A 72,089-nucleotide genomic window follows, 5' to 3' on the forward strand; every position below is an offset into this window, starting at 1 on the left:
TATCGGGAGGCTGGAATTCTTACGCGCAATTTTTCTGATTTTCGATATCACGTCGATAGGACCCAGAGAGAAGATAAACAACTTTCACGAATAAATACAACAAAGCGAGGCGGGATAAAAATGCCGAAACCCAAAATTATTCTTAGGCGAAGCAATTATATCGGACATGATCCACGATTGATAAATGTTTCCAGAGTGACTTAATACATTCCTTCCATCAAACTAGCTTTCATCCATTTGGTATTGCTGAATAACAACCGAAATTGAAAAATGGAGCCAGAATGTGTGCAGGTCTAAACAAGCCCTTTCCCATCGTTTCAGGCCAGGGAACTAAATACTCATGTTGGGGAACTTTTGCTTACGTTACAAAAACTGTTTTGCAATAAACTATAGCATCATGAATATCCTTTTCTACCCCAGGCCACTTTTTTCCTTCCGGCTGCGTGGGGCTCTTATCAGCTCACGATTCCAAGCACCAGTGGCGCAGCGAGGGGGGGGGGGGGGGGTTTGGGGGATAAAACCCCCTACCCAGAGCTCAGAGAAATTTTTAAGTTTAATCCAATTTACTTAATGAATTAGTATTACTTATAGAATAGCGTTAGGATTAATCAAATATCCCTAAGAGGTCCATAAAACTGGCCATTTTGAACCATTAATCTTAAAAATTTTCTTGAGGAGGGCCCCCCGGAACTCTCACTTACCCTTGCGGGTATGCAATACCTCAACACCCAAAGTATTAGTTGCTCCTAACCCCCCCCCTCCTAACCTTAATTCTTAGTTGCGCCCCTGCCAAGCACCACGAGTTAGGGATAGAGTGAAAGTAATGACATTCAGTGTCACCTAGAACCACTACAGCTTGCAGCACTGTCTTGGGTATGCATCTGCGAAGGATACTATTTATTTGCAGAGTTGTGCTTTTGTCAGAAAGAAGTTGGGTTCGCCTCACAATAATAATTCTTCCTTGAGTGATTAGGAATTGAACATTTGCTGAGCGTTAAAAAAAACAACAACCAAAAAGCACATATAACTTCGAATTATGTTGTTATTGTCGTTTTTAGGGCTTGTTTAGACCTGCTCACACTCTGGCACTATATTTAATTTTTCGTTGTTACCCAGCAATACCAAATGGATTAAAGCAAGTTTGATGAAAGGAATTTTTTTTAATTAATGGGTCAATTGAAAATTGAGCTTGAAAACTGAGCTTGAAATAATTTACATGCACGAGGACTTCCGAAAAGTCTCCAGTGTCGCTGCCCTATTAGTATTCATAGTTGAGAATAACATTCAAAGCACATTGATTGAAACAAAGTATCTACAGAAAATTCTTGCGACAATTACGATGACAACTAGTGAAGGATTTGTTAAAACATTCTTACGTAGCCAGATGGATGAGGACAGGCTCACTGCTTTGGCAATGTTGTCAATTGAAAAAAATTTCCAGGATGGTATCGAAGGTTTCAATGACATGGTGATAAACAAGTTCACTCGGAAGAAGGAATGGAGAATGAATTTCACCTACCGTCACTTGTAAAGGTGTGGTTAGAATAATTGTTTCCATTAGCATGCTTATATTATTTGTGTTCATGCAGTTTTAAGGGAAGATTGTACCAGTAATGGTATGTCTTGCATGCTATGCATTCTATTACGACGAAATATTATGCTCATGGATTATAGTTAACATAATATAAATTAATCGTCCTGTGTCTGCTCTAATGCACACCCTGGATAAATTACCACTAGCCGCGACTGTCAGCACCGCAGAATTTTCTTGTGCAGAGTACATAGGATTCAAGAAGGATTTTACCCAGGGCTAGAGGTGGACCAAACAGTACCATCCGAATAAGCAGCTGCAATGTGACGCATGGGCACAGCTAGGAATTAAGGCTGGTAGAGTTTAGGTGAAACTAATACCGGTGTGTGTGGGGGAATGGAATACCCACCAGGATAAGCGGTAGGTGTGAGATTAATAAATTGCGGAATTTTAAGATAAATTATTCAAAATGGTGAGTTTTACGGCTTTCTGAGGGATATTTTATCAATCCTTACACTATTCTATTAGTAATATCACTCCAAAAGTAAACTGGCTTAAACTTAAAATTTCCCTGAGCTCTGTGGGGGTTTTACCCCTCGCTGCGCCACTGATGTGACGGTACTACTGACTGTGAGATATAGTTCTGTGAGACGGTCAAACAGTTCCACAGTTCTCTTGGTGCTCTGATCAGGCTGGTTGCTGCACCATGTGACACTACCACTACAAGCTGCAATGTATCTCCAATGTAGCTCATACTGTATTTAAGCTGTGATTCTGATGAAGGTATTAATTACAATAGTGTGCGTTCCTTTGTAATTGTTATCTAATTAAGGGCTACCATTTGTCTTATTTTTAGGAAAAAGTCAAAATATTAATGCTTGTAACTTCAGAATAATATTAAATGAAGAAATTAAAAGCATCCTTTACTCCCTTTTGAGCCACTCCTGCGTATTTGCATACATATGCCCCAAAGCTTCCCATAATACCAATTGGAAATCCCTGGTGTAACACGATTGACGATGACTGATTATTATGAAATTGTGTATTTGGTTATATTGAAACATATTCTTTGTTAAATCCAATGATGGACTTTGTTATAATGAAATGCTAACTTCGTATTCTGAGTGCGCATCTGATTAATTATTTCCTTACTTCTATGCTGGTATGCAAAGCTGAAAGCATATTCTTCTGCTTTGATTGGAATACCCTCTCTACCTCTCTTTAGCCATTCATAAACCTTAGCTCTACCTAGAATAAAATAAAATTACTTTATTCTATGATGAAGCAGTTCCACAAAGTAACGCATGAGACCGTGTCTTATTATCTTAGCTCTACCATAACTTGTCAATTCTTCCTAATGTATTCTAACTCTCCCATCCTCATCATTGTTGCTTTATTCCTCTTTTCTTTGATCTTCTTTTGATACCTTTGCATCCGTTTAACACACTCAGTCCTCCTCAATCAATCTTTATTAAAGAACTGTAATTCCAAATGAAATAGGAGAGTTAGGTAGCCTAGTAGGTGGAACATTAGGCTTCTGAGTGAAGGGTTAGGGCTTCGTATCTTGGGCAAAGCCTTTGGCTTATCTCAAATTAACATCTGTGTAATGTGAAGTGGCCCAAGGAAAGAGACTCTGCCCCTTACCCTCATGCATGCCATTCATATGCCTGTGGCTTAGTCTGGTGTAACCTCCACCCTTCACTTATCTAAACCAACCTTACATCCATGATGTATGTATCCAGGGTGTTGTATCTAGGGTGGTAGCCCTGTCCCGAGAATATGAGATGTGAGGACAGGGCACATCTGGCAGTTGTTGGTGGGACTACGCCTTGCCTTGTATCATAGCATAGCCAAGAATTAAAGTTTTATGTTGTAATGGACTCCCGTGTTTTCCTGCAACAGAACAATTTGGCGACGAGAATGGGATTGATGGAGTCCGATACTGTTGTGGGTTATGTGTCGTATGGTTGAGGCTGTTACGTGAGTTTCGAAAAAAACTGATCGGTCGACCGTACCTGTGGTACATGCCATTCTGTATCTTCACGGAACTATTGCCTAAATTTGTGTATAGGAACTTTTGATCAACGTGTCAAGAGCATTTCTCGACACTTTGATCAAAAGTTTCATCAGCTTCTGCGCGTAAACAGCTATATGAGGACATTACATCCTCCTGTTGAGGATCTCGGCAGGAAGGATTTCCTAATTGGTCACATAGGAGGGGCAGCATTGGAGAAGCTAACTGTAAATCTCCACCCTCTCTCACCGGACCGGCTGACTTACGAGCAATTAGAGGAGGAGCTTAAGACCATATTTACGCCAATGCGATTCTTTCGTGCCAAGAGGCTGATCTTTCAACGTCGTGTACATGAACCCAATGAAAGTTTTTCCCAGTGTGCTCTAGCGTTAAAGAAGATGGCTGCCACCTGTGATTTTGGAAACAGTATGGAAGATAAATAAATTGATCAATTTTTGTATGGTATCAATAGTGAAGAAATAACCACTAAACTGGCTGGCGAAAATGTTCCTTTTAAGGGATTCGTGGCCAAAGCGTGCTATGTGGAAGGATCTGCGGAATACTCCAAAAGCACTGGGGATAGTCCTGCCTCATTTTCGGTGAATACTACCCTGCAAGCTGTGATGAATCAGCAGCTTGGGTAAATACCTATTTCAGAGTGTAGTACGAGAGCCCTCTTTTTCTGGTGAATATGAAGCTCGGTTGCTATGTTAGGATTGGGAAGTTTTTTTATGGTAACCCACGTTATCGCTCTGAGACCACTGAGTGGTATTGTGGGCAGTGGCGCAGCGAGGGGGGGGGGGGTTGTGGTATATAACCACCCCCAGAGCTCAGAGAAATTTTTAAGTTAAATCCATTTTACTTATTTGGATCAGTTTTACTTATAGAATAGTGTTAGGATTAATCAAATATCCAACTCCCGCTTACCCTGGCATGTATGCAATACCACCACACCCATAAGTAATAGTTGCGCCTAAAACCCCCCCCCCCCCCCCTGGCCTTAATTCCTGGCTGCGCCCCTGACTGTGGGGGCTTTCTTCTTCTGAGAGAAATGGCTGACTGCTCTCGTTGAAAATCAATTGAGTGCATGTATTCAGCCGGAATACTCCTATAAACTGTTCTGTAAGCTAAGTGCACTCATTGGCCTCACATTGCATTTTGTATTCCTTTCTAGACTACCCAAGTGCAAAAAAACTTAGAGATACATCTAAGCCACATGATTCAATGAAATAAATGTATGTATTGTGGAGGGCTTCTTCTTACTAGTTTTAGGATTGCTGACCAATTATGAAAGATACTGATTACTCTGAGCCCATCTAGGGGTTAGTTCTGCTCCTTAAATCAGATAAGGAAAATGGCTAAACTAATATTTAGAAACTACGTATGATAGTAATAAAATAAGAAATTTTTGCTGAAGAAATTTTGCTGATTACATTTCTTGGTTACTACTCCCAGTGGAAGATTATCCCGTTGCAAGCAAAGTATTGAGAAAATATTGATGGAGGGGTTATAAGGATTAAGTCATATGGTTTACATGGTAGGAATGCATAATTTATCAGGCTGTGGGGTAGCCTCCAATCAACAGTGGTTTGGCATCTCTATTTGCTAATGTTTCATGATGGCCACTGAAGCTTCTGTGGTACAACGTAGGAATAATTATTTTCAATAGGGTGGTTTCCTATAATTTTTTTTATTGCCTAAATCGAAAGATTATTACTCCTGGGGTACGTATTTCACGCTTTTAGATTTTTATATGAGGATATCTATTTTTCGCGATTAAATGAAAAGTGAAAATTTTCAAGTGCACAAAAACACGATGGCTAAGTATGAATGCCAGGAAATCTCCGAGTGACGTCGTTCCGGTTCCCGCTGCGGCAAGTGAGGTGACCTTGGGGCGAGGCTTTGAGCGCTGATACGACGCAGGATGCTAGCAGGTAGCCAAGTACCCTGCTAGCTGGTAGCGCTTGGCTTAAATAAGGATTATTAATACCTTATCAAACGAAGAAAACTTTCCGACCTTAGCCAGTTTTAATAGGTGATTATTAAGACTGAGCTTTCTAAAAGAAGCGTTTCCCTGAGCTCTGTGCCTCATGCATGCATTGGTAATCTCAGACGATGTTAAACCCCTTTCTACTCGTATAGAAACTAGGTCCCTGTGGCGTCACGTGGAGTGGCATGGGTGCCAATCTGGCCTTTCTCAAATGAGAATAAAATTGACCATTGCCATTAGTCTAAACCGGTATTTCTAAAACCAAATAATTTGAAAATTATGAATACACTACTGGTGGGTAAAGAATCGCAATCAATACCTTTCGTTTTCTTTGATGAAGGAAACTACCCTATTGCAAAGCAATGTTCCAGTTTAGGATATTGGGTGCTGAGAAAGTGGAGGAAGTATCTCTTCAATTCAATCTCATCATTGGTTAACAATCCAAAGATTGGTTTGACGCAGCTCTTCACTCAATTCTCCTTTCAGCTAATCTTTTCACACCTACGTATTTCCTCTCTTTCACATCCTTCTTTACTTGTTCCATATATTTTGTTCGAGGTCTTCCTTTTCCGTTCATTTCAATATTCTATCACCTACGATCGATGAACCCTCTCGAGTAGTTCCCGCCCAGAGGTCTGATTAGGGGACTGGTTCACCTCCGAAATATTTTACTCAAGAGAATTCTATCATGTCATGATTAGAGATCCATGAAAATCACACTTTCATTTTTATTTTATCGCACTTTCAATAACAGCTTATCGCATTTTGTAGTGTCTATTTTTTATTTTCATAATGAGGTAGATGACGATCAAATGTAGTGAAACAGTTATATGACAAAACACAGAATATTTTTAATAATGATGTTGTAGAACAATAATAAATTAAGAAATAAGGCATATAGTGGCGGAGGTGTAGCTTGCCCACGCCCACTTGTAGTTCGCGGCCATATAGAGTCCCAACCAATTTGTAGCTGGCCATTGCTATATGCTATCATGTGCTTTAAGCGGTGAGTGTCGGCGGAGCATTTAAACTGCGCTAGGCACAATATGTATGAATTTTGCCGTCGAAAAGGCGAATTTGCGTAAAAATATCATAAAAGTCCATTCATCGCATCTATGTCACATTTATTTGCGCACATCGCATCTATATTGCATTTATCGCATTTGCGATTAGCACACATCTCTAGTCATGATATAAAGTGATTGGAGTAACTTTGACTCCTCGGGATGAAAATGTGGTGGTTTCTCCTTGCCTTTCACGTCACAATACTACAGCTGTTAAAGTAAATGTTACCATGCCCGTAGTGAAATGTGTGTAGCTGTACCGACCAATGGGGTCTCCACCTTCGCACATATTAAGAAGAGCTGCTGCCCTCCCCCCCAGGTGATGAGAAGCATAATTATTGGAGGCCCCCAGTCTCCAAGTCATGACATCTTCACAGGTTTTGGTATCATTTAAATGGTCCACCTTTCCCAAGGATAGGCCAATACCCCCTCAGAACACAGTTTTTGTCCACGACTGCTTATTCGACGAGAGAACCCACTTATCTCGCAGCTAAACTCTAAATCTAGAGGTTGACCCACCATCTGCAACCTGGTGGACACACTCAATGGGTTTAAGCTCAGCCACGAGCAGTTCAATCTAACATTCAATACTTCTCCTTCATGGAGACTGAGAGCCTCCAGCTCTTGGGGATAAAGGTACACATACGCATGCTGTATCAGAGCATATTTTAACCCTTTAGCTGCAGGAATACACAATGCTGTAGTTGGGAAAAATTTAGGCGGTAGTCACCAAAAATTGCAAACAGCTGAACATGTATTATAATTCTGGCCGCAATTGAAATTTCAAACTCCAACTCTTATATTAGTTCCAAGTTGTGCCACGAGATAACTCTGAACAAGTTAATAATCATTTCCAATATTTCTTTCTGGCTTTTAAGTTCCAGAATAGTCTCAAAATCCATTTTCAGGCATGCAATTTCGTAAAAATGTTTGGCGGAGGGAGGGGAGGGGTTGAGGGGAAGTCTCTAGTAAGTGGTGCGGGACGTACCTCAGCGGTGCCGCGGTGCGTGGTGGCGCCCTGGGGGGGGATTGCATAACGACGGACGATATCTCCTAATAGGTACGAAAATTTAATTTGTTACATACCGGAAAACAAAATCTTACATTTTTAATCTTCCCTAGTGGACGAGCGTGTTCACAACTCGGAAATTTGTATCTCTCCTTCTATCTTCTATGGTATTCCGTCGGTTTCTATCATTACCTAGAGGATATGAATCATATCTCCGTGATCAGGGAAACGTGAAGCGATGGAAGTTAGCTACCTCTCACTTACACGTATAGCGTTCACCTTATCGCTGGTTTTCCACATGACAAATACATAACTATATAATGTATAGTACATTGTTGTGCCTGCACCGTACACTCATCCATCAGCCACCCTTACTAATGAACCATCACCTACTTATTCGAGCAGGCGAACAAATGGTGAACGGTTATCGATATCACTGGCGACAATGGAAGTTTCCGAGAATTTTCGAACGTTATCTGCGAGAGTTGTCTCATTCCCATGTCCACTCAAAGACTCGATTCACGAGACTCAAACTGGAGACTTTCAGTCTCCATTGTACACGAAGCTTTAGATTGATCACTGTCGTTGTCAGTCAGTCCTTTATCAATCACTATATTGACCCGCGATCGACCATTAACGATTGGATCATTTGGGTGAATGGTGAACGGTTATCGACATCACCGACTTTGCTCATCAATGCCAGTGAGCAAAAAAAGCGATCGGAATGCAGCTCAGCGGAATGGAGAGGAACCACTAGGAAAACATCGCTGCAAATTGTACAATTGTGATCACATCAGGCGGAAGTAATTCAAAGATTTGCACATCCATGTTTCCTTCTCCTTGTGCACAGTAGTGCTCGGCCGTCATGGTACGATTGATCATTTCATTTAAATGATAACCATGAAGTACAATACCAGAATCATCAGTAACACATTTTTGATTTCAAAACAGCCTGTGAAGTATGACAATAGACTGGATTGGCTACAGTAATTATCAATAGAAAGAAAAGTGTTTCACTTAGGAACAACGACACAGTCCTTACAAAATCTCTTAAATACATAAAATTCTTGTGCCACGGTTTTTTGTTTCCAAACTCCTCCGAAACGGCTGGAGCGATTCCTATGAAATTTTGTGTGCATGTTCAATATAACTGAGAATATGTTGTAAACTATTTTTCATTCCTCTCCAGGGCCTATGAGGCCCTGGAGAGGAATGAAAGTAATTTGCGGTGATTAAAGAAAACATCAAAAAAAGCTGAATTTTTATCGTTTTTGGTTTATTTCCCCTTGGACCGTCGGTATTGTTTATGTGTTTGATATCTCTTCTATCGATACAGTTTGCGATACCAGCGAAGCTTTAAATTATCCACCTGGGTTTTTGAATTAATTGGATTTTCCAGGCAGGCCATCGCACCGTTTACAACAAAGTTGGATCTCCAGTTAAATATGCTTCGTAATTTGAACCCACTACGGCTCTGCCATGGCACGCGTTAAGCCACTAAAATTTTTGAAAAACGTTGTCGATCATTTTGAATGATAAGTGCTAAGGAAAACATGCTTTACCACCACGAATTCCTAATATAATTTCGACAGATGTACCAATGGAATTCAAAAGGCTTCATTTTCCCAATAGATTGGCATACGCAATGACAGTCAAAAAAGTCTCAAGGCCAAACGATATATGTTTGCGGCTTTGATTTGGGTACACCGTGTTTTTCACATGGACAGTTATACGTGGCATACTCTCGCGTTGGCAAACCATCCAGTTTGTTTGTTTTGGCTTAAGATGAACTCACTGAAAATATTGTGCGCTCCATTGCACTAATAGTCTGAAAATGTATATTTTTTAACTGTTACAATGAAAGAAAAAATTGGTTGCGGTATCCAAGAGTTGGATCCCACATCCAATTTTAATGGTTGCTATGGCCTCATCTATTTAGTTGGATGAGGAAGCCATTTTAAATGGCTGTATAAGAGATGGTTGTGACAACCAACTCTTTGGATACCGCAGCCAGCGTCGTTGGGTCTTCTGTAAATCTATATTGGATGCCACAACCTTGCAAAATTGTTGCCGTAGCGTTTAATGAATGGGTAATATTTCAATGGATATTAATATTAATAGTGTCACCATTTGAAAGTAACATTATAATATCCTTTCGTGGTATATTTCCGCCACTTCCGACGAACATTAGAGTTAGAAAATGCATTTTTTAAATAAAATATTTATTTCCAGTAAATTTTGGGGTTCATAATTTTCACTGCGACTTGTTACCTTGAAAACTTCCTCACCTCGGATCACTATCATGTGGAATTGAATGCCATAGATAATGCAAATAGGTTAAATGATATAAGAAAGCAGTGGTCTTTTATAAAACGTATTTATTAAAAAATGAAGCAACATTTTAAGAAGAAACAAACTTTCAGTTGAAAAATTTTTTTTACACAATATCTGAAGGCTGCATACAATTCTGCTGCTATAGTCCGGCATTCTCACATAAATTACTGGCTGAAAAGATTTTAAGTTTTCGACATTGATGGAGTTTACTATAATGGTTTCAAGAACTTCATTAACATAAAAAATTTGTCGAAATCCAAGGTGTACAAAGCTTCGTAGACGAAACACTCAATCATTTTCGTTGGAAATTATTCTGTCCACTTTTCCAAATTCAGGAAGGCTGAAACCGTCGAAACCAACTGCAACACATTTTCCACTTCGGTAACGAGTGAACTTCCTCTTCACCCAAGGCACCTCAAGGCAAGCTGACACAAACTCACGGGGAATTTTCCTATAAGTTCACAGTGTCCATCAACACCTCACAATCTTCCACTAAGGAACTGGAATAAGTATATAAAAAATTTACATAATTAAACTTGCCTTTATGATTATTCGTTATACTCTTTTGCAATTAGTTACCAACGTTTTACATGAAAAGGAAGCTACTTCCTAATCATAACTTAAGCTATTTATACAGTACATAAATCAGCCGTAACTTCTTGACATGTAAACATCAAGAATAGCTAGATCAGGAGAAAAATTATTTTAAAAATTCTGTGGTATGTTACACCTTGCAATATGGATACTATTGATATAGGTCTATATGTCATCGATTTGAGTTCTAAATTTCGTGATACACAGCTCTACATTGCAGTTCATACGCATTGTAACGTTTGATATTATGTTTATGTTTTGATTTCTATTATTTATTTGATGTTTATGTTTGGATTGTTGCCAATGAGTCGTTGAAAAGAGAGAGGGAATTGTTGAGAGGGAAGCCATTTAAATATGACCTGGAAGGAAGGAGAGGAGAAAAAGAAATTGTGATATGAAATGAATAAAGAGGTCTCTGGAAAAAGCTAGTGTCTGCTTTTACACTTTGATATTATATGCATTTAGGTTAGTGTCCTTCGCATAATTAGTGCATAAGTATCTGCATTTATACTTGTACAGTGGAACTCAGGTTATCCGGTGTGCATGAAATTGCAATCCAATCCAATTGAAATTGAAATCTAATGGAAAACTACTTGAAACTTTTCATCAATGGATTAAATGAGAATACAAACATTTCATTCAGTAAAAGTGATGTTGTAATACACATGTATTAAGTTAAAATGCATTCATCTATTTAGTAACGAAATGTATAATTCATATGTAGTCATCAAAATTGACCGGAAGTATTTTCGAAAAAAACGTATGGGCTGAAAAATACAATATCCAACCTAAGGATAATATCAACCCCCAAGATAAAATCTTGAATGGTGAAATAAAATAAGAGTTACGCATAATAACGAAACACAATAGGCAAGCTTACCGGTAAATTTTTCCTGGAGAAGGTCCAGGCCCAAAGCATCAAGAAAATCCTTAGCTTGGTCATCTTCTCGTATTAAAGTGCTCTAAGATATAAAAAAAGTATTAAAATTGGCATTGAATGGCAATATTTTCTCACTTGCAAGAGCAAACTTAAAAGCTATTTACTTACCACAAAGCACGCCAAACATGTTCACTTACGAGTTGTTTCTTATAAGAACTGTTTGGGAGACCGTCGCTATAGTGATGACTGACGCACAAGCGATAATAGTCGCCTTATCCATCGAGTTGGCTGTGGGATCCAACTATTGGATGAGGGATATGTTCGAGATTGGTGTGGGGACCAACACTTGGACACTACAACCAAATTATGATTGTCCAATTTAATTAGATATACCACCTAATCGCTTTGGCTGCCGTGTCTGTTGCAGTGGATACTGCATCCAACTTTCACTTATCCAATTAAAACTGGATGTCTCATCCAATCCTTTTTTTGAGTGCACATTTGACGTCTAGATATGAATAATTTTTATTTTCTTGAACTCATAAATAAAGCCATGCTAAGCTTAGCCGAACTATGAAAGTCGGTCTTTGGATCGATTCTCGGTCAAGGGAAATTTTCTCTAGAGGTATTACATATGGAATCAAATGGTAGGTTTGAAAAATACCAATTGCGAAAAGTCTGTGGAATATACAAAGCTTGTTTATTTCACTGAATCATACAGTTTCAACGTGTATAGCCTCAAACTTCATGTTATTCAGTTCACATGGCTTAGAATCCATTCTCTGTGGTAACTTACTCTCGTGTAACCATCTGGTCCAACGTCACATCCCTTCGCGTTCCCAAATGATAATAATCCAATCAAAAGATTGGGACCTTCTCTGTTGAAATCCTTATAAAGTGGTCCACCACCATCACCCTAAAGTAGAAAGGAAAAAAAATTCTATCTGAGAAGGAAAAATATTTCAAATGTACACAAAAAATAAAACAGATCCTTTTATTGTTTCATTACATGCCCTTAAAACGTAAATATTTAAAAATAATTGTCTCCTATATATCTGTGTAAATAAAAAAGCGAAGTAATGTTCTGGTTTGACAATTTTAAAATATCATCATCAATTGCCCTTCGCTGGCAGGTCCCAAACACCAAAGTGGTGTCCACCTCATTCTGTCTGAGACCTCCATTGTGGTTTCCCTATAGCTTCTTCATTACCTTAATGCGACTGCTATCTTCAGCATTCTTCCTCCTCTTTTCTTTTCTCTTTCCACTTTTCCCTCGATTGCTGTATTTAAAATCCCCTTCCCTCTTAAAATATGCCAGATCCAATTGCTCTTTCTCTTCATTACAGTTTTTAATAATGTCCTTTCCTCTCCAACTCTCCCCAGCACCTTCTTATTCCTCACTTCAGGGACCCACTTCACTCTCTCTCATATTTTCCACACCAACATTTCAAAAGCGTTGTTCCTTTTCCTATCTCTTCTTCCCAAGGTCCGCGTTTAACATCCATATAACGCAACACTCAACTCGTAGCATTTCACTATTATCTTCCTCGTCCCTAAATTCATACTGCTACATAGTACCTTCTTCTCTTCTTATTAAATGCTATCTTTACCATAGCTATTCTCGTCTTTATCTCTCTCACTCCTCCAGTCTTCAGTCGGCACGCTTCCTAAATATCTATCTTCCTTCTGACTTACTGTATCTTTTCCTCATTGATCACAGCATTCACGTTTCCGCCATCATTTACTCTCATAACTTTCGTGTCCACATCATTTTATTTCATTCCTTCCTCTGAATCGTATTATTCTTTGAAGTGCCCGTTTGTAGTCGGCAAGAATCCCCATGTCCTCGGACAACCTGATGAATTTTATCTCATGTCCTCCTATCACTATCCCTTTTTAACTTTTCATGGTTTTGATGACCATCTCCTCTATATATTAAATAGGGTGGGTGAAAGGCAGCAGCCCTGCATTACCCCCCTGCCCAGAAATATATTAAAATATATAAAAACAAAAAAATGGAAGGATCTCTCTAAGACTTTCCTACCTTGTAAGGTAGGCTTTACTGCAATTACATTTTTATTCCATTGCAAAATTTTGAAGGTAAAATTGATGTTCTTACATCGCATCCTCCTTGACCCGAATCACCGCGTGTGCAAATAATGCCGTCTGTAATACTGCTTCCGTAGACACTTCTGCAATCATCATTGGATATTACAGTCACAGGAGCATACTGCAGTACCTCAGATTCTGATCCACCTAAAAAATATAATTTAATCACTTTACATTCAAACTGAATATCTTAATTCTATTTATTATCATTCGTTACCGATGCAGGAAATCAGGGTGCATTTAATATGAATTCGCTAAGCTTAAAGGTGGAGGACTACTTGGATGGTTGTAATGTCGCATTCTTTAGTATCTACTGATTAGCGTGGCTAACTGGCGGTAATGAACTGCTGCCGAAACTATTGTCGCTCAATATGTCCGTTACTCCGCTATGATATACATGTTCCCCTGAAAAATATATTTACTCCATTGTTGTAGATTTTTCCATGACAATTGAGCTTTAGAAACAATTTTTATGTTCGAAATTTAATGTATTCTTATTGCTGATAGCTCGCTCTAGTTCCTGAATAATTTACTCATCTAACGAAATTAACCTTACATTCGAAAAAGGTATAAAAAAATTATATTGTGTATTTTTTAATTAGTATTTCCAATTTACTCTCCTTCTAGCTCTATAAATTTTTTCACGCGTTTTTACAACAATTTTAAGCCGTCAAAAAGTAGAGCTTTTAGATAGCCTCAAAATAGGCAATAATTTGGGTAATGACCTCTTCTTTAGACATAAAACTTTGCCTGTAAGCTATTTATTCAAATTTTGAAATAGTAAAAAGTTATTGGAGATAAAATCTAGTAAATGCGCTGAATTTTTTTAATGATTGAAACTTTAATTCCGTAATTTTGGCTATTGTAACTAAACAGATGAACAACCGTACATTGTCTTGCTGAAGAAAGAACGTTTTCTGCTCCAAATAAGGACGCTTTTCTTGATTTCTGTCATTAACCGGTCCAATAGCAATTTATAATACTCTTTTGTTATCGTTTTTTCCTTTACCCCGTAATCGATGTGGATTATTCTGCATGCATCACAAAATATCGTTACCATGACCCTAATGGCCCATTTCACCATTTTCGCCTGTTTTGGAGCACTTTCATCTTAAAAATTACATTTTTCACCGGTTATTTTGTCTTTGAAGTGTAGGGATGAGCCCATACTTCATCAAAAGTTGTGTATCGACGCGGAAAATCCTGAGGATACGGCTGAAAGGCGCCAAAACAGCCTCAGCGTTGACGACACGATTTCATTTATTCTTTGGGGGAGATAAGAGGGCTTTATGGGGGATGAGAGGGCTTTAGGGGGGTGAGTGGGGTTAGTGGGGGTTACTACCCCCAGGAAATGGGGAGTTCGAGAAAATATTTGAAAAAAAATGCCTGAAAGTGCATTTTACATTATTTTGGCACTTAAATTTTAACTTTAAGCAGGTGCAGATTTTATAAATCAAATTTTAGACAAGATTTTGGAATATTTTTTTGATTTCTCTAAGGCTTTGGGGTGGGGGGAAATATCCCCTCTTTCCCACCCCCTCCCACCCCATAGTTACGCCACTGACTGTGGCCAAATGTGGCAGCGATCTTGACGAGGTTTTTTTCACACCAAAATTATCGTGCAAAATTAAAGAAATTGCGCACTGCGATAAGCCTGTGGTCTTACATATTAACGCACTTCGTTTCGTCTATCACTGCCTTCGATTCGTTTTTCAGCCGCAAGACCTTATTTTAAAGGGCACAGCCGGATAAAGAGGGTGAAAAGTCCCCCCTCCGGGATTTTTCCCGTACTTGGGGTATGCAATTTAGGATCAAATTGGACAAACCTCCCCACATTTCCAACCTGCTAGAGGCCCACCAGGGCCGGCTAGATCGAAAATACGATTTTCACTCTTTTTTTAATATCTCGGTCAAAAAGGCATATTTTTTGATGTTGTTTGCGGCATTTGAAACCTTATTTAATGGAGCAGATTTCCAATTGTTTTCAAGAACTTTGAGCGGGACAAGATGATATTGCGTTGATTTGAAAATTTCTAACGCATGTTTTTATAAAATATGTTTGCGAGGGCCAAAAAGAAAAAACGTTTTATGGAGGTGTTTTTTAAAACCTTTCGGCTGACGTATTGAAAAAATAATTTTTAGGTGGTGGAACATCGCGAAAAAATGCGATTGAAAATATGCGATTTTGGCCATTTGCCTCTATGCTCTGGCCCTCCATAACACCCCTTTTGATATATTATAGTATTATACCGATTAAGGCGCCCTCCACAGGATCAGAATTGTATGTATACTGGTGCCGAAAATGGCTTCTCTGCCCTTGAAAACACCCGAGTATGCTAAAAAGAATTTCCCGGCCTACAACCCCCTCCGTCACTCCTTTCAAACGTTAGAATTGGTTTGATTTTACCGTAATAAACGCACCATGATAATTTATTGAACTTCCTCAATATCCTCCTTATCAGATATAAATTTATTGAAATTACTTCATCTATGCTAAACCATTGGGATTTAATCATAAGTTAATTATAGCTGTTTGCTGAAATAAAAAAAAATAATGGGTTTCAACTTTTTTCCAGTTGGCATACAAATAAAAAAAATCTGGTGAACAGTATCTAGCCAAACAGATGAATTTTCGGTGAATTTTCACTATATAATTTTATATTGACTCCAGGATGTCAATGAAAATTGGTCTAGAAAGGTTATTCGTCGCCCCCATCATCAAAGGTTATTTGTCATTGATGCTTGTTATTATAATGGCCGTCAAAACAATTCTAGTTAAAATTACGGCCGGTCTTTCGATTTTATCTTGGTACTGCCCCTTGGATAAATAATAAATTGCTGCTGCTATATGAGCGCAACACCGTATTCTTCTATTTCCATTACCACAATCACAGCAATATGTCAATATGCTGCCTCATACGATGCCATTTGCTGTAAGTATATTCTAAATAAAAATTACCTACCCGTCTTAATTTAGCCACGAAGCCTCTATCCAGAATCCAAAATGTCACACTTTTTCATGAAACTTTTCATTGGATATGCCGATTGCAAGATTGATTTTAGAGAATCGGCATCATTTTTGATTGGCCAAAAAAGGTCCGGGCATATGAACCATAATCCATCAAGGGTAAAAATAGGGAATGGTTACAAATGGGAACTAGTACTGTTCATGTGTCCGGTTTGAAGCTTGAGCAGAAAAACTATCAGCCCTTGACTAACTGACCTAACATCCGAATTTCTCGTCGACGTTACTCAATTACTTGGTCCCAAGGCAAACCAGTAAAAGTTCGCGGACAATCAGTTGTCTGGAAAATTCAAGTCACAATGTTTCACCGTCAAACTGCGGTTAGATAAATATGCCACTTTGTCCACAAATAGACTAATTTTAGATACATGCAAGGAAATAATTATGCAATAGATACGGAAAGTGGTAATTTCATAGGTAAAAACCGCTTATCATGTAGATAATCCTTACACACCACATTTTTGAAAGGAATGATCAACCTTCTTTCACCTGCAATCTAGCTTCTACGGTAACAGGATGGAGGTAATTTGTAGCGGTATATCCACAAATGAGACAGCATTTGTGCGTAGATACAACGCGGGGAAAACTCAAATCGAGCTCATTTTCTTAATCTATATTCTGAAATTCCGGCGGTTTTTGGAGGCCCTGAAACCATTTTCGGCACCAGTACACATACAATTCTGTTCCTGTGGTGTGCGCCTTAATCGGTAGAATACTATAATATATAAAAAGGGGTGTTATGGAGGGCAAGAGCATAGAGCCAAATGGCCAAAAGTGCATATTTTTAATCGCATTTTTTCGCGATGTTCCACCCCAACCAAAATTAACCCAAAGAGTTGCAACACAAACATAGATGTGCGATAAACTTAATGCCGGCTGCAGGGCTATTCAGTAACTCTTTACGCGGTCGCGAAGACGAAAGATTCCGTTTACGTGGTTACGCCGCGTAAACATTCGAAGACGCGTAATTTGCTATTCAGTAGGCTTCACGAAAACATTTTCGTGCCTTCCCCTCCGCGGTAGTGGGGAAGTCGAAGATACCCGAAGTTTTCCTGCAATACGTCACTGCGAGCCAATCAGAGAAAATCGGCATGCAATTGTCCTCGACAAACAAAAATAGAGCGAGATTCAGCTGGTAAATGCAATGCTATTATGAATTATAACGTTGATTAATGAAAAGTATGTTGTACACTTTTAAATATAAGTGAGAGCTCAACGTGTATATTAATGTTGAAGGTGAGTGCGTTGGAAATATGTATGCGATTAACCACCTAAGATTACAGTGAGTAATTGGGATAAAAACTTGTAAATGAGAGGAATTTGGCGTTATTATGCATTTGCTTATGCCAGATTTTAGGTATGCCTTTGCTTTGATGGACCCATTTTAATGATAATACAAGTATTTGAATTGAAGTAGTCAGTTTCGTCATATCGTTTATCGCAGAATTGGCCGGATAATTAGTTATAGGCAATGAAAATAGTAATGTAAACAGTCCTCATGAGTGTGGTAAAATGTTTTGAAAATTATTATCAACCGCAAGCAGGGGCGGATCCAGGATTTTTTTCTGGGAGGGGCACAAGCAAGGCTTTATCCTGGATTTTGTTCTGGGAGGGGCACAAGGATACCTCGTAATACAAAACGAACGCAATGATAATGGGACCGTATTAAAAATCTTGCATATTTTCGAGGGTCTGGGGGGGGGGCACGTGCCCCCGTGCCCCCCCCCCCTGGATCCGCCTATGACCGCAAGCGATGTCCTAAAAATAGTTTGCTTAATTATTGGAAGACTGTAGATAAGAAAGGATAACTTTACGGGATAAGAGCTGGTAACAGGGTGCTAAGAAGACGGAAAATAAGGTGAAGAACTAAACCCCTCAAAATAGATAAAAATAAGAATCTATTTACAACGGACTGCCTATCGTTACGTTGCAACCCTGACTTCAATGTTCACAATTTGTATCCTGGTATTAACATTTAAGAGTTATGGTACTGACGAAATGCGTCTCAACATTTGTCGCTAACGTATATAAGTACGCTTAACTTTTTAGAATAGAAGTGACATTAAGTTCATATTTTTATTGAATAAATTCAAATTCTTCATTTTGTAGTGGTTTCAATTTAAGAGATACCTTGGGAATTTTTAAATTATGTACAAAGTCAAGTGAAGGAGTTTATACCTCATAATTTTGGATTCTTAAAAACCAATCACGCTATAATATTATATAGGTAGCAAATTTGCAGCAACTAAAGTCATCAGCACACCTAAAAATATCACTTTCTTACTACCGTTCCCAAGAAAAAGGAAGCACAGCCTGAATGGGTTGACTGAGCCTAACTTAGTTTTCGTTGACAACTCTCGTCGCGTAAACTGAAGCACGAAACTTACGTGGCGAAATGTTCGAAATGGCTTACAGAATAGCAACAATGTGATTTTCGCGATCCCGTCACGAAATCTTTCGTCTTCGCGACCGCGTAAACAGTTACTGAATAGCCCTGCTGGTTTTGATTTCCTTTTCAGAGTTAACTCTTTCACGAACGAGTGTTTGATCATCGCACGAAATCCTCTTTTATCTATTTTTAAAAACAAATTAAAGTTGTTCACTGCAATCGGGAAGAGCAATGAAAGTATGGATACGGTTGACACTTTAACAATTGACTTGTCACGTATGCTGCTTTCTGGTTGACAATATTTTTTTACACTAAGAGAGCAATTTCTCTGAGATTCTAAGGACTATTGAACGACCCTCGTAGAACGAGGAATAGACTTACCCGCATAAGAAGAACCCCATCCACTAAGCCACGCTGGTTCGTTGACGTATGTATCGTCATTTGTTGGAAGCAGAGCCGGAGAAATGTAGTCTGGAAAGAGATGAAAATTTTTTGAATGGTAAAGTTCCTTTCATCAACTAACGGTTGAAAACTATCTTGCGACAACGTTCCATACCACGGGATTTAGCATATGACGAATGATACGACGAATAATAATCGTGAACTAGTTTCGATGCATTCATACATATAACAGTAAAGTTTGAGTCAATATTAAAGTGGACATATACTACATCCTTTGCATATTTCGTATTACGTCGTTGTTTTCCTTAAAATCTCGCCTCAAATTGTTGATTTCATATGTAATTATTATTTAAATGGCTCACAATTACACAATTGTTGTCTTTAAACTTAAGATACCTTTATAGTAGATAATTGCATAGAGTAGGTGTTAATTTGTATAGTTAAGAAAAAGCGCGTATTTTGGAAATCACACATATATAAGAATTACTCAGTTTTCGGAGTTATCTACTTCTTATACATACCATTAAAGCGGAGTTTCTCTGACAGCTTCAGAAAGGCAATATCATTGGATAGTTCTCTGAATCATATCCTCCGTGGATAATGAGATAATATACTCAAATAAATTGCTGTGAGGAAAAATTCCCCTGGATCGGGAATCGAACCACTGACCTTTGTCTTTCCGGGCTACGCTGTCCAGGTTCCTGAACTAGTTAGTCCGATGACCCTCGGTACAATTGCAATGGGATCTCAGGAACCTGGTTTGCGTAAATAAATCTCTCAGCTTTCGTAGTTATTAACTTTATAAAGTTACTACTTATACATACCATTAAAATGGAGTTGCTGTGACAGCTTCAGCAAGGCAATATCATTGGCTACTGCGTTTGGATCGAATCCATCGTGAATAATGGCCTCTACAGATTGTACAACAACTCGCGAGCTCTCATCCCCGCGAAGCTTTACAACGCCCGCGTAGATGGTGAACAGCTTCCCCCTGAAAAATTCACAAGTGAAATAAAATTTTCAAATGAAATCGCTGCCATGAATTCCAAATTTATAGAAAGCAATATCCTCATTGAATGCAGTAAAAAAATCGAATTTACACGATAATTTTGTGCTACTCTGAAACTCGTATTTGGTTTGATACAATCTGTTTATAAGTTTTTTCTTATCTCGTATATACCCTGCCTTGGAATTGTTATCTGTGAGCGTACACGTCAAATAAGTAAAAAATACCATTTAAGTGGAACTCCTCTGACAGCTTCAGTAAGGCAATGTGATTGGTTAAATGGTCAGGATTGTTTTTTATATGGCCTAGTGGTCTTTCTTCATTTTTTGAGTGCCACAGTTTCATCTAAATTTGCGATTATCTCACTTACCTACGAAAACTGGGGCTATCGTCAAACTTTAAGTCATTCGTATGTATTCCATATAATACTGTAAGATATATGAGGAGTTATAGCAACGCTGCCTGGTAAATTATCTCCAAGGTTAGAATTGCCTCTACGGCAAAATCGATGCTACTACGGGAATCAACCCTTTTCAAGTAATTTCTTCTTGACATTTTCACAAAATTCGACTCACCCTACTGCACATTGAGCCGCTGTTACCACATATGAAGGATGAATGATTACGCCTCCACAGAATACTGACGTATCAGAGTCCACAGAAACCTGGAATGGAATTTGCCCCAATGTAGCTGTAAAACCACCAGCAATCTTTGGCTGGGCTTTTTCGTGCCCTGAAATATGATAATACACATATTAGAATGCTGATAGCAAAGGCACAATTTTTAATCAGTGTGTATGAATATATACTCATAGTTATACTATTGGTTAGTAAACCACGTTGATTTTGGACATTTGGATTTTTTTGATTTTGTAAGTGCTAAAATGTTCTACCGTGTAAATTAACTGGATAAATAAGTTTCAGGCAGGGTAAAAAGTAAACAATAATGGAAAATGAATTGCGTACCCTGTTTTTTCATTTTTATTCTAAGAGCTAATTATGATACCCGGCTAAAAGTAGCCAATCCGTATCAATATTACACGCGTGTTTTCCTTCCCAAAACTATAAATAGCATCTTTCCTGGATATTTTCAAAAAAAAAAAACAAATTAAAATACAACGATTTTCCCCAAAATGCCGTTATTACAATAACAACAGCAGTCTCGCGTTGAGCGATACTTGGGGGCCAATGCTGAAAACTATGAAGTCATCGGAGGCCGAAAATCGGCGCCATCCAATAGGAAGACCCTTACACAAGGATAAAATAATAAATAAAATGGACACTCTCAACCGGCAGGAAACCCGAAAAATGTCGAGAGAAATCCCGAGAAATCTATTTCACCTAAATTATTTATCTAAATTGATGGCCTTCTGAATGAACTCTCTCCTTAGACGAAACCAGCCCCAAACTTCCTAGCTGTTGTCTTGCCTATCACTTGCACTTATCAAAATATGTAGGAAGCGATGAGTGACATTTCAAGAACAAGGCTGTCAGGAAACAATAAAACTCTACTAGTTCCATTATAATTTATTCACAATCGACGGGTTTCACCTTCTGGCCAGAAGTTGATACGCTGTATAGAAACCGGTCATTAAGGAGTTCCATCAAGTAACGCCTCAAAACATTGCATTTATTAGATCAAGGAATCAAGATGAATGGAGAATAAATAGCCATGCTATGATTCGCAGACATTGGACTATGTACAGTACTCCATGAATAAAACTGAATAAGTGTTTCAGGAATACAATGCGAAAAAGAACAAAGCACTGAGAGAACAGGTTTGGATGTTACACGCTAAACCCTTTTTGGCGGGGAGGTTTGTATGCGCCATCAAGAATGATACGATGTGAGAACTAAAATATTGGATGTGAGAACCAAAGGCAAAGATTGTCCAACCGAACACGTCTTGCCAATGTACTTTGGATGGGAGACGCAAAGTTATAGTTGGTGCAATTTGCCAGTTTTGGTATGAAATCTTAATCTTCCCAAGTAGCCTTCCGCGGAGATTATGATGATATTTAGTGATTTTTCCGGGTATTATTCCGCGTTTATCCATTTTGCAAGACAATATTTCGCCAACGTTCCAGTTTGGCTTCCTCAGGTCCACTGAAGTGTCGACGCTCACGCATTAAGTGATGCGCCGCAGGCGCGTTCCCGCTGTCCCGGCGAAACCAGTTCACCCTAACCAGCCAGATAATATTTGTACGATTTTTTTGCGCATTTGTTTATTTTGTGGGTGTATTGTTTTGTTTCAAATATTCATATTAATTTTAGGATAATATATATATTTTTTTAAATTCGTTAAATTGACAATATGTTTGATTACGTTTGGAATAAAGTTTACATTGGAGTATTAATATATTTACAATTTGGCAATAGTATTAATGATACATTATATTTATTATTTTAATATTTATTTTCCATTATTCGTTTCTTTGAATAATATGTATTTTTTGATTGATTACATGTTTTTTTTATTCTTTTGATGTACATATTTCTTTTTTTGTTGATATAATTTTTTTGTTATTGTTATTATTTTTTTCCATTCTTTTTAAGTATTTTATTAATTTTTTAAATCATTTTTGTATGCTTTATTTTCATTTTTTATCATTTCTTTTTTGATCGTTTTTTCATTTGTTTTTTTAAACATTTTTTTACGTTAATTTTTATTTGAACACTTTGTACTAGGAAATAGACAATTGTAATACCTTCTTACATTGAGACATTTATAATACCTTTTAACGATAGTGACTATATCTACAAGAAAGGAAGACATAGGATATACTCATAGCCGAGTTATTTGTTGAGGCAGTTTGTATGTGGTGGGGATTGCTGGATCATAATCCCATATGTCTGTGAGTGATGTGTTTTGGGTTGCCCCGAGCCTGGACTTGAAATTGTTTGCTAGTTTAGAAATAAACTGATTTACGTTGGGAAGCTTGCGTGTTGTCAGCACGTCTGCTATTTGGACAAATCTGGTTAGGTTAAGGAGTAGGCGTAGGGATTTGCTTTTGGAATATTTCCAATTTACGTCTTATAGTTTGCGATAGTGCAAATATCTCGCAGCCGTATAGAAGGGTGGGTCTAATGGTGGATGTGTACAGTTTGACTCTGCTGTTGTGGGAGAAAGGTGAGGTTTTGGAGCATAGTGCGGCAATTGCCTGTCTAACTCCTACAGCCTTGCCGGTACAGTAGCGTAAGTGAGGTTTGTAGGACAGCTTTTCGTCTAGCAGAGCTCCTAGGAATTTGTGGGTGGGCGCTCTTGGTATTCGAGTTTTGTTTATGAAGGGTGATGTCTGTGGTGTAAATTTGCGTCTTTGTGAAAAGTTTATATGTGTACTTTTGGTGGCGTTGATTTTTATTTTCCATGTATTTGTCCATTTGTTGATGAGTCTTTAAGTGAGTGTTGAGTTTGTTTATGTTGGTGTCTCCCCGCCGTGACGTCGCTGCTATAGCGGTGTCATCAGCGTACATGTGTAGTGAAGTGTTTGATGTGTGTGGCATGTCGTTTACGTATAGTGTGTATAGCAGCGGACTAAGTATCGATCCTTGCGGAACACCTGCCTCCATTGGCCTTAGGGATGAATGAGGTTTGGCTTCGGCGACTAAGAATTGCCTTTTGAGAAGGTATTAATGAATATAATGTCAGGAAGGGGGAATTTTAGTTGATTGAGTTTGAATAGAAGGCCTTTATGTAGAAAGTTATTCATTATATACACCCCGTTTGCCGCCTTTTTTGTGGAGGTATGCCCTGATTGGTCAGGATCTTTGAAGACCCTTTTCCACGTGCTGGCGAGATTGTAGCCACCTTCACGGTTTAAGTTCTTTGTTGTTTTGGCTATTTCAACTGCCTCCCTGATTATTCTCGGGTAGTAGCGGCCTTCTTTGTTCAATAGAGTCGCGTTGTCAAAGTCAATATTGTGTGTCGGTCCACTCCATTGGTGTTCCGCCACCGCTGACTGGGTGAAATTTCTATTTTTTACGGCCCTTCTGTGCTCTTGGACTCGGCATTTCAGTGCTCGTGATGTTTGGCCGATGTAGGAATCACCGCAGCTGCATTTAATCTGGTATACTCCTCCACAATGTCTTTAGGGTGGTGTTCTTTCGTGTTGACGAGGATATTCGACATCTTGGTGACGCATTTGAATCTGGTCATGATGTTGTGTTACTGGAGGGCTCTCGCGATCTTTTCCGTGGTACCGGCGACGTAAGGTAGGATAGCGTGAGCTCTCGACTTTTCTGTAGTAGGGCTCTCTTCATTAATCCTTTTCGGGGGCCATCAGCGACTGCTTACGTTCCATTTCGTGGAAAATCTTCAAGATATTTTCTCATCGGAAGCTGTTCATCTGGAAAGTTTCCATTAAATGTCGCATTTCTTTTTCGATGGAGGCAGCGTCTAAGAGGGAGCATGCTCGGTGGAACAATGTTTTAATTACTCCGAATTTCTGTTGTGGGTGGTGATGGGAGTCTGCATGGAGATATCGGTCCGTGCGGGTCTTTTTACGAAAAACGGAGTGCCCCCAAGTCCCATCTCCTTTCTTCTCGACCAGTACGTCTAGAAAAGGTAGGCGGTTGTCCGTTTCCGTCTCCATGGTAAATGTTATGGCAGCATTTTGTGCTTTCAGGTGGTGCAAGAACTTCTGAAGTTCATCTTTTCCGTGGGGCCATATCACAAATGTGTCATCTACGTACCTCACACAGAGTTTTAGCTTTTTGTTGAAGGACTGCAAGGCTTTCCGTTCAAAATCTTCCATGAAAAGATTGGCGATTACCGGGGAGAGTGGGGACCCTATTGCAGCACCATTTATTTGCCTGTAAAATCTTCCGTTCCACGTGAAGTAGGAGTTTCTCAGGAAAAATTCCACCATCTTTGGGATGTCTTCTGGCAGGCCGTCACTTGTGAATGTCTTGATTATCTCCACGGCTTCACCAATTGGGATGTTTGTGAAGAGAGATACTACATCGAAACTTACTAAAATATCATCCTTGCTTATTTTGGCCTTTTTTATAATCTCAATGAAGTGAGCGGATTTCTTCACATGCGTAGACGTCTGACCGGAGAACGGTAAGAGTTGATGGGCCAAATATTAGGCGAGTTTATGAGATGGAGTGTCTATTGCACTCACTATGGGTCGTAGAGGGACACCTTGTAACATTTGAAGTTTTTATCGTGGATATCACGAGAGCACGTGCCGCATCACGCTTAAAGGTTTGAAATTTTGGTATTTTTGGGTGTTTTCCGGACATAAATGAAGATGATGTCATTCTCGGATTATTATATCCCTTTTTTGTCTTCTACAACGACTTGTTAGACCACTCCAGAGTATCACCTCAAATTTCTTTCATTTCGGTCCTTTGGTTCCCGAGATATCGCACCGAGAGTGAACGCGCGCCACCCCAGTCAGACAATTTGGGTGGCTTGCGGGTTGCATATCTCGATATTTGTTGATTATTCTCACCCGTCGTTAAAGCATAAAATTCTCTAGATAAACGTTAGACTTCGGCAATATAGCCTTGAATGCTATATTTATCTCTATTTATAGCCAAAATGGAATTAATAGCAGTGATTTGTTCTTCAAATCTAAATTTTGATTATTGAAAATGATACTGCTGAAAGAGGAGTTAAATTGATAGAGGAGTTTTATAAAATTCTTACGGTGGGCAGCAGTTACGTGGGAAACGGAAAGGAAGTAAAAGTTCATGGAAAAGTCCTCAGAGGAATACCTAGGGACAAGTATCTATAGGACCAGTGGCGCAGCGAGGGGGGATTTTGGGGGATAACCCCCTCCCCCACCCCAGAGCTAAGAAAATTTTTAAGTTTAATACATTTCACTTAATTGGATTAATATTACTTATTGAAAAGTGTAAATATCAATAAAAAATATCCCTCAGAAGGCCGTAAAACTTACCATTTTTAACCATTTATCTGAAAAATTTTCTAGAGGAGGGCCTCAGCACCACTCGCTTACCCTGGCGAGTATTCCACACCCTCAGACACCCCAGTGTTTTGCGCCTGAAATCCCCCTAGCCTTAATTCCTAGCTGCGCCCCTGTATAGGACAGATATCTACCGATTCGATCGATAGATTTTTCTTCCTTATAGGAAAATCTACTAGAATTGGTAGAATATTAATAGCGTATTGCTTGGTTTCGCTAATAGTAGGGCCCGCCCGCCTTTGTGACGGTGCGGGACTCCTCGTCCCCGCCCTTCCTCCCCAGTCCTTTCCCTGGAGGTATCGTCGGGCTCTCATCGCGGCATTGCCTCCAATCCTTTTTTCCTTTCTGTCCTCCCCCCTTCTGGGCGCAGAGGTGAAAAGCTCGCGCTTATAGACCCTGCCCTAGGAGTGTAACCCGCGAGCCCGCCCCAAGGGTTTCGTTCCACTTGTATAGGACAGATCAAGAAGGATACGATTACCTTAGGGAGGTAAGATAACTAACTTGATATAGTAAGGAATGGAGGTTTGCTCTTAACCAATGTTTGGTTTGCAATACCATTTATGAATACAGCCTTGCTTCCTGAAAATTCGTGCTGCATGTCACCTAATAAATAAATAAATATCTTTTAAAGCTATTTTCCTCTAAGTTCAATACTGAAGGTTTTACGATTATTAGAATTCAAACGCACATTTCACCACGATTGGTGCAAGGTTTGAGGTATTATGGGGGATGAAATATAAAATTATAAAGTAGGCTTTACCATGCTCCAGTCCCCTCAACCGGATGTTTTTCTTTGCGTAAACCACTTGCGATTGTCTGTCGATAGAACGAAGTCGTTGAACGTCAAATGCCTGTGAAGAGAATATCAAATCCCTTTTTAGACGCTTATAAATGTGGCATCGAAGTCTTTGGAGTTGAATATAATGTATGCATCGAGGCAGGATTTGGTGAAAATTCTTATAATTGTTATTACACGACATAGACAAAATTATCCTTTGCATTTATTTAACGATTTACAAATTTAGTTGCATTATTCAAGTATTGACTATGCTATGTTAGAAAACAAAAAGCGTCGTTAGTAAAATAAATTGATTGGAAAAGAATGTTAGTGTTTCATATAAAAAACGTTTATGATAGATTTTTCTATTATTTATTCAAGTCTTCTGCTCTGTGCATATTTGTATCCATTTGTTGGTCCAACAAGGACAAAGGAAAACTTGTGTCCATTTGTAGATGATTTACATTGACTATTTGCTGGCCTAGATGGAAAGTTAACTCGATCAACCAGTAATTGGCGAAAATAGATGGAAGAATTATCGTTGCTAGCAAATTCTAGGCAGCAAATCTATTTTCCTTTGCAGTATCAGGTAAGGGTTTAGCTGGGATTCAAAAACATAATAAAGATCGTCTGGTTCTGCAAATAATATTTTGACATAAAATTCAATGAACACTATTATAAGAAGAAGGAAAATGTGGTAAATACCTGTACATGGGCACAGATGATCAAGACAACAGCTACTAACAAGGTTTTCATGTCTGAAGTAGAACTATCACTGTGAGTTCACCAAATACGAATAAGGAATGAGGAGTAAGACAAATTATTTACATATATATATATATACGAAAATTTACCCAGATAATTATCCGCGGAAATTGCAAAACTTCGAACGGTATCTTAAAACTCAGTAATCACGCGATCGAAGATTACATTTTGGTGGAGGTATTTCACGAATTAATTCTCATTAAGTACTCTGTTTATCTGCTTTTCATGGGTCCCATTGTAATTGAGATATAAATAATTAATCAAATCGATCTTAATCATGATAATAATATTAATCCAGTGTCACATTTGGTAAAAAATATGGTCGTACCCGCAAAGACTATAGATAGCCGCGTGAATTTGTTTTTTTTTTTTTAGCATTGATAAATTCAGTTTTTCTTGAGTGCTTCATATAAGCAAATTTTAAGTATAAAAATTGCGAAACGCCGAATTGTATCTTGAAACTCTGTTATCAGGAGTTCGAAGACTATATTTTGCTAATTATATATTTCGGGGATTACTTCCCTGGAATTAATATGTCTATCTGATGTCAGCGGTTGCCATGTCATTGTATTTGAGATTATAGCTGATCAATCGGTTTCCTTTGAGATAGCGATATTAATCCAATACATCATTTGGTAAAAGTATGAATGCACTCGAAATTATTTAAGAGATTTTACTTGTTATGAATTATAAATGAAAGAATTGCAAAACACCGGATGGTACTTTGAAACTCAGTTATCTAGCATTCGAAGATTATATTTTGGTGAAAAGTTTTCACGGATTAATTATCTTCAAGTAAACTGTTAATCAACTTTTCATGGTTCCCATGGTAATTGAGATTATATATCATTAACCAAATCCCTCGTCAAGATAATAATATCAATCCCATATCACATTTGGTGAAAAATACAGTTGTACTCACAGTGACCTTTGGTAGCCCTACCAGTAACCCTTTATTATTATTTTGTTTATATATATTAATTAATTCATTTTTTCTCGAGGGTTTCCTATTTTTAAATTGTTAGTATAAAAATTGAAAACCTCCCTACGATAACTTGAACCTCTGTTACATGGAGTTCGAAGGCTGTATTTTTATAGAAAAATTTTGGGTATGAATTCTCTGTAATTAAATTACCTATTTGATTTCAGTGGCTGACAATGTATTTGAGATTGTAACTCTTCAATCAGTTTTCTTTAAGATGTAAATATTAATCCTTATATTATTTGGTTAAAAAATGAACGTGCTCGCAAAGAATAAAGACAGACTCATGACAGCAGTGCCCCTCATCAGGGTAGAGCCAATTTCGTTTGTCTATTATTGATTTATTCGGTTTATTTTGAGAGTTTTCTCGCTGCAACTTATAATGTATGAATCGGAAAACGCCGGACGGTTCCTTGAAACTCATTTATCAAGTTTTCGAGGATTACATTTTGGAAAATGATTTCGGAAATTGGATCATTTTAATTAAAAAATATGGGAGCTTATCAACACTGTGGGTAGATCGCTTGGTTTCGTATCGAGGAGTCCCGGGTTCAAATCCAAGTTGAAGCCTGCGGATACCCCCAAACAAAATCCTCGAAGTGCGAGTTGGCCGGTGTGATCGCGGTGAATTCTACCCTCACTTTTCCTGAACAACCTTAAGGTTGAATCACCGAGTAAATGTATTAAAATATTTACCCGATTTTCGCGGTTGCCATTGTATTTGAGACCATAACTCATCAACCAAAGCCTTCTTCAAGATATTAATATAAATCCAATGTCAGCTTTGGTACATTACTCGCCAATAATTATGACAGCCTCAGCTGTACCCCTTATTAGAATAGTGCTGATTTTGCTTGTTTGAAATTAAGTAAATCAGTTTTTATCGATAGCTCCCTTGCGGTAAGTACTTTAACCAATGCTTGTAGTTTTGAAATGCAGGCGGCGGTATTTCTTGCATATAAGAATCTATATGAGAGTCTGTATTTGAAAATTTATTGGCAAAAGTGAAATATTACAAACGGTCGAAAACAAACTGTTCTGCAAAAAAAAAAAATAGTTCAAAAAATGCCTGGCTACAATTTAGGGTGTTTCTGGCTAATTTTGGGTCGCTAAATCCGAAAATGACCTCCGTTTTTTTCTATCACCCTCCATTTTTACGCAACCCCTAAATTGGAGAAAACAGCCCCTTATCTAAACTTATCGCTTTTCAAGGGACTTTTAATAATGTTATCTGCTTCTGATTGGTAAAAACTGACGTTTAAAGGCTATCTGGGTTAAAGAGAGACAAACTTCACTGGGGTTGAAAAGATTTAGGGGGTGGAAATTGAAAAAAAAAATCAATTAAATTAATTGAAATAACAATTTTTCTTCGTTTTTTATGACATATGATGTGGTAGCTAGTGGAAAAGGTTTTAAGGTATGAATACAGAGTTCACCCCCCTATTTTGTAAAGGAGTAATATAACATAAAATGTAAGAGGGAAGTGGTATAAATTTCTTCCAAAAATATCTTAACACAAATCAGATTTGTCAAAATATAATTGTAACAGCATTTGGGGGCTCCTGAATTGACTTCGTTGTCCTCCTTACTTTTAGAGTAAGAGCTGAGAACTTTCCATGATATACATTGGATAACGTTGGGAAGTACATTTTAAATACATAGGGAAAAATCAGGAAATACACTGTAAAAGTTATTCACCACATGTTTTGACACGCTTGGACACGTTTTGACGTGTCTTCATGTGCCTTGGCAGTCGCACTTGATGATGTTCATCAATTAAATAAACCTGTGGTCTATTCAGTACGTCACACTCTTTCCTGCGTAGACTAAAGGAAAGTGATGACTGCAATTGTGCGAAAATCTTATGAACTTTATTTCGGGTGTAAAATTGGTGACCAAGACAAATCGTAGGCCCCCTAAATTCTGTTGCAGTTGTTGTCATAGAAGTCTTTGTGAATGGCTAATCTGGGGAAATCGTTCCCTAAATTTCGGAGTGCCAATGGTTTGAGTTGAACCCACTTGCCATTAAACGAATTGCTATTTTTGCGAAACCGACACTATGGGTTAAAAAAAACAATCCTGAAATCATTTATCTGAATTTACCGTCAGCAATTCGCCTAGTCATCGAGATGAATATTACAGCCCAATGTAGACATGATGTAGAAGATTCTTGATGAAGAACTTGATATAGAAGAACCCCAGACTAGTCAAAAAGGGCACCTCATACCATAACACGAGGACCTAAGTGATCTAATACAAGATTTAGACTTACCATAGGGTAAAGCACAACTTCTAGGCTCGCATTTGCAGCAATGGAATCTTTTGGCCGATAGTGTGAATGTTTCTTACTACAGAGGCAGACAGTCAACCCTCACTCAATTTTTTTCAACGGATGATGAAAATGATGATCTGATTTTCTGCACTGATATTGAAGGATTGGTGAGGGAGTTAGCGATCCAGAGCAATGAAGGCTATTTATCGACTCGTCGAAGACAAGTTTAATAATTGTTTTACTGAACAACGGCCACGATTTACCTTCGCTTCCTGTTGGATATGCCACTGTTTTAAAGGAAACCCATATTTACAGATTTTTGTGGCAGCTCTTTATACCACCTCCTAAACCCCCTCTTATACCCCCCTAAACGGAGGTCATTTTTGGATCCAGCGACCCAAAATTAGCCAGAAACACCCTAAATCGTAGCCAGGCATTTTTTGAACTATTTTTTTTGTAGAACAGTGTAATGAAGGTGCGCACAATCCTCTTTGATGAACACTCCTCATTTAAACTCAAATTATATTTCCACTTTAAGCTATCTCACTTGATTGCTGTTTGGTAATAATCGAGAGAGAGGCCGCTAGGTGTCGGCCTATGACACAACAGCGCCCAGGGTATAGAGGAGGAACTGATTGTTGAGTTGTATTGTCGTGTGGGCAACGGAGTACGTGACAGTACGGTGTTGTGCGTGGTGTGACGTACTCCGTTGCCTACACGAAAATACAACTCAACAATCAGTTCCTCCTCTATACCCTGGGCACTCTTGTGTCATAGGGCGACACCTAGCAGCCTCACTCTCGATTACTACCAAACATATTGGTTGCTAGAAGTCCCTTGTCTCCATTGGCTCCCTCTGTAGCTTCACCGGTGCCTAAAACCACAGGGGCTGTCAGCAGAGCTGTCACATTTGCATGTGGATTGTAAGGGCACTTGGCTGTCCCATCCACCCACTCCAGTACATGGCCCACGCGATCCATCTCTCGCCACGAGCATCGTGGTGAGTAAGCATTGGTTCCGCATGCAAAGAGCAGTTGTCGTCCTGTACCACCCGCCACCAGGATGCGCACGAAGTTGTGTCAGTCTGCTTCGGACTGTCCCTTGGTCATGCACAGCGAAACCTTCTGATCTGGTGCCTTCCACGATGCCACCTCTAAAGGCCTCAGTCCATCCAGGCTCAGACGAACTAAAGTGTCCCTGAGAAACAAAGGTGTTACAGATGTACATAATAAGGTTGTACATTTGGCTAAAGCGTGCCCGAGTAAATTATAAGTGTGTTGTTGCAATTGTAATGGCAAGGGACACATGACTCGCGAATGAAGTAGCCCTGTAGTAAAAGGTGTCAATGACGATAATATTACAGAAATAAGCCAGCAAGGAAGGGATGGGGAAAGTAAGTCCAGGGTGATTTCGTTAATTGGTGCGGTGAACCTCTCTGCGTTGCGAATAAACGATAATCAGTGGTTATTGGGCAGTGCCTCCAATGATTACATCTGTAAAAGTCAGGCTATGTTTTCATCTATTAGCCCTGCGAGTGGATTCATAAACATGTGAAAGGGCAAAGTTCCAGCGAAAGGCGTGGGCGTGGTCTCTGTTGAACTGACAAATGAATGAGGCGGATGTACTTTAGAACTCAGGGGTGCGTTATTCCTGCCTGAATTTTGTTACAACTTTATCTCTCGTGCTAAGCCAGCAAAGAAAGCGATTTCTTGCAAGGTTACGGAGAATTTCTGCGTTGGACAACTTAACGGTAACGAGATCTTCAAGGGGAATCAAAGAGATGGGCTGTACATCTTGGAAACAGTGACCAGCGCAGTGATGTCTAGCGTGACAACACAGCTAGAAAGTAAAGACGTACCGGAGCAGAACGCTTTTGCCCTGCTGAACGCGGTAAACTGGCATGAGGAAGGAATCAGAAAAATTCCTGTGATAGATATAAAGGTGAAAAATCAGGTAAGAAGTGCAAGATGTGCACCAAAGGTAAAGCTGTCAGGAAAGAATTCCCAGAAAGCAGCTCTAAAAAGTCAGCACAACCATTGGAGCTGATACGTGGCTATGTTATGGGGGAATGGGTAAAATCTCTAAGTGGGTCACAATACATTGCAACTTTTGTTGATGGTTTTTTAAGGAATTTAACTGCATTTTTTCTGACACAAAAGTCTGAAGTGTTTGATCGTTTTTAAAGAATACAAGTCAGAAGTGGATAATAATAAGAGAAACTGGAAAATTATGGCTTTAAAAACTGATGGGAGTGGTGAGTACATTAATAAAGAATTCAGTCCTTCTCTTAATGCAAATGGGATACTGCATAGAAGAACAGTTAGGGATTCATCAGAACAAAACGGCATTGCCGAGAGGGTTTATAAAACTCTAGCTAATGGTGTGAGATGTACGTTGTGGCAATCTGGAGTTAACTTTAAGTAGTGAGTAAGTAACTTTAAGTGAGTAATATTGTCACTATGCAACGTAACTCTAGGAGGTAACGTAAACAAACAAAGGTGCTCAACCGGTGTGAAACTACGATATGTTGGCAGCGTTGTCGAGTTGGTGGTCAGCATTTAAATAAACCATTTTTCCAAATTAGGTTGAAATTGACAGAGCAAAAGGTCTCATTAGTTAAGTTCATTTTATTCATCACAAATGATGTAGTTATAAAGCTTAACTGTATTTTCAGAGAAAGTACTTAAATTCTTCCGATACCAAAGAGTCAATATAACAGCCATGATACTAATATATATTAGTACCATGTATAACAGCCATTCTTCATATCACTAGATTATTCCATTTTAAGTAAAATTCATGCATTGTATAGCTATTTTAATTGATTTAGCATTACTTTTAAATTTTATAAATGACTAATTTAGCGATTATAACTCGTTGTTATCGAGTTTTTCTAACTAATGAAAACAGTATTTCGAAGCGCAGGTTCCTCCTTAATTACATGTGTCACGTCAAAAATGTATGCCCTAATAGAAGTATTGATTTCCAGATTCCCTTGGTTCTGTGGGAGTGAAGAGAAATCACAGCATCGAAAGTATGGGTGCCTTCAAGGAAAATATTTGTAACCGTTCATCATGTAGCATTTCATGAAAGCAGTTTTCCATGTGCCGAATTGCTAAACGGTCAAGATGAGATATGAATTGATACTATTTTTCCAAATAAAACTTTATTTCACCTGAGTCAACATGTTTCACTGCAATGCAGCATTATCAAGACTAACAAAAATGTTAACCATGCCAGAGTAAATAGTCTCGTACAAATTTGTGCACTCAAAAAAATGTGTGAGGTGGGGATGGAAGGAGAAAATTATCATATTCCTTTGTTTTTAAGGATTGGAAAGAGCGTTGACGGTAAGAGGGTTTGGAATTTTGAACTGACCGTTGGTCTGAGGTGAGAGTGGGATGGCGACTGTTTTCAGGTACTAGGAGGGTTTTTTCCCGATTAGCTGAGGGATGTGATGGAACGGGGAAAGGAAGGGCAAAACATGGTCATTAGTGATATTTTCTTTCCTACTAACGGCCGAAACGAATCACAAATGTCCATTTTTGTCCCCTTTTGTACCCAGTGCAGCATTTCTGGGATGAATTCTTCTAGGAGGTGAGCCGCAAACTGGGATTTCCCTTCCTTCTTTTCAAAATCCCTCTTATGCTTTTCTGCTCTGACCTTCACACTTCTCCCCGTCTGTCCAGTGCAAGACGCCATACATTTTGTCACACATTTAATTTGTACGAGACTATTTATTCTGGCATGGTTAACTTTGTTGTTGGTCTTGATAAAGCTGCAGTGCAGTGAAACATGCTGACTCAGGTGATATAAAATTTTACGTGGAAAAGTGCAAAGTAGTATCATTTCATATCTTATAATGGATCTCCTCAAAATATCTGCATCTTCCATTCAATTTCACAGGTCAAGATGGCTAACGCCTTAGCAATTCCCTCGGGGTTGTCATGAGACACGGATCGTTGTCCTCCTGGACCTCTGGTGGCGATGCTTAGCAACAACTGATTCCCAGCCACCGCCTTAAATTCATAATTTAGATATCCTCCTTACTTGTTGCTCATTCCCATCCAGTTTAAATTATTGCTTCCATGCTTCCTATCCCCATGTGTTATTTTCATAGAACTTGTTCTCGTTTGAACTCAGATGATTGCTTTTATCATTACATCATTCCGCCTTGTCAGGCACTACGAGGCTGCGGCATTATTAATTGTCCTGTCGTCCAGGACTGGGAATTAAGCATTCCGTGTGGGTGGCTGATGATACGGATCTCCCGTAGAAGATACCGGACGGCAGTAGCGATCCCAAGTAGGGGCGCAGCCAGGAATTAAGGCTGGGGGGGTTTAGGTGCAACTAAGACCGGGGTGTGTGGGGGTATGGAATACCCATCAGGATAAGCGGTAGGTGCGAGGTTATTAAATTGCGGAATTTTAAGATAAACGGTTCAAAATAGTGAGTTTTACGGCTTTCTGAGGGATATATTATTAATCCTTACACTGTTATATTAGTAATAGTAATCCAATTAAGTAAAATAGATTAAACTTAAATATTTCTCTGAGCTCTGGGGATTGGGTTTAACTCCCAAAACCTCCCCCTCGCTGTGCCACTGATCCCAAGAATTGATGTTCGCTACTCCGAGGGCAGCAAAGTCGTCGATTTGGGAAGATGATGTTTTGTCGTAGAATGTCTCCGCTATGATCTTCAATTTTTCTTCTAGCGGCGATTCCTCCGTTGCCAGATACAACGCGTCATTTCCGTCAACTTCATCTCGACACGTTCCCTGTGATCCATATGCGTATTTGCTGGTTTTATCGCGATCCGAAGCCTGCGCGCATCAAATTCACCCTCGATACCGACTTCTTATCGTCCGGCTCGGACAGATAACTTCGGATAGACATTGAGCGGATTGAGGTTGGATTGCTTTGACACTCGTGAAAGGTATCAGCAGTCACCGCTGGATGGCAGCTTCGAGCTAACGTACACCATCTATTTATATTATCGGGAGGCTGGAATTCTTACGCGCAATTTTTCTGATTTTCGATATCACGTCGATAGGACCCAGAGAGAAGATAAACAACTTTCACGAATAAATACAACAAAGCGAGGCGGGATAAAAATGCCGAAACCCAAAATTATTCTTAGGCGAAGCAATTATATCGGACATGATCCACGATTGATAAATGTTTCCAGAGTGACTTAATACATTCCTTCCATCAAACTAGCTTTCATCCATTTGGTATTGCTGAATAACAACCGAAATTGAAATATGGAGCCAGAATGTGAGCAGGTCTAAACAAGCCCTTTCCCATCGTTTCAGGCCAGGGAACTAAATACTCATGTTGGGGAACTTTTGCTTACGTTACAAAAACTGTTTTGCAATAAACTATAGCATCATGAATATCCTTTTCTACCCCAGGCCACTTTTTTTCTTCCGGCTGCGTGGGGCTCTTATCAGCTCACGATTCCAAGCACCAGTGGCGCAGCGAGGGGGGGGGGGGGGTTTGGGGGATAAAACCCCCTACCCAGAGCTCAGAGAAATTTTTAAGTTTAATCCATTTTACTTAATGAATTAGTATTACTTATAGAATAGCGTTAGGATTAATCAAATATCCCTAAGAAGTCCATAAAACTGGCCATTTTGAACCATTAATCTTAAAAATTTTCTGGATTAGGGCCCCCCCGGAACTCTCACTTACCCTTGCGGGTATGCAATACCTCAACACCAAAAGTATCAGTTGCTCCTAAACCCCCCCCCCCCCTAACCTTAATTCTTAGTTGCGCCCCTGCCAAGCACCACGAGTTAGGGATAGAGTGAAAGTAATGACATTCAGTGTCACCTAGAACCACTACAGCTTGTAGCACTGTCTTGGGTATGCTTCTGCGAAGGATACTATTTATTTACAGAGTTGTGCTTTAGTCAGAAAGAAGTTGGGCTCGCCTCACAATAATAATTCTTCCTTGAGTGATTAGGAATTGAGCATTTGCTGAGCGTTAAAAAAAAACAACAAAAAAGCACATGTAACTTCGAATTATGTCGTTTCTACGACATAATTCGAAGGGCTTGTTAAGACCTGCTCACACTCTGGCACTATATTTAAATTTTCGTTGTTACCCAGCAATACCAAATGGATTAAAGCTAGTTTGATTAAAGGAATGTCTTTTTACTGCCCAGAATGTAATTTTAAAAATGAGGAAAAAGGTTTTCTGAAATTAACATATTCTGGGCAGGGCTTTAGCAGCACGGATCCAGGATAGGGACAAGGGGGAAGACGCTAGGGAACTCTCCTCTCCGGTATACAGGCTGTCCCAAGTGTCGTGTGTCATTTTTGACCTGTAATTTTAGTAACTTTCCACAGAGCAATGTTCATGAAAATTGGCACACTTATGGGGAAAGGTCCTAAGTTTTGTTGAGTGTAAGCAAAATTTTAAAATTTTGACCTTTTGACCTCACAATTCGGGTCCAAACCAAAAATTTGAACATGCCTTATGGGGTTTCAATTAAAAAAAAATCGAGATAAAAAAATGTCTGAATTTCATTGATCAAGATGTCAATTCTTAGGGTATCGAACCCGAGAAACCCGAAAATAACACTTTTATTTACGAAAATTCAACCGTTGACCCAGTAAGGTCACCGTCAAGGTCATAAGGGTGGCAAAAAGAATAGCATACCGACAAAGGTGTCGATCTATGGGTTTTATAGGGTGCCCAAGTCATTGGTATTGTCCAAATACCCGTATTATTCACAAATTGACCTCCGAGGGTCACAATGGGGGTCAAAGGTCATAGCGTTAAACGTCGGGCCAACATGGCAACCAACGTGTCAAACCATAGGTGTTGAAGGGTGTCAAAGTCGGTTATGCAGTTCATAGATCCGTATTGTTGGTTTTTTGACCTCCGAGGGTCACAATGGAGGTTAAAGGTCATAGAGTTAAACGTCGGGCATTACACTTACATACGTGTTACATTACACTTTCTAGGGCTTCAAGTTTAGAATATTTAAATTTTGTTGTATCGCACACCTGGAATTGTCCAGTACACGCTGCGCGGATAATAGTGCTCAGCGGCAAAAGCATCTTAATGGAAATGCCAAGACATAGCCACAACTGCATGTCTGTTTTGATGAGATTGTTGGGTGTTCAAAAATCTCATCAAAGCAGAGACATACCCAACCAACTTGCATGTTTGAATGTGAAGTTAGGTCCTGATAAATTTACAGCCAGTAATGTTTGCAGGACGAGGGACAAGCATGGGGAATTGCGGTCTTTACAGTAAAACTGGGACTTTTTATTAACTACTTATTTAACATATTTCTAGGACTTTCATGGGAAAAACTTGCGCCCTTAACTTGAGCGTTACCAATGGAGGTCTAATACTTAAATGAAAAGCGGCATAAATGGTTTTGCTATTTGCTTGTTAATCTTTAAAACCAATGGGATACCAGCGTAGTTATAAAAAAGTCCTACGTCGCGTTAGACCTTCTTTGAAGAGAGATGTAGTGGAAGAATGTGGACACAGAGTCGGGAAAAAGGATGTCTAAGGAAATAAATAATCAACAACGGCTCGAAACTAAGAGGGCAATGGAGGCTTGTCGGAAAAGACAGTGGATATGTGTACTACACTACTTACTTGGTCACCCTTCAAAACCTTTAGTTGGGGAAATTGGTTTTCCTATTATTTCAAATGATCAGGCGTTTCATCCTGATATTTCAATGATCAGGCGTTGATTAACCAGTCAGCGAGGGGGCTTCAGGCTCTAGTGAATGCGTTACACAAGCGTTGCGAGGAATATGGGATGAGAATTAATCACAAGAAGACTAAGGTTATGCATTTTTGCAAAGCCTCATGAGCGAGGAATGTGAGACTTAAGATAAAGGTGGGTGGTGAAAAACTTGAGCAGGTTGAGCAATTCAACTATTTAGGCAGTACGTTAGAGGAAAATGGATACAGTAGTAAGGACATCAGAAAGAGAATTGCATTAGCGAAGGAAGCGTTCATGAACAGGAAGGAGCTTCTAAGAGGATCATTATGTAAGAGTTTAAAGAAAAGGTTAGTGAAGAGTTTGATCTGGAGTGTAGCTCTCCACGGTGCGGAAACGTGGACACTAAGGAAAGAAGACAAGAGAAGATTGGAGGCATTCGAGATGTGTGTATGAAGAAGAATGGAGAGGGTGAAATGGACGGAGAGGAAAAGGAACTACGAAGTGCTGGATATGGTTTGCTAGGAGAGGCGGCTTTTAGATGACCCTAACAACACCGGATATCCTACGGATATCCGTTTCAGGTCCGAGGTACGGAGGAGACAGACTGTATGAATGGAGCGAATACTTAGCGGGGAGGGGATGTTGAAAATGGTGTAATAGGGTAGAATGTTAGGGAAACGAGGGAGGGGACGGAAAAGAAAAGGATTTTTAGATGGATTGAAAGGGATTAGGCCTTACAGTGAATTGAAGAAGGCAGCGCTGTAAGGAAAGGGAGGCTCCCAAATTACTTCTTTAGCACTCCATGGAAACCTACCTTAATCGGTAGAATACTTTAATAATAACTATTTCAAAACGTACATCTATGACCTTTGACCCTCATTATGACCCTCGATGGTAAAAAAAAAATCGCCAATTGATATCTACGAACTGCAAAACTGACTTGGGCACCCTTAAAGACCCATGGTTCCACACTTTGGTTGTCATGATGGCCCGATGTTTAACTCTATGACCTTTGGCCCCCATTGTGACCCTCGGAGGTCAAAAATCCAACAATACGGATCTATGAACTGCCTAACGGACTTTGACACCCTTCAAAACATATGGTTTGACACGTTGGTTGCCATAATGGCCCGACGTTTAACTCGATGACCTTTGACCCCCATTGTGACCCTCTGAAGTCATAAAACCAACAATACGGATCTATGAACTGCCTAACCGACTTTGGCACCCTTCAAAACCTATGGTTTGAATTTTGCTTACACTCAACAAAACTTAGGACCTTTCCCCATAAGTGTGCCATTTTTCATGAACATTGCTCTATGGAAAGTTAGTAAAATTACAGGTCAAAAATGACACACGACACTTTGGACAGTCTGTATATTAGAAAACTGAACAAAATTACCATTTCAACTACTGTAAAGTTGATTCTCAAGAGAGGGGGTCATTGTCCCCCTAGCCCCTCTCTGTATCTGCCTCTAGGGTCCAGGTCCTACCCAGCTTTTTTGTGGGAATTCTTTACATGGGAATAAATATGAGAATGATTTATCAGTACCTTGAGCGGACATGTCAGCACCCAGTGGCGGCACGTGCATATACGCATGTTAGCAAGTGCACACCCAAAGATGAATGGATTATGGAAGATAACTATTCCTTTACAACGAGAGGGATGAAAATCCTGTCTACTAATGGATGTGATATGAAGCTCCGAACGCCACAGCAATCTCCTAGGGGAATTCACCGCTCTGCAAGTGTGCGATCCCGTGGCATCACGCCGGGCGCAAATTCGATCTATGCGATCGCTTGAGGGTGCTCCGGCGGGACGAGGTAAGCGGGGGGGCATGCTCTGTTCATATGGGTGTCAGGAGCAGACTCAAAACGACGCGTTTGCACACTCGCAGGTATTGTAGCTGCCGCTAACACTTCCTGCGCCCAGGATCCTACTGTCTGTAAAAAAAGACACCCGAGTTTGAGGAGCTCTACCGTCCAAACGAGGCAATCAACTTCAATGCAACAAAAAGTATATGAAAGAGAATTTATTCCTACGTTGGATCGTTTACTTGACCAAATTTTTCGCGCCATAGTATTTCCTGTACTTCCCTTTTTTTTTTTTTAAATACCCGTTTTTTGCGCGTAAGATCAAGCCAAGCTTTGAGCGATTGGTATTCTCGTAGTTTTCGTTCCAATAACTTGGAAAGCCAGATCTATTATTAACAGTTTTTAAAAAGCAAATTGCTTAAAACACATAAATTGGCGGATTTGTTTAAAAAAACGCAAATTTCTGCAAACTTCGAATCCAATGGGTCAATTGAAAATTGAGCTTGAAAACTGAGCTGGAAATAATTTACATGCACGAGTACTTCCGAAAAGTCTCCAGTGTCGTTGCCCTATTAGTATTTATCGTTGAGAATAACATTCAACGCACATTGATTGAAACAAATTATCTACAGAAAATTCTTGCGACAATTACGATGACAACTAGTGAAGGATTTGTTAAAACATTCTTACGTAGCCAGATGGATGAGGATAGGCTCACTGCTTTGGCAATGTTGTCAATTGAAAAAAAGTTCCAGGATGGTATCGAAGGTTTCAATGACATGGTGATAGACAAGTTCGCTCGGAAGAAGGAATGGAGAATGAATTTCACCTACCGTCACTTGTAAAGGTGTGGTTAGAATAATTGTTTTCATTAGCATGCTTATATTATTTCTGTTCATGCAAGGGTAGATTGTACCACTAATGATATATCTTGCATGATATATGCATTCTATTACAACGAAATATAATGCTCATGGATTATAATTAACATAATATAAATTAATCATCCTGTGTCTGCTCTAATGCACACCCTGGATAAATTACCACCAGCCGCCACTGTCAGCACCGTAGAATTTTCTTGTGCAGAGTCCATAGGATTCAAGAAGGATTTTACCCAGGGCTAGAGGTGGACCAAACAGTACCATCCGAATAAGCAGCTGCAATGTGACGCATGGGCGCAGCTAGGAATTAAGGCTGGGAGAGTTTAGGCGCAACTAATACCGGTGTGTGTGGGGCAATGGAATACCCACCAGGATAAGTGGTAGGTGTGAGATTAATAAATTGCGGAATTTTAAGATAAATTATTCAAAATGGTGAGTTTTACGGCTTTCTGAGGGATATTTTATCAATCCTTACACTGTTATATTAGTAATATCAATCCAAAGTAAACTGGCTTAAACTTAAAATTTCCCTGAGCTCTGGGGTGATTTTATCCCCAAATCCCCCCCCCCCCTCGCTGCGCCACTGATGTGACGGTACTGACTGTGAGATAGTTCTGTGAGACGGTCAAACAGTTCCACAGTTCTCTAGGTACTCTGATCAGGCTGGTTGCTGCACCATGTGACACTACCACTACTAGCTGCAATGTATCTCCAATGTAGCTCACACTGTAATAATAATAATAATAATAATAATAATTTTTATTGGTCAATAGTATTCAGAAATACATGGACCTCGTCAGATAAAAGTAGTACAAAAATATACAAGAGAAATGACATACAATCAAATATATAGGTTACATCAAAATACAATGTCATCAGTACTATAAGTAAAAAATTCATCAATAGAATATAAAGGATGGGTGACAAGCCATGCATGGGTCACCCTCTTGAATGTAGATAAACTGGTTATTCTAACTGTAATGGGTAGGTGGTTAAAAAACCTAATGCTTTGATTAGGAAAGGAAGATTTGGTTTTCGTTAATCGACACTGGTTTATGGATAAGAAGTCCTTATTTCTCGTACTATAAGTGTGCATTTCACATCTTTTAGGGAAGATATCAAGATTTTCTTTCACAAATATCAGAGCTTTATACACATACATACTATAAACAGTTAAAATTTTCAATTTCATAAAAAGAGGACGACAGTGATCCTTAGACAGGGATTTGGTGAGTATTCTAATGGCCTTTTTTTGTAGCAGAAATACAGATTTTATGTCAGGGGCATTCCCCCATATTTCCAGACCATAGTCTAAATGGCTGTTAAAAAATGAAAAATATATACAACGCATGAAATCAGAAGGGATTGTCAAGCTTAGCTTTCTTAGGATAAAGAGAGCTTTGGATAGCTTTTTGTTTACTTCAGTGATGTGATAGCTCCAGCTAAGTTTAGTATCGAGGTAAAACCCAAGTAACTTAGTAGGCTTCAGGTTACCTGAGGTAGGCTTCAGGCTACAGATAAGCTTTTGCGTTTTTTCCTTGTTTAGTAGAAAGCCATTTACTCTAAACCAGTCATCAGCTATTGCTAGATGATTTTCTGCCCTTTCTACAGCAGAGGCAGTACTTTTACAAACATCCATTAGGGTTGTATCATCTGCGTAGAGAATGCAATTAGAGGGATTACTATGCGGTAAGTCATTGATCATTACTATGAACAAGATGGGACCCAGGACAGACCCCTGAGGGACACCAAATTGAGTAGGGAGGAAAGAGGACTGCACTCCCTTCATTTCAACACACTGTTGGCGCTGCGAAAGATATGACTGAAAGAATGTTAACTCCACTCCTGATACCCGATAGTATTTCAATTTTTCCAGTAATATAGAATGAGAAACACAATCGAAGGCCTTAGAGAGATCACAAAGGGTAAGGGCAACAGATAATTGGTCTTCATAAGAGTTGTGAATGATATTGGTGATATATTGGAGGGCTTGTGTGGTGGTTTTACCTTTACGGAAACCATATTGAAATGAACTGAAAAAACCACTATTTTCTAAATGGTTATATAACTGAGATTTAATAATCACCTCAAAGATTTTACCAAAAATCGGTATGACTGAAATAGGGCGATATGAGTTGGGGTCATCCTTGGGGCCTTTTTTGTATACTGGGGTCACTTTTGAGTATTTGAGATGATGTATGTATTTAGGCTGTGTTTCTGATGAAGGTATTAATTACAATAGTGTGCGTTCCTTTGTAATTGTTATCTAATTCAGGGCTACCATTTGTCTTATTTTTAGGAAAAAGTCAAAATATTAATGCTTGTAATTTCAGAATAATATTAAATGAAGAAATTAAAAGCATCCTTTACTCCCTTTTGAGCCACTCCTGTGTATTTGCATACATATGCCCCAAAGCTTCCCATAATACCAATTCGAAATCCCTGGTGTAACACGATTGACGATGACTAATTATTATGAAATTGTGTATTTGGTTATATTGAAACATATTCTTTGTTGAATCCAATGATAGACTTTGTTATAATGAAATGCCAACTTCGTATTCTGAGTGCGCATCTAATTAATTATTTCCTTACTTCTATGCTGGTATGCACAGCTGAAAGCATATTCTTCTGCTTTGATTGGAATACTCTCTCTACCTCTCTTTAGCCATTCATAAACCTTAGCTTTACCTAGAATAAAATAAAATTACTTTATTCTATGATGAAGCAGTTCTACAAAGTAACGCCTGAGACCGTGTCTTATATTCTTAGCTCTACCATAACTTGTCAATTCTTCCTAATGTATTCTAACTCTCCCATCCTCATCATTGTAGCTTTCTTCCTCTTTTCTTTGATCTTCTTTTGATACCTTTGCATCCGTTTAACACACTCAGTCTTCCTCAATCAATCATTCTTAAAGAATCTGTAATTCCAAATGAAATAGGAGAGTTAGGTAGCCTAGTAGGTGGAACATTAGGCTTCTGAGTGAAGGGTTAGGGCTTCGTATCTTGGGCAAAGCATTTGGCCTCTCTCAAATTGACATCTGTGTAATGTGAAGTGGCCCAAGGAAAGAGACTTGGCCCCTTACCCTCATGTAGGCCATTCATATGCCTGTGGCTTAGTCTGGTGTAACCTCCACCTTTCACTTATCTAAACCAACCTTACATCCATGATGTATGTATCCAGGGTGTTGTATCTAGGGTGGTAGCCCTGTCCCGAGAATATGAGATGTGAGGACGGGGCACACCTGGCAGTTGTTGGTGGGACTACGCCTTGTCTTGTATCATGCATAGCCCAGAATTAAAGTTTTATGTTGTAATGGACTCCCGTGTTTTCCTGAACAATTTGGTGATGAGGATGGGATTGTTGGAGTCTGATACTGTCGTGGGTTATGTGTCTTATGGTTGAGGCTGTTACGTGAGTTTTGAAAAAATGTGATCGGTCGACTTCACCTGTGGTACATGCCATTCTGTATCTTCACGGAACTATTGCCAAAATATGAGTATAGGAAATTTTGATCAAAGTGATCAGATCCTCTCGACCTACCTTCTGCACCTAAACAGCTATATGAGGACACTACATCCTCCTGTTGAGGATCTCGGCAAGAAGGATTTCCTAATTGCTCACATAGGAGGGGCAGCATTGGAGAAGCTAACAGTAAATCTCCACCCTCTCTCACCGGACCGGCTGACTTACGAGCAATTAGTGGAGGAGCTTAAGACCATATTTACACCGACGCGATTCTTTCGTGCCGAGAGGCTGATCTTTCAACGTCGTGTACATGAACCCAATGAAAGTTTTTCCCAGTGTGCTCTAGCATTAAAGAAGTTGGCCTCTGATTTTGGAAACAGTATGGAAGATAGATTGATTGATCAATTTTTGTATGGTCTTAACCCTTTTAGTGCGGCGCGCCAATATATCGGCTTTTAACGCTCAGCTGAAAAGTGCAGTGAGCCTATATATTGGCCTTTACGTAGTTGTGTTAAATTTGAGGACATTGAAATAAAAAAACTTATGTATCAGTAAAGGTATAAAACTGTTGTGATTATTGTCCAATTTAATCTCATTAATTAAAAAAAACCGCTTCAAGTTATCTAAAAAATTAACTATATAATTTTTTATTTTTCCTAGTTGCCACATTTTATTTAATACCCTCAGCATTTTTCGACTGTACCCCAGGAAGAAAGATAGCACTAAAAGGATTAATAGTGAAGAAATAACCACTAAACTGGCAGGCGAAAATGTTCCTTTTAAGAGATTCGTGGCCAAAGAGTGCTGTATGGAAGGATCTGCGGAATACGCCAAAAGCACTGGGGATAGTCCTGCCCAGGGGCGGATCCAGGATTTTTTTCTGGGAGGGGCACAAGCAAGGCCGTATCCAGGATTTTTTCTGGGTGGGGCACAAGGATACCTCCTAATACAAAACGAACGCAATGATAATGGGACCGTATTAAAAATCTTGCATATTTTTGAGGGTCTGGGGGGGGCATGTGCCCCCGTGCCCCCCCCTGGATCTGCCTATGGTCCTGCCTCAGTTTCGGTGAATACTACCCTGCAAGCTGTGATGAATCAGCAGCTTGGGTAAATACCTATTTCAGAGTGTAGTATGAAAGCCCTCTTTTTCTGGTGAATGTGAAGCTCGGTTGCTATGTTTGGTTGCTAAGTTTTTTTATGGCAACCCATGCTATCGCTCTGAGACCACTGAGTGGTACTGTGGGGGCTTTCTTCTTCTCAGAAAAGTGGCTGACTGCTCTCGTTGAGCATCAATTTAGTGCATTCATTGTATTCAGCTGGAATACTCCTAAGCTGTTCTGTAAGCTGAGTGCACTCATTGGCCTCATAATGCATTTTGTATTCCTTTCCAGACTACCCAAGTGCAAAAAACTTAGAAATGCATCTAAGCCACATGATTCAATGAAATAAATGTATGTATTGTGGAGGGCTTCTTCTTACTAGTTTTAGGATTGCTGACCAATTATGAAAGATACTGATTACTCTGAGCCCATCTAGGGGTTAGTTCTGCTCCTTAAATCAGATAAGGAAAATGGCTAAACTAATATTTAGAAACTAAATATGATAATAATAAAATTTGAAATTTTTGCTGAAGAAACATTGCTGATTACATTTCTTGGTTACTACTCCCAGTGGAAGATTATCCCGTTGCAAGAAAAGCATTGAGAAAATATTGAAGGAGGGGTTATATGGTTATAAGGATTAAGTTATAAGGATTGCATGGAAGCAATATATAATTTATCAGACTGTGGGGTAGTCTCCATAATCAACAGCGGTTTGGAATCTCTATTTACTAATGTTTCATGATGGCTACATAGGAGCTTCTATGTGGCACAATGTACGAATAATTATTTTCAATTGCAAAGCAGTGTTCTGGTTGAGGATATTGAGTGCTGAGAAGGTTTCTCTTCATTTCAATGTCATCATTGGTCAACAATCCTAAGATTAGTTTGACGTAGCTCTCCACTCAATTCTCCTATCAGCTAATCTTTTCACACCTATGCATTTATTCTCTTTCACATCCTTCTTTACTTGTTCCAAATATTTTGTTCGAGGTCTTCCTTTTCCATTTATTTCAACATTCTATCACCTATGATCAATGTACCCTCTCAAGTAGTCCCCACCCAGAGATCCGAATGGGGGACTAGTTCACCTGCGGAATATTTTACTCAAGAGAATTCTATTATGTCATGATTAGAGATCCATGAAAATCACACTTTCATTTTTATTTTATCACACTTTCAATAACAGTTTATCGCATTTTGTTGTGTCTATTTTTTATTTTCATAATGAGGTAGATAACGATAAAATGTAGTGAAACACAGTTAAATGACAAAATACAGAATTTTTAAATAATTTCATTTTAGAACAAAAATAAATTAAGGAATAAGACATGTAGAGGCGGAGGTGTAGCTTAACCGTGCCCACTTGTAGTTCGCAGCCACGTAGAGTCCCAGCAACTAGCTGCTGGCCAGTCGCTCACATGCTTTAAGGGGTGAGTGTCGGCGGAGCATTTAAACTACTCTTGGCACCAAGTGTGCGAATTTTTCCATCGAAAAGGCAAATTTGTGTAAAAATATCATAAAAGTCCATTCATCACATCTATGCCACATTTATTTGTGCACATCGCATCTATATTGCATTTATCGCATTTGTGATTTTAACACATCTCTAGTCATGATATAAAGTGGTTGGAGTTACTTTGACTCCTTGCGATGAAAGTGTGGTGGTTTCCCCTTGCCTTCCACATCACAATACTACAGCTGTTACAGTAAATGTTACCATGCCCGTAGTGAAATGTGTGTAGCTGTACCGACCAATGGGTCTCCACCTTTGCACATATGAAGAGGAGCTGCTGCCCTCTCCCCCAGGTGATGAGAAGCATAATTGTTGGGTGTCCCCATTCGCCAAGTCACGACATCTTCACAGGTTTGGTATAATTTAAATGGTCTACCTTTCCCAAGGATAGACCAATACCCCCTCAGAACACCGTGTTTGTCGACAACTGCATATTCGACGAGAGAACCCACTTATCTCACAGCTAAACTCTATATCTAGAGGTTGACCCACCATCTGCAACCCGGTGGACGCACTCGGTGGCTTTAAGCTCAGTCGAGGGCTCAATCTAACAGTCAATATTACTCCTTCATGGAGACTGAGAGCTGCAAGCTCTTGAGGATAAAGGAACTCATATTCATGCTGAGCAGCTGAGAGCATATTTTAACCCTTTAGCTACAGGAATACACTCTGTTGTAGTTGGGAAAAAATTTAGGCGGTAGTCACCAAAAATTTCCAACAGCGGAACATGTATTATAATTCTGGCCGCAATTGAAATTTCAAACTCCAACTCTTATATGTAATATATTAGTTCCAAGTTGTGCCACGAGATAACTCTGAACAGGTAAATAATCATTACCAATTTTACTTTCGGAAATCCATTGGATAATTAGCAGTAGGGCTATTTTTTACAGATTTAAAAAGGTAGTTTAACCGGTACGCTTATAACGAGTTTGGATTTTAAGGGGTATGCCGTACCAGCATGTACCGGGCCGACTACAGCACTGGGAATACATGATTTTAGCTACCAGCCTGTGCGGGACAGAACCAAGAAATGTTTTTCCCTCTTGCCTGGCAGATCGTCTCCCAAGGAGTGATCCCTTATACCAGGGGCGGTCTTAAATTTTATAAACTGTGAAATGCTCACTTAACATTATCTTTTTTCTTAAGAAATTGCTATTTTTATGAACTTTCATCTGGCTTTTAAGTGCCAGAATAGTCTCAAAATCTATTTACAGGCATGCAATTGCGTAAAAATTTTCCGGGCCCCCTTTGGTAAGGGGGTCCCCCCTCATGAGCCCCAGCCGAGGGCCCCCAACCACCCAGACCAGACCTGCTTTATACATAATCTGGGGCAAAATTTTTCTTACCAAAGGATGAATGTACATTTGGGCACTTGTCGTAGGCATATTAAGAGCGTGGAGTGGGAAAGGAGCAATACAAATGGGCAGTAGGATCCCTGCAGTGAGGGAGAGATCACTTGGGCTTTACCTGGGTAGCAATAAAAATTTTGGAAAACTGCCATAGGTAGTTGAGGCCTTTTTATTGCACCTTTCACATACAATGCTTCACGATGGACACTAACGTTGTGGAGGCCCCCCCTAAGCTTGGAGTCCTCGGCAATGGACAACCAGCCAACCCAGTCGCGGATACAGAAGAAAAAAACTCAAGGGGGGGGGGTGCAAAGGAGATCTTGCGCTACCTGTACATTTATCGTAATAAAAAATTAATCAAGGTACATTGTGAAGTTGAAGAAAGTTTTATTTAAACTCATTATACATGTATATAAGACAATATCTTATGATATAAAAAGGTTGCAATTGTGGTTCTACAATGTTCACCAATGGAGGCAGTCCAGCAAGGGGGGTTGTGCACCCCCTACGCCCCCCATTTGTATCAGCCACTGAGCCGACCTGGCCATGCATAAATAGTACTTCAATAAAATTAAGGTATGTACTTACATAATCCACTGATAAATCAAAGCTTCATTATCTCAAACCAATGGTAAAGATGCTACTTACTTACATTTGGAGTTCATATGTGGACAAGGGTGCCTTATGCATACATAAACCTTTTCACACTGCCAAAACTTTTCTAAGTTTTCTACTACCTACGTCCAACAATTTTTCATTCCCAGTACAGCAGGCAGTTTTATACAGCACCTGGCATAAAGTGACATACAAAGTAGGTGACATGAACATCATCTAGTGCCAAGTAATTGTCGCCAAGAGACAGTACTTGGTTTTGCTAGAAAAAGGAAAACTTGAGTTCAACACTTGTTAAACTGAAGTTGGGAAGCCTAAAGACCCAATCCCCAAATAATGGTCAATGATCAATGAGCAATGGTCAAACGTTTGAGAACGTTTTTCATGCAGTCAGCATACAAAACTTTTGAAAACATTCCGGCAGTCTAAGAGCTTTAATCACATTAAATGAAATATTCTTCTTTGACCTAGTTTAACTGTCAAGCCAGCGGAAGGACTTGCTGTAAATCACATAGACTATCCATCCTTTTTACTCAAGATCAGCCAGCTTCTTTATTCTTTTAAAAGGAACTTAAGAAAGGATCCCAGAGGGTAGCATCACTTCAATGCACAAAATAAAAATTGTGTCGATGTATTGTTAGATTCCACCTTACGATATATACCCCTTAGCCATTGTAACTAGCCATACTCAGGTAAAAATTTCTCCCTTGAAGTGTAACAAACTGGGCTGAAACAACCTTGAAACTCACTGCCTTGCTTCTATGCTGAAACTGCATTGAAATTGAAACAAAACCAGTGGAGATTTTCACAGCTTCTTTTATCAGTGTTGGTGGTTATTTTCAGGAATTGCTGCGTAGGTAACATTTTTTACACTCAACGTTTCACTCCTCCTACTCAGAGCATTATCGAGAGAATGATAGGGAAACCGTTTTCGTCCCGAGCTTATATATGTTACGATCACCCATTGTTGACCTGATTTTGAATTTCCGTGGAAGGTGATAGCCTTTGGTCATTATATTGAGCCAGGAACCCTCTCCATATGCGGCTGAGGTCATATCCATCCTCCCTATTGAAGTTGTTTGGCCTTTTCGCTATCTCAACGGATTCACCTATAAGATGCAGATGACATTCTTGTCTTCGCCAATACCCGTGTAGCGTTAAACATTATTTTATGCCCAGGGCTGGAGGCGTAATGTTCAGCGACCGCTGATGCATCCCACTGATGAAGTTTTAACACTCTTTCATGCTCTTTAAGCCTTTGGAGATAGAACGCTTGCTCTGTCCCACGTAGCTTCTGCCACAGCAGCAGGGAACCTCATACACTCCCATGGATTGAAGGGGAGGATGGCTATCCTTCGGTGAAGGTAGGATATTTTGAATTTTCTTCACCGTGCAGAAGCGAGTCTTGATGTTGCTATTTTGCAGGATTCTAGCGACTCTATAGGTGACCCCGGAGATGTATGGAAGTTTAGCGTATGCTAGCGGCTTCTTCCCCTTGTGGTCGTCATCTTGAGGTGGGTGTCTTTCTTTCATCGCTCTTTTTATGAAAGAGACACTGTAACCAATACCTTTCAGTGCCCACATAAGGTGTTGCATTTCACCACTGATATGCTCTGCATCACACACGATTTTGGCTTGGTGGGTTAGCATTTTTATGACACAGGCCTTTTGTCAGGTGGTGCTGCGATGTTGAATTCAAATACCTGTCGGTGTGGGTCTTCTTTCTGTAAACTTAAAGGGCCTAGGTTTCCATCCATTTTTTTATTAACCAGGACATCTAGGAAAGGGAGACAACCTCCTTCTTCAAGTTCTTATGTGAATTTGATGTCTGGATGTACTGTATTTAGATGTATGTGGAATGCCTCAAGTTTTTCCTTTCCCATGTGGCCAGATCACAAAAGTGTCATCTACATATCTCAACCAGCATGATGGTTTCTCTTCACTCGTCTCAAGTGCGTTCTTCTCAAAAAACTCCATATATAAATTGGCTATTATGGGAGAAAGCGGGGAACCCATTGCCGCGCCACTTTTTTGTTTATGTATTTCCCCGTTGTATAGGAAATAATTGTTTCGAAGGCAGAATTCAACCAATTTTGGGTAGTCCTCTGGAAGTCCATCACCTGTAAGAGTTTTTAAAATTTCCTCCAAATCATGGACTGGAACTTTGGTAAACAGTGACATGGCATCAAAGCTGACTAAAATATCTCTTTCGGTCACTCGAAGGTCTTTCAGGATCTCTATAAAATGCGCCGAATTTTTTATGAAGGAGTCCGTTCTGCCGACGAATACTTGGATGCCACTTGAGAGATATCAGGCCAACTTATAGGTCGGTGAGCCAATCGTATTTACAATAGGTCTCAAAGGTGTACCTTCCTTATGGATTTTTGGTGGACCATATAAGCATGGAGCTCTGGATGCGGAGGGCATTAATTTCCAATGAATTTCCAAGAAACAGCCAATCGGACGACACCTGAGCCGTATTGTTGTCCTCAATAAATGGTCGTATCACTTCAGTGTGAAATTGGACTTCCAAAGAGAAACACAGCATTGAAGATGGGAGACAAGTCGTTTCTCAAAATGTTGGCTTATACGAAAGAATTAACCTGGCTTGTCTACTCATGAACTCCAATTGAAAATACAGTAAAACCTCTCTACATCGTAATGTAGGGGACCAAAATTTGGCCAATTTGATGTATGGAGGTTCAATATAGAGAGGTTTTAGTGATAGGCACCATTTTTTCATATCCTTTGGAAATGAAAGGCACTGCTGTCTTTTAAACCATAGTATTTATGTGTTTAAACAAACATGCATGCATTAGTGAACATATATTTATTATTTAATAATAACAGAAAGCGAGCGCTATTGCACGATTTTTACCATGATTCAAGAGAAAAAAATGTGAGCTCTCTTAATTCAACAGTCACTTAAAATTATTAGGATAGTTGGATAGCTTTTTTCTTATTTACTGTTAGGTATGCTATCATATGGAACAAAATGGCCATAACTAATGGTTAATGCGAAAATTACAGCATATTAAAGGTGTATGAGAAAAAAAAAATAAGCGTAAAACATATATCGCTGAAAATGTCATTCCATGTGCGTAATCATGGCTGCATTACTGGTCTGTAGTTGTTTCGGTACGATTTGCGGAGGTAGTTAGGCCGTCTCAGGGGTGTCTCCTTGGTATGATAAGTGGAGGATTTACGAGATAAAGAGGTTCACTATATAGAGATTTGCCTATAAATTTACAAGTAAATCTGACGGGACCGTAGAGGTGGTATGAAGAATGGAGGTTTACGATGTAAAGAGGTTCACTACATAGAGGTTTTACTGTATGTGCATAATATCTTCCCCATTGGTGTGAGATAATGAAGCTTTGATTTATCAGTGGATTGTGTAAGTGCCTTAATTTTATTGAATTACTACCCATATATACATGAGTAGTCTGGCCAGGTCCACTGGTCGTCAATTGCCGAGGGCCCCAAGGTTAGGTGGGCCTCCACAACACTCGTGTCTATCGTGAAGCATTGTTCATGAAAGGCTTAATAAAAAGAGACTCAGATAACTTGAACCAAAGTTTTGTTTTGCAATCAGAAAATAATACGCTTTCTTTAGTGCTGTAATAATAACATAATGAGTGTAAGAATGTCATATGAAAAATAAATGAAATAAAGTTGTCAGAAGATTGAAGAGAACCACATGCCTTGTTGAAAAGGTTATTCAAATAGGTTAACTAAGAAGTTTTTTTAGATTTCAGTGCAGTTTCACGGAACGAATTCCCTAAATAGATAAAGAACTATAATACATTATTAAACTTTATTAGCTGTGAAATTCTCAATTTTCATTGTATTTTTTCTTACAAAATTGCTATTTTTAAAACGTTTATATAGTTTTTAAGCCCCAGATTAGTGTCAAAACCCATTTCCAGACATGCCACTACCTAAAAATTTCTAGGGAATCCCTTGGTAAGGAGGGCCTGATCATGAGGCTTAGCCAATAGCCCCCAATCACCCCTGACCGCCCCTGTATATATGTACGTATAAATAGTGTTCAGCTTTCCATCCCTATATGGTCAGCATTACCTGAATGGAAATCCAAGAACTCTTTGTGCATAAAATTTGTTGAAAAATAATGAAATCTTTTGTGAACAGTTTTGCTTTTCGTCTGTGGAAAACTAACTGGTATTTGCATAAATATTTCACCTCATGCTGTAAACTCAATCTATGACAATTTTACTCTTACCAGGGTAAAATTGTGGTCTTGCTTTTATAAAATGGTGCTTGTTACGGTTCGAAGGCATATCAAAATGCAGAAATTTAAGTGTGAAACTAAGTGAAGTAAAGATGAAAAGGAATGCTTAGACCCTTTGATTGCCTACTTTGGGTATCTAGAAATCTTAGGAACACTCATAAATCTTTTCGTCTCCCCCTTTTCCTCCTTGATCTACCATTTGTGATGCTTTTTTATTTTTCAATTAACTTTTATACGTCCAACGATTTTCAGAGGCTTAGGAAAATTAAAGAAACGTCAAAATGATACACATAATTTTATCAGACATAAAAATATATGCAATACAAAAAATAAATGATGATATAATATAAAAGGAGACACCATTTACAAAGAAAGAGAGCAATAAGACAAAAGAATGGATGATTATTTTCATTTTTTAATGAATTCATCCACGCTATAGAATGCCTTTTATAACAAATATGTAGTCCTTGTGATCAGGGATGCAGCAAAGAATTAAGGCTAGGGGGAGTTTTAGACGCTACTAATACTGGTGGGTCTGGGAGGTATGGAATACCTGCCAGGGTAAGCGGAAGATGCAGGGGCCCTCCCCAGAACAATTTTTAGATAAATGGTTCAAAATGGAGAGTTTTGCAGCTTTCTGAGGGATATTTTATAAATTCTTACACTATTCTATAAGTAACATTAATTCAATTAAGTAAAATGGATTAAACTTAAAAATTCCCCTGAGCTCTGGGGGGGATTATCCCCCAAAACCTTGATGCGCCACTGCTTTTGATAGTGTTTAAATACAGTATACATATTCTTTTAATGGCTTGATGGCAACATGCATTAAATTAGGCAATCTAATAAAATTAGCTAAGGCACTATAAAATGTTAATGATGAGAAACGATGGTTCTGATTAGGGATGGGCGGATCCAGGATTTTTTTTCGGATCCGGATTCGGATCGGATCCTTGATTTTCAGAGCCGGATCTTTCGGATAGGATATTTTCGGATCCAAATGTATTGAGGGGAAGGTGCGATGTAACTTGATGTGGAGGTGCAATTTCAAATCCGCGCACCAGCCGTTGGTTCACCGGGCGACCGGCAATTGTCGGGAGAGTTTACCGACGCTACCAACGGCTGGTGCGCGGATTTGGAATTGCGCCGCCACAGTATTTTCAAATTCCTGCTATTAAATGAAGTAATTATTCAAGTTTATTCAGGGTACATACAATCAAAGGAATGCTTTTTTAGATTTTCATACACATTTTAATATTTTTATAAAATAAAGATAATTTTTATAGGCTGTCAAGTTGCTTTTTAAAAACATCTTTACATGCTCAGGACCTACACTTTTACGCTTGGGTTTGGAAATGAAAATAGGAAACATCTTTGGATAAACCACTGACCAGAGGTGTAGCGAGAGGGGGAAGTCTGGGGGGTCTGGACCCCCCCCAAAATATGACAATGCAACTTTACTTACTTTAATTACAACTTAAACTTTCCTTCATAAAAGGAAACAAAATATTGAAAAATCATGAATTTAGAATAGATTTCTTTGAAAAATGAAGTTTAGTTCGATTGTGAAGGGTGTTAAAATTAGTTTGAAACCATCTACTTTGTACCCTGTTGTTTAAAAATTTCCCCCCCTGGCTTTGGACCACCCCTTACGAAATTCCTGGCTACCCCACTACCATCGACTGAATTCTAATTTTCCTCACGCACATTTCCCCCAAATTTTGTCACTTTCTAATCACATATACTGACTTGTGTTTCACCCGAAAATGCTTCAGTATGGTGAGGTGGATATGCTAAAGATTGGTAATCAAGAACTTAGATGCTCCTATAGCATTGGAAAACAAGGAATTCTTCTCTTTTAAGGCAAATTGAACTTAATATTTTGCCCACTCATTCTTGCAGGGACTATTTTGAAAATTCATCGTTTACCTCATATGCTATGAGTAACATTGCATGCCAATGGTAAGATATCAGATAAATAAATTTCTAGGACTAAGTCTGTAAATTTTAGTCCTTTTGTATGCCTTTGAGAGCTATCGAGAAATTTTCAAGGCCATGGTTGTGCAAAATTGTTTGTTAAATTAGGGAATTAAAGGGCAGAAAAGTTTTAGCGTGTATAAAAATATTTATCAGGAATCAAGTGTTAAATCGTAGTTCACATAAAAAGAAACTTACCTTAATTTTAATCATAAAATATTTTCTCTCTTACTATTAAATTGGTTAAGAATAGCCTTTATAAGCTTATAAATGTTGATTTGAGTCAAGCCATATAATATTTTTATGTACTCTTATTCGTACTGTAACGGTTCAAACCGCGAGAGCCGCCCGCTCGCCTCTCGTCCGATATCTCTCCGAACATGTGATAGTTAATTCTCCACTTCCCCAAAATATAAAATTGCCCCTACTTAGACTTACCGTTTCAGGGCTCCAAATCAAGTCCCCCAATTGAACGTGCCTGCACGCACACTCACTTACAAAAGGATTAAAGGCACTCGTGGCAATAGCAAAAAAGAGTAAATTCAATGAAATCCCTTTCACAACTGATTTTAATAAATGAAATACCATTGGTTCAAAAGTTTACACAGAAACCAAAATATTCCCCAAACACAAATGATAAATCCCTTTCCAAAATACAACGGCGTCACCTCCAACATGAAATTTGAACATCCGTCTTCTCCTTCAAAATCACAATCTCACTTTATCAATGAATATTATTTAAAAAAAATGATATTTCCCAATAACAAAATACATCAATGCACCTTGGCTAATGAACAACGTGAATAGTGTGAAGTCAGACTCACAAAAATTACGTGCAAGGCAATTATGAAATTAAGCGTTAGTCAGTTCAAATGGCCACCCGTCTTGAATTCGGGCTCAATGATACGCCAAGTAACCACTAACATTCAGAAATAATGCTCAAGCTCCTCCACGCTAGCACTTAAGTCTTGCAGGTCCGTGACTAAGACCAGTCAACAGCGAATTCACTAGGGCCTTTTTATGGAGAGTACACTAGGGACTTTTGGAGGGGGAACAATCTGGATTCAAAGGACCTTTTAGGGACCTTTGGGAAATTCCAAGCTTACGTCCTTTTTTAGACGTCCACGCCACCCCTTGCCAGCTGTCCACGTGCATGCCACCTCCACTTGCCGTAGCCTTGCTGCCACCGCTTATCACTGCACACTCACGATTCGACTTCTTTCGTGACAGAGCGTAGGAGAGAGAGAGGGCGAGACCTCTCCTCTCTCCCTTTTATAACCTATTTCTTTCCCACAACCACCTCCAATGTACACCAATGCCCTCTTTTTCCCAACCGAGAGGCGGGTTTTCAAACACGTTCTGGGAGAGAACCACAACGTCGCCTCTCCCGGAAATCCACTTCCACACTATTTCACTTGAATTCACATACATAAAAAAAATATATTCTACATTTAACAAAAAAATAAACCCTTCACACAGATTTAGTGCAGAACTCTGTTCAAAAATGCTAAAAATGTGAGCGTGCGCGCAGACGTAACCCCAGCCGCGATGTTTTAAACTGACGCGTCGGGCCGGCTCCGGACCGCACCTCTACAGTACGTACGTTTATTCATATTTACCTGCAAACTGTAATGAAGTAGACTGTGCCCACTAATTAGGACTAATTCGACAAATTACCAGTGTTCTGTGCAGTGTCTCCAACTTGGGCAAAGCAATTATTAAATGTTATGCCAAGCTGAGGGTCTTCATAAGAATAAAATATTTGAACAAAAAAATGTAACAAGGAAGAGCAACTTTGGTAGTGCCACTAAAAAGATTTAAAAAATTGTTCATTGGATCCTTTTTCATGAATTCTTGAGTCTTATTATTTATACCCTCTTCAAAATGAACCTTGACGGTGGAGTTAAATTTCTACAACAGACTTATGATCGACCTAATAGCTGATATGCATTATTGTAAGTTTTTGCTTCAGCAATTGTCACTTAAAATTATGGAATCTGTTTCCTGCAGTGCTTTTTGGTGCCATGAAACATTTTTCTTTTAGGTTTTTTGACCAAATGCTACAGTGGAAAATTTCTGTCGGATTTAAGATAGAGAAGAGTCCTCTGATTCGAAGCAGGCAACTATGGTGCTGTTTTGATTATGGCAATTATTGGTGGTTCATTTTCCATTTCTAGAAATAATTTTACCATGCAATTCTTATTTCTCTCAGCATAATATTGAAGTTAGTTCCGTTTCATCTGTATGATTTATTGATTAGTTAATTTATACAACAAAAAGATTTTTCAATGTAAGCACCCACCTGTGATATGAGACATTCCGTCCAGCTTTCTTTTTGACAAGCTGTTGGAGCACGTTGCCACAGTACAACGGGAGCCCGTCATTACTGACGATTAAAGGCACTCTTCGCCCTCAAAAAGTTTGTCTTATCAGTAGTGGATTATAAAGATGATATCCAGTGAAATTGCAGGAATTTTGTTCAGATTCGCGTTAAACACAAGGCAGCGCAAGGTCTCAGGAACTTATTCTATCTCAATTTCTAGCGTGCAAACAAGGTAATGGCTGGGATCAGCTAGGATACAGGGTCGTCAGTGATATAGCGGGACTTCTGTTAGCCCATGCGCAGTTGCGAATGAGGCAACCTTAGTCTAAGAACCTTGCTCTCTACCTGCTTCTTTCTTGTATTGTGATTTTAAAATGTCCAAAAAGTATGATAAAAAATTGAATTCATGTAAAATTTTATTCAATTTTGCTTAAGGCCATCTTAATTTTCTGTGGTATTGCTGGTAGATTAGCTCATGGAATATATTTTACCTATTCACTTGTTGTTACCTAATTTTGATGAATAATGGGGGAAAGACTCGAGGACAGTGACAGAAAATAGTAAGTGGGCTGTGATGATGAAAAGTACAGAGGAGTGGAGTGGTGAAAAAAGTAGTTGTTAAGGTAGGTACTTGTAAACAAAGTGTTTCAGTACGGAGAAGATTTTAGTCCAATTTATTAATTGCCACTGTATCGTAGATGAAAAGAAAAACTTTGTTGTATTCCTTTAATGTTAAAATAAGTTGTGTTCACAAAGTTGATCCTGAGTCAATATAAGTTATTGTCTACCTGTTGCACCTCTACTTTATTTAATCTATCCACTCCACCATCACTTGATAAGAGTCCAGTCACACTAATTGATAGTCATCGAGGGGAATTTGTAAATTAAACTCAATATTGCTGGCCTCGTTGTGGTGGGACAAAGGCCTTGCTTTGCAAGCTGAAGGTCATGGGTTCAAGAACTGCCTGAGATGGTTTTCCTCTCCAGTGCATGGGTGTTTGTGATTGTACATAATTAATATCTAAAATACTCAATAGGGTCAAAATAGGCTTTTTAGGGGTGCCATTAAGTTTTATAATTAGGAATGTATTATCAGCACAGTTGGAGTTTGTTGCATTATAATTGACCAATTTCTGTACATCAATTTAAAAAAGGCCTTTTCCTCTGTGAAGCAGTTGTAGGAATTAGGCCACCAACAATCAGAACAATTCTGTACTTCTCAGACCCCTCTGTAACAGTAAACTCTCCCTAAATATTTTATTGTCATCCCCACTTGCAACTATTGTATTCACCAATGATAGGAAGCATCAAGTCAAAATTGCTTAGTCAACATTTGAGAGTAGAATCGTTTAGGTCGAGTCTATTTTGAGTAATTTGTAGGAAAAGGGGCCAGTGAGTAGGAAGTAAGAAAGAATTAAGTAATGGTTACTCACTAGTACAGCAGCTTCATGATACCATTAGGTCAGGTCTATTCTTAAGCATGCCAACTGGATGTTTTGTTCTTAATGGCTGGAGAAAGACCAAAAAATATGTAGCTGGAGAGGTGAAAGAACCCAGTGAAAAATGGGTGGTGGAATCCACGTGGGTTCCACGTGGAGATTAGGTGGAAATGTAACGTGGATACCACGTGTTTTTGGTCGTGGAATCAACGTGGAACCCACGTGGAAATTTGTTGGAAAAATTAAAACAGCAGTAGGTGCTGTCCTAAAACCATTAAAACCTCAACCACTCTATATCTAAACCAAATACCCAGCATTTAATGTCCTTCCTAATACAATTCCAAGCAAAAACTGAATAAGCAGGAAATTTATAATTCTTCCCTAACCATGTGCAGATAGTTCTTCATGATGAAAGCAAATGTGCATTGCAATGCTTTGGTTCATGTCATGAATTTTTCAATTAAAAATATTGCATAGATGAGAAAAAGTATCGACATAGCATAAAATATCCATAAAATATCTTGTAATAGCTTCCAGACATTTTGTAGGCATCTGAATGTTCCCTTTTCTGATATCTACAAGATATATACAAGATATATCTTGAGAAGTTATTGTCTAGATAATCATATTCATATTGGACCCATGGGGAAAATTCAGGATAAATGACTCGAATGTAATATATTTCGGTATAACATAAGTTTATTTTTCAACTGGCAGCCTGCTGGTCGAGCAGGAGGTTACGGTATAGTATCTTCTGGAAATTCTTCCTGAATATTGGAACCTCTCTGCCTTTCGCTTCTTTCTAATTAGGGCCTCCTCCTCTGATTCCAAATTTGAAGTTTCCAAAGCAGCTTACTATTTATTTAATTTCTCAAAGGAGTAGTGCAATATAATCAATTAATGTTGATTCAATGTTTTGCAGTACTTTGAGGTCTTGAGGAGTTTTCCATTCAAGTTTTTGCGTTCCTTCATCAAGGCTATGAATGAATATGATTACATAACTGTGATACATAAAAGGTTATGGCAATTTTTGTTATGATAGTAAAATTATTTTGTTGTAAATTAATTAAAAAGAGACTAGAATTTTGACATACCTTTTATTCCACTGAATTGGATTTATTTATTGGTGGTAATAAAGCTGAGTTAGTTTATAGTTACCTATCAATTTTGATTAATTAAATAATAATAAATTTTGATTAAATTGTCGATGTCTGCTCTTTTATCTCAAAGATTTCTTTTTTTATATGAATCATTTTTTTTAATAATCTTTTTGTGAAATTACTTTCAATATCTTAAATTCCAGTAATTTAGAGGGCTAAGCAGTTGTCATACTTTCATATAATAGATATATTCTAGACATCTAGTAGATATTTAAAATATCCAAGACATTGCAGACGTGCTCCAGATATCCAGAAGATATTTTGTGCTACATGCGGGTGATATTTTGTGATGTGGGGAAGAAAATTTAAAATATTTATAAGATAGAACAATAAGATGAATGAATAATTTAATAGTGAAGTTCCAGCAGGAGGTAGTATAGTGAATATAGCAATAAAATCTGCCTATCATGCAAATGCTTGAAAACCTGCTGATTCTATTTTACACATAATACTAATCCTGCCTTTCCATGAACTGCATGTAAATAGAATGTAGGATGCATTTTCTCATAACTAGTGTGGTTTCAGGATGATAAATGACGCAACGTCACTAGAGAGTTAAGTTCTTTCGAATTAGAAATTCCGTTAAATATTTTATATTGTTAAACTTTAAAAATTAAAATAATTCTTAACTGATTTCTGGTCGAAACTAAAAGATATCAAATGGAAATAACCTTTCTTTTGTAAGTGCTTGCTACATTACCAGACTCAAGAGCAGAGGTAGAGAGATATCTCCTTCTCATCTCTCAAGAGAATTAAAAGCTACTTGAGAAATTCTATGGGTAGTGAAAGATTAAATGAACTTGCTCTGCTTTCTATTCACTACCCAGCCCCAATAAGCAGTGACGAAGTAATCGATGAAATGGCCAGAAGTGGAAATACTAGGAGATTATTGCTGTAATTTAGAGCATTATTTTGTTAATTATTCATTTACGTAATGTTAAAATGTTGTAAATATATTTTAACTAATGCTCCTCAGTGTTGTTTTTCTAGCCTTTCTTGCATATTTGAAAGAGTTTGAAGCTCCGGATAACTACAACACTTCATTTCTGTTTATTTGGATGAAACATAATTACTTGCACTTTGCGTCATCATAAAGGAAAGCCCTGTCCTTGAACGGCGAGCGGACTATTCCCCTTTGCTGTGCGGGTTGCCGGTGAGCCGGGCCATTGTTTTGGACCCCCCCCCCCCCAAACGAAATTCCTGGCTACTCCACTGCTACAAGGCACAACGTAGCCCATATTCGGCATATTAATTACACGTAAACAGTTCGCTCCATCACCATCGTGCTGCTTACATTTTTCGCCGCCAGTTGGCGTCTTCCAGGCTGGAATCGCGACAGCTGATTTCGTGTGAAGACCGCTCGCGTTCCCTCCCCGCTCACCTCTCTCACGCCCAAAATCTATCCTTCATACGCTATCCTTTCCGAGAAATATAACCTCACTATCAGGCCGAGTGGTGTGGTAGTGAGGTTATATTTCTCAGCAGATGTTCGCCAAGCTCTGCCACCAAGTCAGAGCTGATCTCGGCAATTTTCATGGACGCACATTTTAGATGCGATAAAGGTCGGAATAATATTTTAAACCGCAGTCGTTACCATTAGCTCATTTAATAACAAACAGGCCCTTATAATCTGTGGAATCACCCGCAGGCGCAGAATGTTATACAAAATACCCATAATATATATTACAATCCATGAAATTTTGGAGACTTATGGACAAAATGGTTACCAAAAACTCAGAAATTAAATGGAAGCCACATAATTGAAAGATAAAAATTGTATTTGATTATTTTTAGGCGTAAAATAGTCTGACAGTTTCCAATAGTTGGAACAGCTCTATCAGGAATCTCTTACCTACATGGGAACGTAAAAATAAGTGACCAACAATACCAAGGACTTATCCAGGATTTTTTATCTGGAGAGAGTCTGATAGGCAAAAGTTCTCATGCTTGAGATTAAAAACAACATACTACAATTATACTCTACGAAATATTCCCTTTATTTTAATATTAAAGTTAATACTATGAAATTAAATAAATGAGGATCTGTGTTGCAGAAAACAAACGAACATAATGATAATGATAATCGTATTAAAAATCTTGTCCATTTTTGATCGTCTGGGGGGAACCTGTCCCCCCTGTAATCTGCCAATGCATTGAAATAAAATGCTGTGATTTTTAAAAACTAAATGTATTACTTCAAAAACTTGGGATTACTTTTCATTGAGATTAAAAACCAGAGACACCAAAATGTAATTACTTACAATATAAAATGAATGTGAATGTTTATCTTTATAAACTGGGTAGGACACTATGTACATGTCAATTGAAATAAAAAAGATGATCTGTAGAATAACCTTGTTTCTAACATAATTAATATCCACTTCTTGTAGATCAACTTATTTGCTTGGTTGTAAGCAAAACAAAACATTGGCATACTTATGCCAGTAACTTTGCAGATCACTAAATTATTTGTTGTCTGTCGATTCACTGGTAACCTGATTAAACACTCATTGACACAATGCAAGGACAACAGGTAAATATTCACCAGCTTTACAACAATGCTACAAGCTAAAAATGTGGATTGTTCAGTTTTTATTTGATTATTTATTTTATCACACTTTATTCGACTTGAGAAATCATATTTTTCGGTAATATCGACAGAATGTCTTGAATTCACTCGGTGGTAGTAAATTTTCCATAATTAATAATTACACATAGTTTTGGCGTTTGACGTGTGGCTTTATAAACAAAGTGTGTCGGTTCACGATTAAACTTCTGAGGGATGACAATGACTTTACAAGGTTTCAAATCATCACGGATACTGTGACGATATTTTTATCTAGTCCATCATCTCCCAGTCTTCAAAATAATTGGACGGAGGTGGGTTTTCTATAGTCCTCACCGCAGATGAAGTGTGGTTCAATTTAAATGCGATAGTGTGTCCACCTGCCAATAGAGCTCCGGTGACCCCAAATGTCCCATAACTGATGATGCTATCGTTAAGGGATGCCATGAGTGCCAAATCGTGGTTCCTCATGGTATCTTGGTCGATTTTCACCGTTCCATTATGGTAAGGGCTCCCTTCCAGCCCACCCCAGAACACCCCGCTGTCTTCGTTCACCAAGTTCTTCAAGCACCAATCCCTATCGTCACTCACCACCAAGAAAAACACTGTCTTATTTGTCCTCAGTTCGACCATTCTCGACATGGCGTGCTGGTAGTAACTGACGTCGGCATAGTTTACCTTTTCACCGAATAAGTCCTTCAGATGGTTGGTGTAGTCCGTTCTCCTCGCGTGGATGCCGACGAACGTGAATTCCTTATCTCCGCACTGTTCGCAAGAATTCACCACTCCATCGATTGTTTTGTGGGCCAGATCTAATATTTCCGCTCGGAATCGAAAGAGTTGCCGGAATTCATCGGTGCCGAACTTCGAAATCGCTTCCGTGTGGGAAACGAAATAAGGCAAAAGGAGGACGCGACCGAAAGCTCCTCTGTCGTTCATTTCCTTCAGTTCCGCAATCGGTTTCATGACGATCGTGTCATTCAGCATCTCTCCGTGTTCGAGTTCGAAGCACAGTCGATTCCAGACGTTTTCGTTTCCCTTCGATCTACATTTCGAAGAGTCCCCCTCGTGAAGTTTCCGACAGTGGTTCGAGAGGATGGTGTCTTCGTAAGCGGGCACTTGGAGATCTCGGAACACTTTCTGGAGCTCCTCGAGGATTTTCTTCGGCAGGTATGGCGAGCGGTTTAGTGCTTTTCCAATGGCCACCGTCGAGGCATACTCCCAAACTATGTTTCCAAAGCGGCCGTGCTGAACCGTGGAGATAATCCCTTGCACCGGACACACGCCATTAGCTGACGATACATGAGTGAGGATTATATTTTCCTCGTCAACAACAGTAGCATCGTCGTGTGGGGTATCGCCCAGCAATATTTCGTCATCCCTTTTCACGCTTCTGCTATAATACACTAGAAAAACTACACTTGTGATAGCTAGGACGGCTAGAACACGAGGTTTATGTATGTGTGGAGAAATGGAAAACTTTCCCGAGTTCAACATCGCATGGGAGTTTTTTTGTTAAATTTCGATCATCGGTGGTTGGGAAAATATGACATTAACCTAAGCAGGGCTTCCAGAAAATGGGCTTATTTTTCTACGATTGAGACTTGCCGTATTGATAAAAATAATGCAAGTGGGGTTGCTTCTAAAGAAATCAGTCGTGTTAATCGCTATGTATACCGGTGGAGATATTCACTCGAGGTCCATTCACAATTTGCTATCTTATCACGTGTGGGAGTCATGTGCCCAGGTGCGTCCTTTTTTCCTTGTTTGCCGATCATGCGCTCGCTATCTCCAGCAAATGGGAAAGCTTGTGCAATGAATATTTCTTGCCGAATTCACCAACAGACGGAGGTAGATAGGTAGGCACAGGCCCAGATCATGTAGTTATCGTTATTTATTTAAGTAATGAGCCCCTGGAGAGAAAGAATGCTGAAAATTTTTGGACAGCTGAAATTATTACAGAAAAGTTCAAATTTAAAATTTTCAGTGCAACGTTCTTCTTCAAACTGCCATCATAAGTTTTCCAAAAACATTACATCCCAGAGAACTTCTTTTATTATATTTTGTGCCTGAAAAGGGCTCTGATACCTACTCAGATGTAAAGATAAAGCGAGGCTCTTTTGGTATACCCAGTGATCCAATTAGATGGATTAATGATAATGCATATGGTTTTCATGTATGTAACGAGAATATTGACGAATAATCAAGGATTACAAGTAATTACTATGTGAAGAGGATCGGCCGGTGAAAATCATTCAACTCTTTTTAAAATAAATTGTGCTCGCGATTGGAATATTCTCAGTGCGAGGGTAAAATACTGAAATTTGGTTATTCTTGAAAAAAAAAACCCTCAAAATTCTGAGGTAATTTTATCACAAATTGAGAACATTTGTGGTGATCAGGGCGGTTTCCTATCATTTTTTATTGCCTAAATCGAAAGATTATTACTCCTGGAGTACATATTTCACGCTTTTAGATTTTTAAATGACGATAAATTTTTAAATGATGATTTTTTCGCGATTAAATGAAAAGTGAAAATTTTCAAGCGTGCGAAAACGCGACGACAAAGTGTGAATGCTGGGAAAAGCCCTTGTGACGTCTGGCTGCTGCTTAGTGAGGCCACGTGGGTGCGAGGCTATGAACGCCGCTACGATGAAGGCTGCTTGCTGCCGAGCATGGCGGAAGCGTAGAGTACCCTGCTAGCAGGTAGCGCTTGGCATAAATAAGGATTAATAATACCCTATCAAACGAAGAAAACTTTCCGACCTTAGCCAGTTTTTATAGGTGATTATTAAGACATGTTTCTCTGAGCTCTGTTTCTCATGCATGCATTGGTAATCTTATCTACTCGTCTAGCATCTAGGTCTCTGTGACGTCATGTGGAGTGGCATCGCATGGCCGCTAATCTGGCCTTTTTCAAATGAGGCTAACATTGACCATTTACATTCGTCTAAAAACTGGGATTTCTAAAACCAAATAATTTGTATATTATGAATACACTAATGGTGGGTAACGAATTGCAATCAATGCCTTTCGTTTTCTTTGACGAAGGAAACCGCCCTATTGTTTGCCCCAGTTAGTTACTTAGGCAATCCGTACGAACTGGTACTAAGTGATAAAACAATGAACATATATTTCTTCCAATGCAATCTGATGAGCAGCGTAGAATGAAGTCTGAATTGTTAATTCTTCACGGAATGTGGGCGGGGTTTTATTTATGGTGTTTTATTGCGGTTATGTTCGTGCTATTGTTAAGCACAGATACGAGAGTGGCTGATGAGTTGAAAAAAAATATTTTTATCGTAAAAACAAGAGCAAAGGAAATAGTAATTTTCCAATTTGAAAAAATGTAGTTTCTTAAATTCTTCTCAATTGAAGTTTGAACTGATTTTCTCCAAGTTTATTTCTGGAATAAAAACTATGGTTGGTGATAAAAAGCACTCTTTATTCAATGTCACATACGATACAAACATCATATAAGTTTTTACTGCCAAACTTGTAATTAGCATTTATTAACATTCAAAATTATGCCAAAAATCCACAGAGAAATAAATCAGTCGCCATGACCAGAATTCGAACCCGGATTCTTTGATTTCCAGTAGAGTGCTTTAGCCAGGCTAGTCCCATTATTCTAAAATTATTCAAAATCCTAAAGTAAGCAGAATTGTTTTAATCTATTTGGTTCATATTTTTTAGTTAATTAGTGTTGAAAATTGTGTCACATACCTTGAAATTTGTCACGTTTGGCAAATTAAATTGTTTCTGTAAAACTTTTTTAAATTTTTATGAGGCTGAAATATATGTCACAAATACCAAAACGATGAAGAAACTGAACGGTTGTGGGGAGAATTCGTAATGATGAAGAAAACTGGCTAGAATAATTAGTAAATGATAGATACACAAGCAGGATAATGAGAATTTGATAAAGAAAATGAACAAAAATTGACCAATGCTGTAGTTTTGGAAGATATGAGGAAAAACAAAGAAAAAATCTGCATCCAGGAAATGTAATTGAAAATGTCAAATTTCAAGTCGATCGACAGAAAACTTGGATAGAAATAAAAGCCCTTTTACGCTCGGCGATGGAGAAAACGAAATGTACTTTGTTTAAAATTGGGTAATCAGCCTTCATCATTGTCATTGGTGAATAATGAACAATCCTAAGATTGATTTGATGCAGCTCTCCATTCCTCTCTTCTATCCGCTAACCTTTTCATAGCGACGTATTTCTTCTCTTTTACATCCTTTATAACCTGTCTTATACAACTCTTCGGGGCCGTCGTTTGCCCTAGTTCCCTTCTACCTGTCCTTAGATGATTGTTTTATTCGTGCCCCAACAATCCTTAATATCGGGCCCCTATTAGCCGAGGCAACCAGACGCGCAACCGGTGGCGCGTCCGGTGGAAATGGTCAGTCGCGGGGCATAGAATCAAATGAGTCCTATTAGCCGAGGCAACCAGACGCGCCACCAGACTTTCCACCGAAACCAGTCGCCTGAGCCCCGCAACCGCGCCTTCCACTTTGGGTTGCTCAGAATCGTCCCGGGGCATTGGAGTATATGTAGCCTATTAGCCGAGGCAACCAGACGCGCAACCGGTGACTGAATATTGCATGCGCGCGCATCATATTGCCCTGACCACGACGCTCCAGGCAGATTATCGACACGGTAAAATGAATTATAAAAATGATATAATGTGTTTTCCATGTATCCTAAAGGGTCATATCAAAGCTAATTGTCCATAAACGGGGTTTTCAATATGTAAACGAACTAATCATTCAGAAAAGGACTGCTTTTTACGAGAAAAATGTTGTAAAATGTGAAAGGAAACGAATCATGATGAAAAACATTGTTCTTCTTTTAGAAATAAGGGATCGTCAAATGAAAAAGGGTATAATATATAGCGACAGAAAGCCGAGAGAAAGTTAAGAAGCATTTTTAGCTTAATCTACGTCTTATCTTAGTAGCAAGAATACATTTGAATTTGTAATGGATAGCGGATGACAAAACATATGGTTAATTCCACCGAAATAGTAAACAATTTGCGCCCATGTAATGATAAGGTTAAGGTTGCTAAGAAAGATGCGAGTATGTTAGTCAATGGAGTAGGAAGTCTAGAAATGAATAAATGTAAACTAAAAGAGGGGTATGTGTACCTGAATTATTTAAAAATTTAATGTCAGTTTCTGAAACCATAGAAAATAATGGAAATGTATTATTTACAAAGGATAGCATAAAAATATTAGTAGTTGAAATACAAATACCAAAACAAAATATTGTAATAGAAGGGAAGAAAGGTTCAAATGGATAGTTTATGATTGATTTAAACGAAACCGAAGCCATGTTAACTCAGGCAGTTAATTTGGATGTGGAATGGCTCAGAAAAATGGGTTATTTAAATTCTAAGAGCATTGAAAATTTTTCATCACTGTGTCATGGTGTACCTTAAAAAATTGCACGGACAAATGGCAATAATTTTTGTTCTGTTTGCGTGAATGCTTAACGAACCAGATTCCCATTTAAAACTGAAAGAATGAGAGCGAATAGAATTTTGCAAATAATTCACACTGATGTTTACGATCCATTTGAGACAGAGACTCGCGATAGTAAAAGGCACTTCGTATCATTTATAGATGATACGATACATTATCTAAAACTAGACCAGACCTTGCATTTTCGGTTAATTTTGAGGGCAGACTCATGGAAAAACCTGTCAAAGAAAATATAGAGAATTTGAAGAGGACAGTGAGATATCTACAAAGAACACAAGGGTTGGGAATGCATTTCCGCACAACAGAAGTGGAAGAGCAAATAAAGCTGCAAGCATATGCATAGTGACTCAGACTTTCCAGGAGATATGTCTGAAAGAAAAAGTACAACAGGACATGTAATTTTGTTCGGTGGTGTGCCAATCCTGTGGTGCTCACACAAACTAAGCGTTGTGGCACTATCCTCAACTGAAGCAGAATTTATTGCAGCATCTGAGTGCTGTCAAAAAAAAGCTAAGGCTTTAATTTGGGAGTTGACAGGCAAACCAGTATTTGTAAATTTAAATATAGACAATCAGAGTGCAATAAAAATGGTGCAATCTGGTCAGATGAGTAGGAGAACAAAACACATTGAGGTGAGGTACAGATTTATAAGTTGGGAGTATTCGGAAGGATTATTTGATTTACAGTTTTGTCTCCCAGAAAATCAAGTAGCCGACATTCTAACAAAACCGTTTTTAGTGTAAAGTTTGAAAGATTCAGGAATTTTATTCTCACGTGTAATCAAACAAATATTTGATTTTAAAATTTCAGTGGTTAATAGAATATTCTACTGTGTTAATGAATGATATTCTTTTAATTGAACAATGTTAATGAATTAATACTCCTTATGTTTATTTGAAGACTGTTTGTAAAAGTAGAATTAAGTTTTATAAACTGCCAATATTGATGTGAAATATTGTATTTATTATAAAACTGGTTAAAAATATTTAAACCTTAAGGGAAGGTTTTGAAGTATAACGTAAAAATTGTTCTTACTGACATTTAACGTTAAAATTATTGTTGTACGTTTTTGTCTAAATTAACCTGCACGTATTTTGAAAGAGATAACAACGATGTTTAGTTATATTGCTTAAAATTTCAAATAAAACAAATATTGAAAAAATACTATCATTTAGTCAATGAGATTTTTAATGCTAATCCTATTTAGGATTAGCATCTCCAAAAACAAAAATTTTTTTAATTGCTCGATTGTTACGTTATATAGAATTATAAGAAAAACAATTAGGTACTCAATGATTTAAAAAAATTCATAAAATAATGGAATTTTTCTTTTGGGGCCCGCTGGACCTCATAGGTATGCATAGACCGATTTTGTATCCACTTCCTCAGTACGTCATCAGTGGATACCATACTGTGACGTCACGTTCCGATGACGTCGTTTTTCGTGATGTCATCTTTGATGTATCCAAGAAGGTCGTCAAATGAAGATTTTGACATACAGAAGTAGTTAAAAAAAACTTACTTCCACTAGCACAAAGATCATCGTATAGTGTGTAATAAAGCCCTTTGGTAAGTCTAGACATCAGCATAGGATGCTTCCGAAACCTCCTGGTCCTTCGCTTTCTCTTCTTTATGAGAAGAGCTAGCAATAGTGCGTCCTCACAGCACAACACCATTGCAACTACTGCTGTGCGCAGGGTAAGATTTAAAAGAGATATTGGTGGCGCCACCGGTGTCCTGGGCGGAATAAACCCGAGCAACCAGACGCGCCACCGGACGCGCCACCGGACGCGCCACCGGTTGCGCGTCTGGTTGCCTCGGCTAAAAGGGGCCTAAGTCGTCTTCTGCTTAAAGTTTTTAGAAGACTCCTCTTTTCTCCCACTCTTCTTAGCACTTCCTCCTTACTTACTCTATCGATCCATTTTATCTTCATTATTCTTCGGTAGGACCACAATGCCAATGCTCACGCTCTAGGCTTCTCTGCATCTGTAAACGACGAAGCCTCGCTTCCATAGAGAAACATGCTCCATATACAGCATCTGATGAATTGCTTCCATACTTCTGTGCTTTTATTTTCAGCAGAAGGTAGATTCTTCTTTTTGTAGAAATCCCTATTTGGCTGCGCTATTCTATTGATTATTTCTTTCTTTCTTGGTCCGTCGTTGGTAATTCGCCTTCCCAAATTAGAAAACTTTTTCACCTCTTCAAGCATTTGCTTTCCTATGCTTGTCTCAGACTCCTCTCTTCTGCTGCATACCATTATCTTCGTTTTCTTTTTTTTATTTTCAGCTGACAACTGGCCATTGTCTTTTCCATATTTGTCAGTCTCCTTCAAATTCTTCTCTGCCTCGGCTATGACTGCTATGTCGTCAGCAAATCGCAGCATACTAATTTTTTCTCCGTGAACATTGACACACAAAGTCTTCTCCTTGATTTTATTGATGGCTTTCTCGATGTAAATAATCAGCCTTACATTGGCCTTTTATAACGATTCAAGAAAGTATAAAGACAATTCTATCAGAAGAATGCATAGAAGCTTTCTGAAAATCTTACAACAGGGATTACACAAGCTGCCAAACATCCGAGATGAGACGTGTTGCTTATAAATGGATTAAAAAAAGGGTTACGATCATTACAACCAATAAGGCATTTAAGGATGGAGATTACTGAGGCCTACGTGGAATTCAAAAGTCACATTACAAGTAAAAATAAAATAGAGAAATATTTAACAAAAAAGACCTTTCTGAATACAGCATAAAATGCTCTAATAAGTAAAAAAGTAGACTTTGCATCACTCGGAAAATAAAGCTTGACTGCTGCGTAGGTGTAGTACAAGAAAGTGAAGCAATGTCAGTGGACACACGGGAAAATGGGGGAATTATTATAAGAATACGATGGCAGCCCTGAACAACCAGTGTGTAGAGAAAGATATTGTGAGCTATATTGGGTTGTTTGAGTTTATACTTGCTTTAGTGAATGTTTTAAAGCGGGAAGAAAAATCTTAGTATAGTTTTTTGAAAGAACCAAGATGTCATGTCCGTGGACAGGTAAAAATTAGTAAAAGTAAAAACTTAAACTAATTACAATTGAGATATCTTTTTCCACTATAAAATTCAATTTCAATGTAGTAAGGGCAGTGCCCTAACTTATATTAAGTCCCAGCTATAGCTTAATTTAGAGGAAATGGTCATGTCCGTGGACACCATGTCCGTAGACTTCATGTCCGAGGACATCATGTTCGTGAAATCTGCAGTCTATGAACATGACAGATGGTAACGGGCATGATGATGCCTACACTATAACTAATTACAGAATGTCCAATGACAATAAAAAAAAACATTTTCTCGTGAGTAAACA

The 72,089-nt window shown here is 38.8% G+C and overlaps 1 protein-coding gene across 1 annotated transcript; it reads right to left on the reverse strand.

The window, feature by feature from the left end:
• Window positions 1-12,093: 12,093 nt before the first annotated feature.
• LOC124154513 (brachyurin-like) lies at window positions 12,094-27,879 on the reverse strand. Its single transcript, XM_046528306.1, has 7 exons — window positions 27,766-27,879; window positions 27,043-27,133; window positions 20,923-21,079; window positions 20,166-20,332; window positions 19,321-19,410; window positions 13,536-13,672; window positions 12,094-12,332 (listed from the first exon to the last, which is right to left on the reverse strand). The coding sequence occupies exons 1-7, from the start codon at window positions 27,814-27,816 to the stop codon at window positions 12,171-12,173; spliced, it is 855 nt and encodes a 284-aa protein (XP_046384262.1). The 5' UTR covers window positions 27,817-27,879; the 3' UTR covers window positions 12,094-12,170.
• Window positions 27,880-72,089: the final 44,210 nt, after the last annotated feature.

This window comes from Ischnura elegans, chromosome 2 (genome assembly GCF_921293095.1).
Source record: "Ischnura elegans chromosome 2, ioIscEleg1.1, whole genome shotgun sequence".
Classification (NCBI taxonomy): Eukaryota; Metazoa; Arthropoda; class Insecta; order Odonata; family Coenagrionidae; genus Ischnura; species Ischnura elegans.

Coding starts and splice junctions, on each gene's coding strand:
- LOC124154513 (XM_046528306.1), bottom strand. CDS start 27,816: ATGAAAACCTTGTTAGTAGCTGTTGTCTTGATCATCTGTGCCCATGTA. Junction 19,411..20,165: donor ACAGCAACTCCATTTTAATG/GTATGTATAAGT, acceptor ATCTCTTTCCAG/ACTACATTTCTCCGGCTCTG. Junction 13,673..19,320: donor ATGGGGTTCTTCTTATGCGG/GTAAGTCTATTC, acceptor TATATTTTTTAG/GTGGATCAGAATCTGAGGTA.